This window comes from Lycium barbarum, chromosome 2 (genome assembly GCF_019175385.1).
Source record: "Lycium barbarum isolate Lr01 chromosome 2, ASM1917538v2, whole genome shotgun sequence".
Lineage (NCBI taxonomy): Eukaryota > Viridiplantae > Streptophyta > Magnoliopsida > Solanales > Solanaceae > Lycium > Lycium barbarum.
In genome coordinates this window covers 2,755,923-2,828,011 of record NC_083338.1, presented here as the reverse complement: position 1 = coordinate 2,828,011, position 72,089 = coordinate 2,755,923, and the positions used below count along the sequence as shown (strand labels likewise).

The 72,089-nt window shown below is 34.5% G+C and overlaps 6 protein-coding genes across 6 annotated transcripts in view; 2 read left to right on the top strand and 4 right to left on the bottom strand.

Moving 5' to 3' along the window:
• The window catches only part of LOC132625866 (loganic acid O-methyltransferase-like), a 5,139-nt gene extending 771 nt beyond the window's left edge, over positions 1-4,368 (top strand). The window contains exons 2-3 of the mRNA XM_060340461.1: positions 2,000-2,644; positions 3,827-4,368. Of these exons, the coding sequence (XP_060196444.1) occupies positions 2,000-2,644; positions 3,827-4,165 (984 nt within the window). The 3' untranslated portion in view covers positions 4,166-4,368. The remainder of the gene's footprint in view (positions 1-1,999; positions 2,645-3,826) is intronic.
• A 254-nt stretch (positions 4,369-4,622) lies between these two features.
• LOC132624428 (uncharacterized) lies at positions 4,623-6,004 on the bottom strand. Its single transcript, XM_060339214.1, has 2 exons — positions 5,117-6,004; positions 4,623-5,006 (listed from the first exon to the last, which is right to left on the bottom strand). Exons 1-2 carry the CDS (start codon positions 6,002-6,004, stop codon positions 4,623-4,625), a joined length of 1,272 nt encoding a protein of 423 aa, XP_060195197.1.
• A 23,668-nt stretch (positions 6,005-29,672) lies between these two features.
• Positions 29,673-30,990, bottom strand: LOC132625865 (defensin-like protein). Its single transcript, XM_060340460.1, has 2 exons — positions 30,831-30,990; positions 29,673-30,013 (listed from the first exon to the last, which is right to left on the bottom strand). Exons 1-2 carry the CDS (start codon positions 30,895-30,897, stop codon positions 29,850-29,852), a joined length of 231 nt encoding a protein of 76 aa, XP_060196443.1. The 5' UTR covers positions 30,898-30,990; the 3' UTR covers positions 29,673-29,849.
• An 11,579-nt stretch (positions 30,991-42,569) lies between these two features.
• LOC132625864 (defensin-like protein) lies at positions 42,570-43,988 on the bottom strand. Its single transcript, XM_060340458.1, has 2 exons — positions 43,830-43,988; positions 42,570-42,917 (listed from the first exon to the last, which is right to left on the bottom strand). Exons 1-2 carry the CDS (start codon positions 43,894-43,896, stop codon positions 42,754-42,756), a joined length of 231 nt encoding a protein of 76 aa, XP_060196441.1. The 5' UTR covers positions 43,897-43,988; the 3' UTR covers positions 42,570-42,753.
• Positions 43,989-51,378: 7,390 nt separating this feature from the next.
• On the bottom strand, positions 51,379-52,416 carry LOC132625863 (defensin Ec-AMP-D2-like). The gene is made up of 2 exons (XM_060340457.1): positions 52,259-52,416; positions 51,379-51,681 (listed from the first exon to the last, which is right to left on the bottom strand). The coding sequence occupies exons 1-2, from the start codon at positions 52,323-52,325 to the stop codon at positions 51,518-51,520; spliced, it is 231 nt and encodes a 76-aa protein (XP_060196440.1). The 5' UTR covers positions 52,326-52,416; the 3' UTR covers positions 51,379-51,517.
• An 8,977-nt stretch (positions 52,417-61,393) lies between these two features.
• On the top strand, positions 61,394-68,350 carry LOC132625862 (ankyrin repeat-containing protein At2g01680). The gene is made up of 3 exons (XM_060340456.1): positions 61,394-61,816; positions 64,767-65,176; positions 66,833-68,350. Exons 1-3 carry the CDS (start codon positions 61,528-61,530, stop codon positions 67,703-67,705), a joined length of 1,572 nt encoding a protein of 523 aa, XP_060196439.1. The 5' UTR covers positions 61,394-61,527; the 3' UTR covers positions 67,706-68,350.
• Positions 68,351-72,089: the final 3,739 nt, after the last annotated feature.

Genomic DNA, 72,089 nt, shown 5'->3' with positions numbered 1-72,089 from the left:
TACCTAGGAATTATTTCTTTGTGATTTACTTGAGGATTTTATTACCTAGATAATTACTTGGGGATTTGGTTGTTGCGATTTGGGAATTATTTTTTGGGTATTTATCTGGAAATTTTATTACCTTGGAGATTTTTGTTTGCATCGGTTTTAACTTAGATTATTTCTTGGGGATTTATCTAGGGAATATATTACCTAGAAAATCATCTGGGGCTTTTGTTACTGCGATTTTAGCTCGGATTATTTCTTTGGGGTTTATCTAACAGTTTTATTACCTTGGGAATTAATTGGGAATTTGTTGCTGTGATTTTGCTTTGAATTATTTATTAACAATCTACTTGGGGTTCTATATAACAAAATCATTTTAAATACAAATTCTATCTCTTGTATGTATTTTAAATTTATTTATAGCAAATGTAATTAAAATATTCATCTCATATAAAGGTTGATGGTATTATAGTTATTTAGATTGAATACTACATTAATTATACATGATGGCCGGGTACATATCCAATACTTCATCCGTTCTAATTTTAAGTGTCTTAATTTGACTAAGCACATAGATAAGTAATAAAGAGAGGCTTTTAAATCTTTAATTTTAATTTTGTTACCTTAAACTTATCGTGTAGGATGTCTGGATTGAAAACTTACTAACTTAAACCGAGACACACTTTTAGTTTCAAAAGAAAAGTAAGCCCACTTAAATCGGAGGGAGTAACAAAAATTATTGTCATAAATCTTATTATAGGAGTATATGTTATTTCTTCACATGTATTTAAAATGAGTTAAACACTTGCCCACACTAGGTGTTTACACCAATTCACATCCAGTATGGGTAAGTTTTTACCAGTGTAATTTAACTATTGTATGCTACTTAATGATCGGTACTAATTTTAAAATATTAGTGCTAAGATTTAATTATCAAGTGATCAGATAATTTTATTATCAAACATCTTCTCGATTAACTTCTGACGTTATTGAAGTGACTTGATCAAAATATTTTAACTAATTTTTTATTGTCCACGTACATTTAATATGATGTAATTTAACTATAGTATGTAACTTGAACTATATTAATTTATACTTGTTAGTAATTTTTGATTGTCCACGTACATTTAATATGATGTTATTTAACTATAGTATGTAACTTGAACCATATTAATTTATACTTGTTAGTATTGATATTTAAGTATCAACTGATCTTTCTATTCTCTTTTCAAACATATTTTGATTATTAACTTTTAACATCATTAAAAAGGTTGATCTTGTATTCTTTGTTAGAATTGGTGTAGCACTTTTGAACATTGTGTTGTGTTTAATTAAGGTATTTTTTATAGTGAAAAAGAATTTATTGTGTCGATGTAAATTAGAAAATAACAGAGAGTTCTTTTTAAAAAATTAGAGTTGCATAGTCATATGACTTTTTGAGTAAATGCAAATAGGAGAGAAAATGAGGGTACCACATCGATTATGAATATAAAAGTTCCACAATTTATAAGATATGAGCTAAAGCTAAACTGCCAGCTTTGTGACACGTGGGGTGGGTTTGAGTGGATTAATAAGAAGTTGTGTGTAAAATAGGAAACTTTGTAATATCATGATATTCACTGGGGATTTTCAAATCCATGGGCATTTTTCTAGTACTGAGTTTGAGTTATATACAAAAAAAAACATGTAGCTGACGAGCATTTGAGATTTGAACATGCTGAGTGTAGTTTATTTTAATTCAAAGTTGACAATGCCAGCTATCTAAGAATGGTTAACTTATTGTTCATGTGTTACCGCGGCGGTGATTTTAATTCAAAGTTGACAATGCCAGCTATCTAAGAATGGTTAACTTATTCATGTGTTACCGCAGCGGTCCACTGTCACATTGAAGTAGTTGAAATTTACACAGTAACCTTTATAACAGAAACATCACAAAATTATGTTTTATCAACTTTATTCGCTATATCAAAAAAACCTGCCTATCAACGTGACTTTATGTTATAATTGCATGCAGAGAGAAGTGTTAGATGGTTCAAAGGAGATGATAAGAGATGCAATTATCGAAAAGCTTGACATCAAAAGCCTATTTTTATCTTCTTCAAACACATTCCATATTGCAGAGTTGGGATGTTCGGTTGGACCAAACACTTTCATTGCAATGCAACATGTGATAGACGCTCTAAAGGACAAGTACTTATACCAAGTCACAAATTCCATTAATAATATTCCTGAATTCCAAATCTTTTTCAATGATCATATCACCAATGATTTCAACACCCTCTTTCGATCACTACCTGTCGATCGATCATTCTATGCATTCGGAGTTCCAGGAACTTTCCATGGTAGATTATTTCCATCGCAATCGATACATTTTGCACATTCTTCTTGTTCTGTACATTGGTTATCTAAGTGTCCAGAAGAGTTGTTAGACGAAAAATCCCCAGCATGGAATAAGGGATTGATTCACTATATTGGTGCCTCAAATATTGAGGTAGTGAATGCTTATGTTGCTCAATTTGAAAAGGACATGGAAATGTTCTTAAATGCAAGAGCTGAGGAGATTGTTCCTGGAGGTTTGATGGTGCTTGTTTCACCATTTTCAAGTTATATACGTCTCCTGAAATTTTTCGGTTCTAGTCTTATGGATTTGGTGAATGAGGTAAGAAAATGTTTTCATCAACACAAATTTCTAATACTTCCTTTATTCAATTGAGTTTAATTTAAATATAGCATCCCTATAAAAAAAAATTATATTATTAGTTAACCTAAAGATAAGGGCGGATCTACCATTGAAGTTATGGGTTGGAAAATATCAGTAACTTCGGCTAAGACCCTATATTTGTGATAAGAAATCCCCTTATCATATACCCAGTTATTGTCCTAGCATAAAATTTAGAACTCATAACTTAAAATCTTGGATGCACCTCTGCCAAAAAAATAAGACAAGTTATGTGCTATGAGAGGTAGAGGTGATCTAGAGATACAAAATAAATGATGCCATCAACACCGATTTCTAATACTCCGTCTGTTTCATTTTATATGGAGTTGTTTTGCTTTTTGTTTTGTTTCGAAAAGAATGAAATATTTTTTTCATTTAAGAACTCTTTAACTTAAAAGTACTTCTTATTTTACGCCCTAAATGATATTTTCTCATAATCATATAGAAGTCATGACATATTAAGAAGACAAGTTGTAAGGATATTTTTGGTATGTTATATGCTTCATTCATGTCAATTTATCTGAATTTATTTGACTAGGTGTAGAACTTACGGAAAATATGAAGACTTTTGGAACTTCTAATATTAAATATGACATAACATGCGTGTGGCTATAAGACTGTTAATATTTAAGGTCTCGAACATGCCATCATATTTGTGTGGCTATAAAAGCTTCTCATTCATTAAGGGTAAAATAAAAAATTTAAATCAAATTATTTCCAACTTTAGAACCTTTTTAGCAGACTAAAAGGAAAATACGTCCACATAAATTGAGGATGGATCGCAGCGTATAGTAAATTTATGTGTCTACAAGGGCGAACATAGTGTATATGTAATACATAGGTTAATTCCAACCAAGCATCTTTGGCTCAGTATGTATGTGTCAAAACTTTCACTAAGCGTGTACAAATAATAAATTTTGGACCTATTAAATCAAATGGGATGTGGTACAAGCCCAAACCCGAACCTATAGAATTTAAATCTTGAATCTGCCTTTGTATGTTAAAAATATTTCTTTGTTAAACTTCTGATATATCAATAGCACCATATATATAAAATGAAAGGGAAAGACTAGTTAGTTTAGCCGTACATTTGTAATTGAGGTTTCTTTCATTTTGACACAGGGAAAATTGGATGAATCTCTAGTTCACTCATTCAATTTGCCAATGTATTTTTTCTCTTCTGAAGATATGACTAAAGTGGTGGAGAGAAATGGTTGTTTTAGCATTGAGAGAATGGAGTTGACATATCCCAAATCAAGGCTTGTGGATGAGGCTGATGCAAAGACTTTAATGATAAACCTAAGGGCTGTTGTAGAAGGACTTTTCATCAATCACTTTGGAAGTAAAATTGCAGAAGAAGCTTGTGCAAGGACTATTCTCAAAAGTGAAGAAATTTCAGAATGGATGAAAGCTAATTACGAGAAATCATGCCAATTATTTGTCGCTTTGAAGCGTAAATGAATTATGTGGAGGAATCTATCTATATATATCTATCATATGTTTTATAATTTAGGCTTATATAGAGATGATATCGCACATCTCGTTAGCCAAGTTTGCTAATTATCTTTGTTGTAATGTTTTTGGTTTGTTTTCCTTATTTCTTTCACTTTATGTGCTCTAAAAGAAAATTGAAAAGTATCTTTTTCTTTCTTTTTTTAAGCAAATCACCCTTTGATCAGTGATCATCGGATGTTGGGGGGTTTGGCATGACCCCTACCTTGTTTGTTTCATTAAACCAACAAAAGAAGTGGAGGGGGACAAGGACCAAAACCTCCAGAAGTACATGAGGTTAGTGAAGCAACCTCTCAAAAAATTAGGAGCATGAAGGGGATAATTAGCTCTTGTACAAATATACATCCCTTCATGCTAGTACAACCTATTCTAACTAAAAAAAAATTAGCTTTGTCCACTTTGCTCCTCAAGCTTGGTAGCTGCCAATTATCCATGTAAAATGGGCCTTTAATGTTTCCAGGAAGTTGGGCATAAGACAGTATTGAAAGGAGTTGCCACTGCCTGCTGCATTTTTGGCAAGCAAATCAGCAACATGATTCGCTTCCCTGTAGCAATAGGTGACATCAACATTCGCCTGATTCATGGCTTTAACGGAACTTAGGATGATCCCTTTTAGTCTGAGATTGTTGGTATCCCTAGCTTTAAGCATGTTAACTATGATCTGCGAGTCTAGTTCAATTTGGAATTTACGAAATCCAAGATGTAAGCACTGATGAATTCCTTCGCGGGCTGCCATGGCTTCAGCGATATTGTGGGAACTGCACTGTATAGACTTGGAGAAAGCAGCAACCTATCACCAGTACAAGTTCTAATAATACCACCTATTCCTACTTTGCCATTAGGAAGAAAACTACCATCTGTGTTGACTTTAATTTTTCCCACAGCTGGTTTTTTCCATACCACATGCGAATGCACTGTTTTGGGTCTCCACAACTCGACATCTCTGCATAAATTGGGCCACGGCCAGCTGAAGCAACAAGTTGGGAAAGCTTTGGTTATGGCCGCGTTTATAGTCCAGCTAATATGGTATTCCATTTTTCTGATATAAAATTTGTTTTGATCCCCGTATCTACAGGCAGTCCACATTCTCCAGATTTCCCAACAGATAGCCAAAGGGACAATGTTAACAATCAACTTGTGGACACTATTGGTAGTTGTAGTAGCTCTCCAGTGTTTCAGAAGTCTTCTTATGGGCCAATTGGTGTGCCTGATAACCAGAGGGGAGCCAAAATGATTCCAAAGATGCTTAGCTGCTTCTCCTTCTATGAAAGTGTGCTGGAGGCTATCTCTCGTGGCTATGCTGCAGTAGCTACAGTCGGTATCTTCATTAATGGCAAATCTGGAAAGGTTCTCATTGAAAGGCAGCTTGGACAAACACGCTCTCCATGCTAGAAAAGAAACCTTGAAGGGAATACAGTTATGCCATAAGCTGCCTAAACTCACATCTTCTTGTTTCTTGTCTCTATTTACCTGAAAAGAAGACAAATTAGTGTAGAGTCCATCATTGGAAGGTTTCCATAGAATGAAATCTTCCAGTGAAAGGTCTCCAATGACGATGTTATCAATTATGTTGGTCATTCTGTCCTCAAAGTCAATGGCTAGTTTGTTTAAGTCCCAGCCACCATTGATCATATACTCACTGACAGTAGTATGCCTGTTATGGTGATGATCAGGGAAAAAATTGGCCAAAGCACCTTTATCTGACAAATTATCCCACCACAGACTACAAGTATCGGCATTAATTTTCCAAAGCATATTATTTTCCACCTTTTCTCTGATTTGTAACATGTGTTTTCAAGCATGTCAGTTGCCTGAAACATATTTTTTTGCCGCAGGATGAGACCTGCTACAATATTTGGCTCTTGTAAAAGTGCCCCAAAGCGAGGTTTGGGTTCTAAACCTCCACCATCTCTTCATAGCAAGGGTGTTGGTTATCTCTCTCATACTTCTTACGCCTAAGCCCCCTCCACTGGTAGGATAGCATAGGTTCTCCCAGGCACTCCAATAATATTTATTCTATTCATTTGAAGTGCCCCAGAAGAACCTAGCAAAGTGTTTTTAAGCGACAGAGTACCTTTAGGGGGACTCATAGCCGAAAGAGTGTAGGAGAGATTGGAGAACATTTTTAATCATCACCATTTTACCTCCATAGGTAAGCATATTGCCCTGCCAACTGTTGAGTCTATTAGCCACCTTAGTAGCCATATTCTCAAAGTAAACAAGTTTCTTTCTACCAATATACAGGAACAGCCAAGATAAATGAAAGGAAAACTTTTTTCCATGAACCCAGTGCAAATTTTCATTCTATTAATTCTTTGAGCACTTGCTTTTGGGTCCGTTAGGAAGAAACTTTTCTCCCCATTTACCTTTTGTCCAGAAGCCTCTTCATATTCCAAAATATGATTCATTATAAGATTGATATAACTTTCTTTACCACTGCTGAAAATAACAATATCATCCGCATAGGCTAAATGATTGATTTGAGGACCTCTCTTGTTCATATGAAATGAGATAAACTCCAGGTTATTGTTAAGGCTATTGAGAGATCTAGTTAGGACCTCGGCAGCAATAATAAGCAGAGAAGGGGATAAAGGATCCCCTTGTTTCAAACCTTGGGAAGAGGTGAAAAAAACATCTTCTAGTTCCATTAATTACTATGGAATACCACACATCAGCAATCAGCTGTCACAACCCAACCCCGTAGGCCGTGACTAAGTACCCGAACTGGGCACTCGTATACACACTCTTTAGCTATATGTTCTTTTCACAAAAAACTCAATATGGATCTTATAACGACCAAACCATGGTCTCGGAACTGTCACATAAATATACATATAAATGCAAGCCGACAAGGCTGCTATCACAACATGATAATATCTGCAAGCCGGCGAGGCTGCCATCACATATCAATATCATATGCAAGCCGACACGGCTGCCAATATAGACAAACATCATTTATCATACCACAGTACATCGTATAGACACAGCTGAACAGAACCCATACACAACCCACACATGTCACGACCCAACCCCGTAGGCCATGACTGGTGTCCGACCTGGACACCCGTATACATACCTATCAGATATAGTCAGACTGAAACTATGAATAATATGGAACTTTACAAAAGAACTCTGAAGGTTCATAGCGCCATCATATATGTATATTCAGATACACTGTCTCGAGGAGTCACAACTAATCATATCATGAAATAATACGCAAGCCGACAAGGCTGCCATCACATATAGATATCATATGCAAGCCGGCAAGGCTGCCACTATAGACAAACATCATACCGCAGCACATCGTATAGACACAGCTGAACAAAACCCATACACAACCCACACATATGTCTACGGACCTCTAAGAGTACGAATAGCGAAATATGATGGGACATGGCCCCGCCGTACCCCTGGATAACATATACATATATATATCATCAGATATGTACTAAAATCTTAAACCCCGGAACAACGGAGCTCTCCGAGATAGCTGAGTAGAAGTCCTATGCTGAAGGGTCACCCAACCGACTATCTGTACCTGCGGGCATGAAACGCAGCCCCCCGAAGAAAGGGGGTCAGTACGGAATATGTACTGAGTATGTAAAGCATGAAATACAGTAAAGAGGATCATAACTGAAATAGAGATTACTAGAAACAAGTATGACTTTTAAAACATCAATACACTTGCCTTATGAAATGAAAGTCATGCATATCAATATCATATACCATATATATATAACGTGTCCCGGCCCTATAGTGAGGGACTCGATAAATAAAATCATGTCATCATCATGCATATATATATATACATATAACGTGTCCCGGCCCTCTAGTGAGGGGCTCGGTGGATAAAGTCATCATATACCATCCTGGCCGCCATCACCGTATCATCATATCATCATGTCATCATATCATCATATACATATACATATAACGTGTCCCGACCCTCTAGTGAGGGACTCGGTGAACAATGCAGTGAAGCTGTGCACGAAAACATATCCTGGCCCGGGACTCAGTGAAAGACATATTGAGGCATGCACGAGCAGAGTAGTGAGAAACTATATGCAATTTAAAAACATTTTCAAGGACTCAATAGAATAGTCAACACGAGTTACCATTTGAAAATCAGGACAATAGTCGTATCAAATACCTTTCGAATATCACTCGGAGCATATCAAACATCCCTTGAATGTCATCATAAGCATATCACAAAGCCTTAAGGATCATAGTCATATGTTACTATAGTATGAAACACCTTATAGAAGTCCAGTCACTAGTTACCATAGAGTTCCTAAGAATAGGAACGGATATTTACCGACTATTAACCAACGTACAGAAAACTGAAGAGGGAGGCTCAATCACTTGAGAATTGTAATATCAAGAAGTGAATAAGAATCATAAATATCACTCCAAGCTTATGAATGGAATTACCCCAAAGTTCATATTAGTCATCACTTAAGTCTAAGACATGCCAAAAGAAAGAAGGGACAGCTTTACATACCTGTCAGCGATTATTCGTAACCCGTTCGTCTCGTCGCTCTTTTAGCCTATTTAATGTAAGAATAACGTTATCGTTAGTAACTATATTTCTAGTTCGCAAATCTATAGTCCATTTCTTATAGAACCTATATTTCAATTTATGTATTCTTATTTAGGATTTTCCATTAGTTAAGGACTTAACGAAAATCGGGCAGCATTTCCCCTATATATTCGCCTAACCCGAATTTCCAATTATCCTCCGGTTAACACAGAAACACCAACAATGGATATATACATACAAAATTCTCCCAACTCAGCCCATAACAATGCCAACAACCCAACAACTTTTCTAATTTCCATTTCAGCCCACAATTTCCTATAACATCGATTTCATGCATTTTCGAAATTCCAATTTCGTCCAATCCAATTCTAATAATTCCATTACAATACTATTAACACAATTACATCATAAAACAAGAAAATCTTACCTTAATTTTCTCGGAGGAATTTCTACTCTTAATTGCTCCAATTTCGCAATTTCTTCTTCTCCAACTTAAAATCCAATGTTGCTATCACCTCCTTGGATTTGTACTACACTTGAAAGTTAACCAAAACAAGGGATAAAATATTTTTTTTCCAACAGCCATGGCTGGCCGAACCATGGCTGCCATGGTTAAGCTATCCTTTTTTTTTTTTTTGCTTCTAATTTTGGAAATGAAATGAATGTTCCTTCTTAGTCATTATTTGACTATTTATATGAACCTCCATAGTCCTACACGTGGTTGCCATGGTGACTCACCATTTGCTGCTGTTTTTTTATTATTATATTTTTTTATTATTATTTTCGGGTGGGGCCCACTATAGCAATTAGGTTAATTAATTTTTATTTAATCACTAATCCTCAATTAATAATCTGATCATAGTTAATTATTTCTTAACCTCCAATAATATTTTTACACTAAATAAAATTTATAAACAATTTATGTTTTAATTAAAATTGAAAATTAAAGATTTCTATTTCATGTCCGAAAATGACTCCGCCTTTAACTTGAGTCGACTTGCGTGTGAATAATTCGACGTATAAATATACGGGGTATAACAACACATATGTCTACAGACCTCTAAGAGTTTCAACAGTGAAATATGACGGGACAGGGCCCCGTCATACCCTTAAACAACATATGCATATATTTAGATCGAAAAGGATCTATACCAAAGTCTGGGCTCCGGAACAACGGAACTCTTCAAGATAGCAGAGGGGAAATTCTAAGCTGGCGGATCACCAAAGCGAGTATCTGCACCTGCGGGCATAAACGCAGCCCCCCGAAGAAAGGGGGTCAGTACGGAATATGTACCGAGCATGTAAAGCATGAAATACAGTAAACGGGATCATAACTGAAATAAGAAGTACAGAAAATGAGTACAATACTCAGAATACCAAATATACTTGCTTTCGAAACATAAATCATGCATGTCAGTATCATATATCATATCCAGCCCCATTATGGAACTCGGTGAACATAGTCGCCACCCCGTCTCTGGCGCCATAACACAGCATACTCTAGAATATAATATAACTTCGTAACACAGCATAACTCCGTAACACAGCATAACTCCATAACACAGCATAACACCATAATATATATATATATATATATATATATATATATATATATATATATATATATATATATATATATATATATATATATATATATATATATATATCGTACCCGACCCTCAATGAGGGACTCGGTGAACAATGCAGTGGAAGTGTGCACGATAACATACCCGGCCCGGGACTCGGTGAAAGATATATTGAGGTATGCACGAGCAGAGTAGTGAGAAAACTATATGCAATTCAAAATATTTTTAAGGACTCAATAGAATAGTCAACACGAACCATCATTCGCAATTTCAAATAATAGTCATATCATATACCTTTCGGATGTCCCTGTGGATTATATCAAAATGGAACTTTGAATCATATGTACATATCTATATATATATCATAACATAAGTTATGGGAATCAAGATCAATAACCATCCTAGTGGCTCTAGGAATAGGAATTCCTTTGGAATCGTATATATATCGTATATTCATTTCACAACGATCATGCCAAAAGAAAGAAGGGTTAGCTTCACATACCTTTAGCGCTTATTTGTCACACAATATGTATACGTTTCCCAATAATACTTGTTGACACCCAATTTTGTCCCGCCTCTCCTCCGAAATACCTATTTACACTCCTAATATTTTTGAAAAATTAAAAAATATATATATTATATCTTACTATAATTACTAGCCTCTTATCAATACCCACGTTTTATTATTCTATTACAGTTACCTATTATTATTATTATCATTATTATTATTATTATTATTATTATTATTATTATTATTATTATAATAATTCACAATTTTTATCATTTCGACATTTTACCAGCTCACGCACACGCATCGCATTTATCTTTGCATAATTAAATAATAGTGTTTATTTACTGTGGATTTTCGAAATATTATTGCACGGATATTTACAACTCCATTTTTTACCTGAGCACTAATAATTACATATTTTTAGCACACTTAGTATATAATTAAAATGGGTCTTTTGTTTAAATTTAGAAGCCAAACTATTTCTTTCACTCAGCCCATATTTTAATTCATCTGGCCCCAAGTCAAAGCCCAATCAACAATATTATTTTTCGAACTAGCCCATTATCACTCAAAATAAAATCTAGCCCATTCATTTAATACCCAGTCCAAAAGAAATTGACCCAGCCCACGAATTTCCGGATCCGACCCGCCCCCTTTTCATTTAACGAAGGTTTCCTTCATTTTTCTTTTCCGCCGCGCCTCCCCCTTCCCCTTTCCTCTTTCTCTCCCTTCGTCTCCCATCTCCCCCTTACGCCTCTGCCACTCCACCATGCCCTGTTCCCCACGCTCACTGCCACCCCACTCCTCTGGTCCTCCATTTCCCCTTGTCCCCCCGCTCCTCTCTCTCTCCTCACTCGTTTTATCCTTAGCAAACCCTAACTGTTTCCTATAAATACTCGCTTCAAGTTCCATTTTGAGGGAGCTTTTTTTGGATAGCCAGAAATTCGATAAGAGAAGTCTCAACCATCGAGTCCCCGAAAACAAGAAGTTTTTAGCCATAAAATTTCTATTGAGCCTAGTTTGTCTTTTGCGGATCTTAAATTTCTTTCTGTTCCATTCTGTTTGAGTGAGTCGAGGCTTTAGAAACGAAAGTTCGACTCTGTTGTAGACGAAAATCGCACTAAAAAAGGGTCCTAGTATCTTTCGAATTCGAGGTATATCGGAGATTCGAGCCTCATTTCGCTGCACCCGAAGAAGGTAATACACCCTCTATTAGTTATTCTTTAGTAAATGTTCGAATGCTTAAACTAATTATGTGATTCGTTGGATCAGTTATGATTTATGTTCCTATTTGTGTTCGCTTTAGTTGTATTATGCATGTTTGAGCTTAATTTAATCTTGTGCCTAATTCTGTAATTGTCCAGTTCTATGTTAGGTACCAATTTGGATTAATCATGTGTTTATTAGGTCCACATTGCTTATTTGGTCTTCATTTGATTGGTTCCGTATATTAGTTTGTAGCTTGCTAATGATGTGCATGTGCTTACCTTCAGTTTGTTCCGTATGATTCATTCTATGTTTTTGTTTCGATTAGCCATATGTATTCAGCTTATAGCAGTTTGAGTATAGTTTGCACGCTCAATAATGATTGGACACAGTTTAGTTTGGGTTTATTATTATTCCCTATACTAGTTTAGCAGAAATCCTGTTGACATAATCATGTTTACTCAGATGTTTAATAGTTCAATAAAATGTGAATGCTGTTTCAGTTTGATGCCTCTTTCATATTGGCTTAGCATAAGCATATTTGCCTTTTTGTGCTTCTTTAGTTTGTTGGTCTCAGTTTGACTTGGGCCTTGTTTGTCATTTGTGTCATGGTAATCTAACTTAAAATATGGCAATCACTCTCCTGATTTTTGATTGGAACATGTTTGTTAAGGTAAGCTGGAAATTAAGAGATGAGTTTAACATGGTGGACTAGGTCATAAACCCATATTTTGGATCTCATTTATTTATGCTTAAAACGCCAGCCTTTGTCCATTTAGTGAAGTAATCTTCAAATAGTTTCCTAGATAAGTCTAAATGGAGGTTGATAAAGAAATAAACCTAGTCTAATTCCCTGTGGATGTGTAATATCTCTGAGTAAGTATACTTTCTGTTTTAAATGGTTAAAGGATCATCATGTCATAACTGTGTAGGATTAACTTCATAATGCTTTCTTTTCCTTTCCACCTGATTGACTATGTACAGTATGTATATTGTGGATCCTGTCTAACAATTTGGACTAGTTTTTAAATGATATGTGTGGTTTCGGCAGAATGTTGTTTATTTCCAAAAGAGAAATTGTTGATAAGATCTCTATCTTTATTAAGCCTAAAACTGCCTGTTTGAAACTAAGAGACATATTAATTGATTCAAAGTGTTTGAGATTTTGTATGCTCCCTGTATGCCTTGTTTTCCTAAGTATGAAACTCCTGCCATCTGGTTCACTGTTAGTTCAAATGATCAGAAAGTCCCAGAAAGTCTAGTTTCAGTATTTTTAAACTCTCGTCGATGTTCTGCTAAATCTGGAAAGTTATCTGATATGCTTTGCCTAATAAAATAATAAGTTTTATGCCACATGATCATTCTTGTTGAACCTAAATTTGCTTGTGCATTCAAGGACATTGTATGAGTTAGAAGGTCATGTAATCTCGCATGATACTCTGTCTTGGTCCTGTGAAGGTTAAGGTCATTAGGTCTCACTGGTATGACTAAAAAAGAATATCAAAGAGTATGCTGATATAGTTTATTTGCTGTATACTAATCTGGTAGTTGGTGTGTTTTCATTTTTTTTATCCTTTGACAATGCCTATATAGGATTCTTTACGTGTCAAATGACTTGGCACGATTGCTCTTTCTTATTTCTTCTTTATATGACTGAATGGCTATAGTTTGTAGGGAGTATATGTTCACATATACAAAGTATATTCAACTCTGTACACCTATCCTGACATGTGTATGATAGTATGTCTAATGTATATTGAAAGTATCATCCTAGACAGTCAATTCTACCATTAAGTATTGAGGATGTTGGAATTCCTTTCTCTATTCGATGGACCTCTGTTCAAAATGTGGAATATAACTTTGCTGGGCTTAAGTTATTCAGTAATGTGAAACAAATCATAGGGGCTTCAGTTGTTTTTCTTTATCATTGTCTTATTTGAGCTTGCACATTTTCTCTAATTGTCTTATTATTGCGTTATGTGCTAATTCAATTTGCGTACTTAGTTTCTTTATTTATGTCCTAATCCGTTATTATATACTAATTCTTTTTCTTTCGTTTTTATGCATGACCATCGCATACGAGTCATACGAGTCCGAGGGACTCGTTTTTCTTCCACATTTGGCGTTGGGCTAAAAGCCCAACATGACCTCTCTCTGTCCAGTTCCAATCCGCAGCCTGCAGGAAAAGAAAAAAAAATGTTGTTGGGCCGAGGCCCAAATGGCAGAATATATGGCAGCATATACACAAAAGAAAGAAACGAATTTTGGGCCAAAGCCCAATAGCATGAATAGTATCGCAGCAGTTGGACCTTAATGGGCCAGATCCATTTGAGTGTTGTGTATTTTTGCTTTGTGTGACTAACATCTCATCTCATTTTGTTATTCTAGATGAATTCTAGTAAATTAGCAGGGTTTGGTTTTAGTAATGGGTGTTTAATTTAAGGAAAACTATTAATTAGTTCCATAAGTTTTATTTTTCTTCTTTTACGTTAAAGTTAAATATAGTATTTATAATATATACTTTTAGAATAATTGATTTTCCATAGAGTAAAATTCATATTTTTTTGAGTCAAAGGAATCCTATTTACGATCTGGGGAATTTTAAAAACGTCACTAAAGAATATTTTGTAAACATCTTTTAAGTTTATCCAATAATATACTCCTTTTAGCCAAGTATAGTTAATATAAAAGAACGAAAACTCATACCCTATCCATCACATTTTAAATACAATAAGTTTAGGTATTTTTACATCACCATATTGATATAATACAAAATTTTGTCTGAAGTTCACATTTTGCTATAGCGAGTTGTTATACTTTTGCAAGTCTTATTTTCAAGAACATTATTACATTTTCATTCAAGGTTTTAGCATGTCCAAGTTTTATTTTAAATAGCCTTTAAAATCTTCTTTTATGCAATATATCATATTTTCTACAAGTATTATTTCAAACGACATCATTATTACTTTCATTTAAAGTCTTAGCGATATTTATAAGTCCTATTTTAAAAAAATGGCATTTTAAGTTTTCCTTTATATTATATTTTCTGTAAATCTTATTTTCACTAATATTATTTTCCTTTTAAAATTTTAGCAACATTTGTGAACCATTTTAAAGTTTAAACATTATATTTTACTCTTAATTAATTAACCTAAGTTGGCCGGATAACCGTAAGTTAACGGATTCTAAAGGATGCCTAACCTCTTCCCTTTAGGATAATATAGAGCCCTTACCTAGAATCACCCTGGTTAAGCAGACTATTAATTGAGGTTTAGTTTTAACTTTGCCTTAGTTAACCTCTAGGTGTCCTAATTCACCGTTAAATTAATTAGGTGGCGACTCCTTAAAATAAAACAAACAGGAATCACCAATATGTTGTACCCAAACCATAACCCGGTTAAAATGGGGTATGACAATACTTCAACCTATATTAAGACGCCAACAACTACGGTTAAGCTTACGGGGAGATTCAAAACGTATTCTAACGTTAGTAACTCTTTTCTAGATGTTTAGACGACGTTTTCTCTTGTAGCCAAACCAACTACATACAACCAATCCCACATCAATAATTATATGTTCAATACCAATCCGTACAGCCCACACAACATTCCAAACAGCCCACATTCACAACATTCAATAACGATTCACATACGGCTACTACATTCTCAAGTTATTCCTAATAGTTCGTAGCCTTAATGTTTGCATGTAACAACTTTATAACAGCCCATCCAACATACAACACAACGCATAATCTTAATTATCATTAATCTTCCAAGCTCAATAAGAACAACAACAACGTGTCAAAACAGCCCGCATGCGGTTTCAAATCAACCCATACCTTAAAATATTCGATAATAGTTTACATGCGGTTATGACACCTCTATTTTATTCTTATTGGTCCATAGTCATAATACTTTATCAAATGGTTCTATAACAGCCCAATTACTATGACAACATGATGTATACTCTTAATTATAATTAGTTTTTCCCAACTTAACAAAACAACAACACTTCCCAAAACAATCCCTAACCAACAACATAAAGATGCTCGGAATTCTTGCAAACGTTTACGAACATGTTAAGCAAACCCCATACGATTCTTACACATTATTTCATGTCTTCTTTTCATATAATTTTAGTGAATTATGACCAGCAACCACACGACAACTTTATCATCGATTCATACGCAAGTAAGTTACGTTATTATCACTATAATCCTTACAACAACCCACAAACGATTTTAGTTCCAACTCCAACCATTAAACACCTTCATTTCCATCATAAAATTCATGACAACAACAATCAAAATATCAAGTAAGATCAGTTCATTATCTTCCACACAAAACAGTCCCTATACGGTTTCAACATGCTTCAACATCACACACAAAATTCATGGATTCAATTTATATTCATACTAACATAATTTCACCTTTAACCTTCCGATTCTTTTCATTATTTTTACCATGCAATCTATGATAGAATCAACCATAATTACTAAAGAAAATCAGTCCACCATTGCCACTAAAACAGTCCCTACGGCCACATTAACATTCCAACACCAACATTCATGATTTTATGCATGCAATTCATGTTCACCAAGTTACAACCATTCTTCAACATCAACATATATAACTCCATGGTTACTATCATGTTCCAACATCAACACACATCATTTCATGCATGAAACTTATATTCACACATCTACATCACCCTTAACACATGTAAAAGAAAGTTAGATCTTACCTTGACAATTCGACTTCTCAACTTGGCTAGAGTTTGTGACTTGAAATGATAATGGTTCTTGTTGCTCCAATGACTATCTTCACGTTTATAGGGACCTTCTAAAGGGTTGAAACACCTTGGAAAATATTTTTTGGATCAACAAATTTTGGAGCTCAATTTCGGCTAGCCTTGGCCGAGAGCTTCCCTCTCCCCCTCTCTAAGTTTTATATTTTTGTGTTGTGAAGTTGAAATGAATGTAATGGCTGATTCCTTAGTCATAATTTGGTTAAAATATTATGCCTACAAGTTGGACACATGCTCCACTCATGACATTGAGCCACTCAATTAACTTTACACTAAAATTCTATTCTTTTTCTCTATACTTTCAGCCAAGCCTCACTCTTTGTCTCCTTTCTTCTTCTTTCCATTTAATTGTTTACAAGACAATTGCATGTGTAGTGGATGATTCATACACTAACCTTTGTCCATTGCAATTATACAAAGATGAATGGTCAATATTTAAATGTGCAATGATTCTTCCAACTTGTATGTCTTCATAAAATAATGCATGCCTTCATAAAATAATGGATGCCTTCAATATTCAAATGCATTCCTCACACTTTTCTCCTCTTATTTTCAGCCATCTTGGCAGAATCTCACATCCCTTTTTCTTTCAATTTGGTTGTCCATAATATAATGAAAGTGTAGTGGATGAATCAACATTAAATGCATATTTGTATGTCTTCCATAATAGCCTTGTTTTAGATGGCTTTGAGTCATCTTTTGGGCATTGCACGTTAATGTGAATTCTTGGCTCATTGTTGCCACTAATTTTTACTTAACACCATAATTAAGTAGTTCCTAATCGCCAATAACATTTTTATACTAAGTAAAATTTATAACCGATTAGTTCTAGTTTAGAAATTAAAAATCCGAGGTTTCTATCTCACGTCGATTCCTTCGCGAATAACTCGACGTATAAAATACGGGGTCTAAGAATGTTGAATTGGTCCCGTAAGGTCCTATAAGAATTTTTAGAAAGGTTTCCTTATCGTCATAACATATAGTCTTATCGGACAATCAATTTAATCAAGTGAGGAGTTTAAGTTACCTGTAGGCATAGAGAACAAGTCAGGATACTTGTCTTTCATCTCTTCCTCGGCTTCCCATGTCATCTCTTCCCTATTGTTGTTTCGCCATAATACTTTGACGGAAGCCACGTCCTTAGTTCGTAACCTCCTAACCTGCCGATCAAGTATGGCTATAGGTTGCTCCTCGTAGGATAATTCCTCTGTCACCTGGACATCATCTACGGGAAATACTCTGGAAGGATCGCCTATACATTTGCGAAGCATTGACACGTGGAAGACTGGATGCACTGCTTCCAAATCAGCCGGTAGGTCTAACTCGTAGGCAACCTGGCCTACTCTACGGACAATCTGATAAGGTCCAATATATCTCGGGCTTAGCTTCCCTTTCCTGCCAAATCTCATAACACCTTTCATGGGCGACACCTTCAGGAACACCCAGTCACCAACCTGAAACTCTAAGTGTCGACGTCGATTATCTGCATATGATTTCTGCCGACTCTGGGCTGCCAGTAACCTCTCCTGGATAAGCTTCACTTTATCAACAGCCTGCTGAATCATATATGGGCCTATCAGCTTGGTCTCACCAACATCAAACCAGCCAACAGGTGATTTGCACTTCCTTCCATACAAGGCCTCATACGGTGTCATCTGAATACTCGAATGGTAGCTATTATTATAGGCGAACTCAATAAGTGGCAAATGATCATCCCAGCTACCCCGGAAATTCATAACACAAGCCCGTAACATATCTTGCGATGTCTGAATGGTACGCTCGGCCTGTCCGTCAGTCTGAGGGTGAAACGTCGTACTGAGACTCACTTGTGTCCCCAATCCCTCATGGAAGGATATCCAGAAGTTAGCTGTGAACTGGGCTCCTCTATCAGAGATAATAGCTGTGGGAACCCCGTGAAGTCTCACTATCTCCTTAAGGTACAACCTGGCAAATCCTCAGCTGAATACGTAGTCCTGACTGGAAGAAAATGGGTTGATTTTGTCAACCTATCAACGATGACCCAAACAGAGTCATATTTTCGCGGAGTGTGAGGTAAACCTGTAACGAAGTCCATATTGATCACCTCCCACTTCCAGGTCGGAATCTCCATCTCCTGTAATAGTCCCCCAGGCTTCTGGTGCTCGACCTTAACCTGCTGACAATTCGGAAACTGAGCAACAAATTCTGCTATATCCTTCTTCATGCCATCCCACCAGTACAAACATCTGAGGTCATGATACATCTTCGTTGACCCTGGATGAATAGAATAACGGGCACAGTGTGCCTCTCCCATCACCTGTTGTCGTAACCCCGCAACCTCAGGTACACATAATCTACCTTTGTATCGTAGCACTCCATCAGGTGCAACCTCAAATGGGGTCACTTCCTTTGAAGAGCTGCATCTCTATGACGTACAAGAATAGGGTCCTCGTACTGGTGCCTCTTTATCTCTTCCATGATAGAGGACTCAGCAACTCCCCGAATAGAAACCCTGTCATTATCAGAATCGGCCAAACGGACTCCCAAATTAGCTAACTGGCGAATCTCACGAACTATTTCCTTCTGCTCTGGTTGTACGTCTGCCAAACTACCCATAGATCTACGGCTGAGTGCATCTGCTACAACATTCGCCTTCCCTGGGTGGTATAGAATGTCAATATCATAGTCCTTCAGCAACTCTAGCCACCGACTTTTCCGCAAATTCAGCTCCTTCTGCTTAAATATGTACTGGAGACTCTTATGATCTGTATAGATGTCAACATGCACACCGTATAAATAATGTCTCCATATTTTTAAAGCATGAATCACCGCTGCTAACTCCAGGTCATGGGTAGGATAATTTCTTTCGTGCTTTCTGAGCTGTCGGGAGGCATAGGCTATAACTTTGTCGTGCTGCATCAACACACAACCTATCCCAACACCGGAAGCATCACAATAAACGACATAGCCATCCGGTCCCTCAGGAAGAGTTAGGACTGGGGCCGTAGTCAATTTATCCTTCAGCAACTGGAAACTCCGTTCACAAGCGTCGGTCCACTGGAACTTAGCTGCCTTCTGGGTTAGCCTTGTTAAAGGCGCTGAAATTGAGGAAAACTTCTCTACGAACCTTCTGTAATACCCTGCTAGCCCCAGAAAGCTGCGTACTTCAGTAGGTGTCGTAGGTCTAGGCCAAGTCTTCACCGCCTCGATCTTTTGCGTATCTACCCGAACGCCATCAGCTCCAATAATATGCCCCAAGAATGCTACTGAAGTCAACCAGAATTCACATTTAGAGAACTTAGCATACAATTTCTGGTGCTAGAGCACCCTAAGTACAGTTCTCAAATGATCTGCATGCTCCTCTTCTGATCGTGAATGGACCAGAATATCATCAATGAATACAATCACGAACAGGTCAAGCAATGGCTTGAACACTCTGTTCATCAAATCCATAAATACTGCTGGAGCATTGGTCAACCCAAAGGACATCACTCTAAATTCGTAATGTCCGTATCGGGTCCTGAATGCAGTCTTCGGAATGTCTGCCTTCTTTACCCGCACCTGGTGATAACCTGACCACAAGTCTATCTTCGAGAAACACTTAGCACCCTGCAACTGGTCAAATAAATCATCGATCCTGGGGAGAGGGTACCTGTTCTTTATTGTTACTTTATTCAGCTGCCTATAATCAATACACATCCGCAGCAACCCATCCTTCTTCTTTACAAATAATACCGGTGCTCCCCAAGGTGATGTACTGGGCCTGATGAAGCCCTTTTCTAATAAATCTTTCAGTTGCTCCTTCAGTTCCTTCAGTTTCGCAGGTGCCATCCTGTAAGGAGGAATGGATATGGGCTGAGTGTCTGGTAATACGTCTATAGCGAACTCTATCTCATGCTCAGGAGGAAGGCCTGGAAGTTCATCTGGGAATACATTGGGAAACTCGCTAACTACCGGCACTGACTGAAAAGTCGGCGCCTCTGCCTTCAGGTCGTGTACCCGTACCAGATGATAAATATAGCCCTTTCTGACCATCTTCCTTGCCTTGAGGTATGAAATAAACTTACCCCTCGACGATGTTGTATTTCCCATCCACTCTATGATTGGCTCTCCTGGGAATTGAAATCGGACTATCTTGCCTCTACAGTCAACGTTAGCATAACAAGAAGCTAACCAATCCATACCCATAATAACATCAAACTCAGTCATATCTAGCTCTATCAAATCTGCCTTAGTGCAACGACTACATATGATCACCGAACAATCTCTATATACTTGTCTTGCTATAACAGAATCTCCTACTGGTGTAGCTACCTCAAATGGTTCTATCGATTCAGGTTTTATCCCAATTCTACTAGCAACGAGTGGGGAAATATACGATAATGTAGAGCCTGGGTCTATCAATGCATACACATCTCGAGAGAAAATCGATAGCATACCTGTAACCACATTAGGTGACGCCTCCTGATCCTGTCTAGTAGCCAAAGCATATATGCGGTTCGAAGGACCGCCAGAACTAGAAGCTCCGCCATTATTAAACAACGTGTAATTCTTAGTCATATGCTATTGCACATGTGTATCTTCTTTATATAATACCAACACCCCTGTTCATCATCATCTCTTGACACTTACACAATCCACGGCCATCATATTTATTACTTACATCAACGTCACATTCCCTCAATTCTTTATCTTATTCTCTGCATATTTACAACTTTTTGACTACACTACACATTATGTTTATACTAATAACTTCATTTATTACACACTAATATACAGTAAACGTATGATTTCCTGAGCTAACATCACATTTTCAGTAATCAATCTGCCTTGAACAAAACCACTTTGGTTTTCCGGGATAAGTGAGGGGAGAAGGGGGTTTAGTCTGTTGGAAAGTATTTTGGAGATGATTTTGGTGGAAAAGTTAGTGAGGCTAATGGGTCTCATTTATGAGAAATTGGATGGAGAGGTGACTTTGGGGATCAAGATAAGGCAAGTATGGTTATAGTATTTGGTGAGTCTTCTGCCATTAAAGAATTCTTGAATAAAGTCAGTGACTTCTTTTTTGATAATATCCCAACAGACTTGAAAGAAAGTGCAATTGAAACCATCAGGCCTGCAGTGCTTTCTGAACTAAGATTAAAAATGGCCTCCTTGATCTCTTTTTCCTCCGGAATCTTAGTAAGCATATCATTATTCTCCTGTGTGATAATACGAGGGATGTAACTCAGAACAGTATTGTCAGCAGGAGGAAGTCTTAAGTTGAACAGTTTTTCAAAATGATGAACCGCAGTTTTGCCAATTTTGTCCTCTCCCTGTATCCAAGTACCTCGGTGGTTCTTGATTCTGGAAATATGTAATTTTCTTCTTTTATCGCTCATCACACTATGGAAGTATCTAGTGTTGTATTCGCCCTTTTGAAACCATTTGATTTGTGATTTTTGTCTAAGCATGTTATCCTGGATACCCAACCACCTGATGTATTCAGCATTGGCTTTGTTAAGCTCCTCTCTGCTATACTCATTACTATCTTGAGGTCTAACTCTTCCAATAGTTGAACTTTAGTTTCCCAGGAGTTAAGTTGTTCATTAATATCACCCATGCTATTCTTGGACCATTGGCTCAGTTTCCTTCCTACTGCTTGCAATTTGCTCTTTAGTCTCCACATAGCATTTCCTTGAACTTGGTTGTCCCATACTTCCTGCACCAAAGTTAGAAAATCAGGTTGCAAGGTCCAAAGATTAAGGAATTTAAAGTACCTGATGATTTCTTGTTGGCCATTATGGCATTTCAAGAGCATTGGTCTGTGGTCAGATCCTGTCCTGGATAGGTTTCTGACATAGTTGTGTTGAAAACATTGCAGCCACAGATCATTAGCACAAATTCTATCCAGTCTTTTCCATATTCTTTTGCCTGGCCTCCTGTTATTGCACCAAGTGAACTTTGGTCCTACAAAACCAATGTCGGTTAACCCACAGACTTCCATAGAGCTGATAAAGTCAAAGCTCTTGTTTTCTCTATAGGCTCTGCCACAAAGTTTTTCCTCAGTGTCCATGATGACATTAAAATCACCACCAACACACCAAGGGCTATTTATTCTCCTAGAGAGATTTATGAGACTGTCCCATAAATCTCTTCTTTCATTGGAAGTACATTTGGCATACACAATGGTAACATAAAGAACCTCATTACTAGAGGTGTTAGTGATCTCAAAGGTAATTTGTTGATCATCATTATCAAACACAATTTCTTGAACGTGATTTTTCAAAAACACCAAATTTGACCATTATTATTAGAAAGACAATGATGGTAACCTAGGAACCTTTTATATCATTCAATTTTGTTGCTATTTATAAGAGGTTCAAAGATTGCCATAAAATCATTTTTGTTAATATAAGAAAGTCTTTTTATCCTATGAATGGCTTTTTTGGATCTTACCTCTCTAATATTCCAAATGATAGCATTGATCATGGAGAATTAGATTTTTTGTTAACATTTTTTTCCCCGTCCCGTAATGATCCGGGGAGTTGTTGGTTTTACTCTTCCTTCCTTTGTTCCTGTTCTTGGTTTTACCTTTGCTGGCTGATAGTTGGCCTTTGGTAGTGCCACTGATCTCCTGTTTCTGTGATACGTCGTTCGAACTTTTTGAGTCCTGCTTGCTATCTTTTTCTTTGGATTCTCCTTTTCTTGTTGATCTTCAAGGTTGATGTCCGAGCCTTCGAATTCTAGGGGCATATTCTCCTCTACTGAAGTATCTTTAGTGTTTTTACCTTGATCAGCAAGTACAGTAACAGTAGTAGCATTCCAGTTCAAATCAACGGTCAAATGTACCGGTTCCAAGTTCCTATCCTCAGTATTTGCACTAACAGGTTCATTAGGTGCTTCTACCATATGCCTCTTGTCCACGGAATTGATTAACTCTCTTTGTTCCTCCTCTTCCTCCTGAGCCGTTTCCACATACATAATGGGATCCTCCTATTTTTCGATAATAGAGCTTGAGTCACTATTTTCTATGTGGCCTATGGACTGTTTGGTGTTTGTTTCCCCTTCTCGCTGATTTTCCTCTTCTTTTTGGGGAATTTTTTGGAGGAGTTATTGTAATTCAGTGAGGATAAGGGCAATGATATCATAGTTTACTGGTTTGGGATTGTATTTTCTGGATTTCTTGGCAGCTTCTTGCGACATAGAGGGTTTAAAGATCACTTTGGACTTCTTCTTAGGCATCTTCTTTTTCCCCTTCTTCTTTTTCTTTCTCATTCCTTTTGTTCTGTCCATCATAGAGTTCAGGGGTTCAGCAGCTTCTTTATTGCCTTCTGTGTTAGTTTCCAGGCTCTCGGTTGGGTATTCTTTTAGGTCAGCAGCGTTTGATTTTTCTTTGTTTTGATAAGATTCATTCTTCTAGTTAGGCACTGTAGCGTTTTCCTTGTTTCCTCTGTTTTTGTGAGTACCCTCCTGCTCTTTGTTTGAGAAGTAGAACCCTTCTCCATGGTTTTGTTCTCCTCGTTAATATTTTTTTCTCAACTCTTCTGCATTGTAGTATGAAGTGTCCAAAAATTTTACAATGTCTACAATATTTAGGCACACTTTCATACTCCAATCTTTACTTAAAACCTCTAAGGGGATGGTCCTCATCTTGTGATCCAATCCAAATAGACTGAAGTTTCTATTTGGTTAGATCAACCTCAACCCTTACCTTGGCCATACTAGGACGTGTTCTACTCTCCGTGGCACTGTCCATGGAAAGTGGAGTTCCAATCGGAACTGGAATCTGTCGAAGGTAGTACCAAGAGTGGAGATGAAAAGGCAATTCCGGCAGGAGGACCCATATTGGAACAATAGGGGAGTCCTCCTCCGGCCTGAAATCGGGTGACCACTTTTGGAGCCACATTTGTTGCCCTTCTATCTCAATTGATCTTCTATACCAGAAATTGTTACAATCTTTTTCAAGATCAAAATCAATAAACACTGTGCGGTAGTCGAAGACTACAATAGAATACTTACCTTTGACTGATATTTTTTCCGCAAATAGAGACCTTATTTTGTCGATTTGGGGTCTAGTCTTTATAAACTTTCCGACGATTGTGTAGCAAAACCAATCTGCCATTACTCCATAGTATTTCGATGTTTGAAAGATGACTGTTGTTTCTCCGTTGTGTTTTGAGATGGTGGATTTGACACTAGGGTAGCCAAAGTGGTCGATTTTTGGAATTGAAATTGGGGTTTTGCCCACAGCTGAGGCAAAATCAAGTTTTTTCTCTTCAGAAGGCGTCGTCCCTGCCGGAGGAGCGATATTATCCACAGGACGTGCCGGGGAAGAGCCAGCCGCGTGCCCATGGCTGCAGCGCGTGGACTACAGACGCGCAGAAGGGGGATAATTTTGTTAGCCAACGGTTACTGTACGGAGAGCATTAGAATAATAGACATAAACACATATTATCTTGTGAAAAAAGTATTTTTATTAATGTTCTTAACTGGCCTCCCTCTCTTGATCTTCTAATTGAGACGCTGGGAAATTTTCTAATTTTTTCATGTGAAAACATTAATTTTTAGGTTTTTAATGTCGGTGAAAAATAGCCACTACCGAACATTTTTCAGTGGTAAATCAGTGGAAAAATAGAGATTCTTTATTAGTGAAAGATTAGAGATATATCCCAATGCTACATTGAGATGATGCCGAAACAACAAGAGGAACCCTCAGCATGACGTGCTATATAATCATAGTTTTGTTGCGTGTAATATCGATGCATATGAGACATGCTACATCACACGGCATGCAATGTGCTAATTCCATGTAATGGAGCCCGTGCTAGTCGTCTATATAGTACGTTGCTACTGATCATTTCATCTGAAAACTTAATCTATTAGAGACAACACGTTTTAGTTTACATAATTATATTTGATAGTTATAATTACAATTAGTAGTTTTTAAAAGAACGGGTGGAGAAATGTATTATGGTTATGTAAATTGGCTAGGAAAGAGAGAATCATCAGTAGGAACATATCTTTATGTTTTCTTAGAAAGTTCCGAAGAAAGAAGAGAGATAGACATAGGGAAAAATTCAAAATTTCAACACGAAAAAACCCACATGTAACATCCAGTAATACAAGAAGAAGAAAAAAACATCAAACAACAACAACGGCATATCTAGTGTAGTTTCACAATTGAGATCTGAGAAGAGTTTTAACAATGTCGGGTGCAGAAGCATCGGCGACGGAACCCACGACAGTGGCCGCTACGAAAACCCTCAGACTTGCAAATAGTTGCACAATTTCCCTTTTTAAAGCATAGTCCTTTAAAGCGTTGGCTTGGTGACTCACATGTCCTTTTTGCCTCTACCATCATCTTTGGTCCCATCTCTGCAAAGTTGCAAAATTAACCATATTAATCTAGATATTAGTGGATTTGTGTGTGTGATTATGATTGACACGCCCAAATCTTGGATAGTACGTAAATGTAGTGATAAATATGATGATAATGAGTATCGGAGGCGGATTTGAATTTGAATATTATAGATTCGAGTTTAAAATTATACACCAATCTATTCGCTTTACTGCCAGTGAAATTTATTATTTATACTAATTACTAGTGAATTTTTTAATACATATATAAGGCTTGAGCCAAATTTATCAGGTTTCAAATGAATTCGTAGCTGAAGTTGTTCATCCGCCTTCGATGAATCTGGTGTACGAATGTACTCAGTTAATAACAAGTGTAAACTCATTTTTATATACCTAAAAACTACATGAAAGTACTACTCATCATGTAAGTCTAACATAGTTAATTATAATTCTTGCTCTTTCCTTCCCAATCTAAGCGGCATCGTGTAACCGGACTTTTGAAACATGGTCTAAACAATTCATAAAATTTTATGCGGTCATAAATCATCTTATTAAGGGTAAAATGAACACTTTAAAGTTAAATTATTTCTATATATATATATATATATATATAAAATGACATTCTTTTTTAGACATATCAAAAAAAAATATACCACATAAATTAGAATAGAGGGAATAATACTAGTACTTTACTAGCTAACCGAGCATTATTATGTACTTATTAAACTAGAACTAGAAGACTAGATACATTTAATTTCTAGCAATATTTATTGAGCAAAAATAAAAGACTTGCCAGTGGCAAAGAGAAGCATAAGCATAAGGAACACGGTGGCAAACAATTTAATGAACCCTCCCATTTTCAGATATGTGATTTCTTTTCTTTTTCTTGTGAATTGAAGAGAAAGACAGAAATGAATGGTGATATTGGGCTTGATAAGAAAGCCTATATATACTACTAGAAGATATGCATGTTATCGAAAAATAATATTCTTCAAGTTGATTTACTTTTGAATAATAATGTAAGAAAATTGAAACAGGAAAGATCGTATATATATGTCATATGAGTCATGACTACTCAGTATCTCTTTGCTCTCTTTTTTTCAGACGAATGTCCTTTTCTTCCTTCTTTCTTTTTTTTTTTTTTTTTTTTTTTTTTTAGCTTTAATCGTTCGGTGTTCGAATTTATTTGTCTGATTAATTCAGATTTTTGTCACGTATAGTCCATTTAAGGAAACAAAGCGGAGCTAACTAGAAATTTGAATTTATCAATTCTAAATTCTAGAAAAAATAACTTACCGGTTCTAAATAAATTATTTATATGTAATATAATACAGGGGGTTTGGATTAAAATTACTAAATTTTGTCAAAGGGGTAAGCAAAACTACAATTCCGCCCCTGAAAGGGGAAACTCCCTATCAAAAGTTTCTCTATTCGTTACGTTCGAATAAGAAAATGAGGAATCCCTTACATTGGTATGATTCTAAAGCGTATAGAGCTCGCTTTATTTCTTTTCTTGATCTAAATTGAAATAACTGTAAAGTGTTAGTATTATGTAAAGTGTCACCATATGTGATACCATCTTGGAAATATTTTTAGAGATTTTCTTTAATCTTTAGGATGAAATTACAAAAAATTATGACTCGAATATAATGTGAAAAAAAATGGATCTTGCGATAATTCAACCCAAGAGCTAACTGATAATTGTTCAAATTCGTATAAGGAGACCGTCCATCTCTTTTCATCGTGTATGGGACTCTTCAACAGATATACGTATTACTCATGTAAAATGCAAAGAAAAGTGCAAAGATATTATCGTTAGTTTTACACGTCAAAAGATTTAAGCCAATTGGAAAGTCACAAGTTCCAGTTTTTCTTGTTAATAGCTGTCTTTAAAATGTCGTTTTTATATTCGAAGAACATTTAAGTATATTATTTTTGAAAGAAAAAGAGTAATGCCAAATAAACTGGAATAAAGTTAATTATTCAATTGCCGACACTGGAAAAGCCGACAAATATAAACGTGTCCACATGACGGAGTATGATCGTGATGGTAAAGCCCCACCATTTACACTGCAAAACATGGACTTAATTATTTTATTAAGCTTTTCATAAAGTGATGTTAATATTTTTATTTTATATATAAGTGTACTGTGCTTATTGAAATTTTTTTAAACTTCTCAACTTTGATTGCGAATTTAGATATAGATGTTTTAAGTTTTTTAAGATAAAGTTTATATATTTAAAAACTACATAAAAATATTATAAATCATAATAATCAACAACTTAAAATATTTAAAAGGTAGATAAAAAACTGCAGACAAAAAAAAACTTAATGGACTCTTGAAATTTTGATTGTACCACATAAATTAAGACGAAAAAGGTATTTTAGTACTTTAATTTCCAACTTATGCAACAGCTTCCTTTAATTGAATTTTTAACTTTGAACTTAGTAGATATAGAAAGTTCATATTTCTATTTACATAATGAATTGATTGACTTACCACCAAAGATTATGGTGGGATAGATAGATAAATATCTCTGCTCTTAACTAGACTCAAGTTAATTTGAGCTCTGAAAATGAAAAAAATAATCTAAATTTACCATTTTTAAAAATCTTATGCGATTAGAGTTGTCGAAACCCCAAAATAAATGTCAAAACAGAGAGAAAAGTAAAAGAAAATGACAATTAATTGACTCTATAGCCTAATAAATGAAAGGTTTTTATTGTGGTTGGAATTGAGGAACGGGGGAAATGAAAAAGGACAAAGAAGATATTGAACGACGACTGACATGACACAGTGAGAAGTTGAAAAAGATAGGGTGTGTGCATTATTCGGATTAAATTGAACGGAAAAGGGTTAACAACGTCTTTAAATTATGCGAAATTGAAGAAAACTGCCCTCCGTCAATAGTTAGGTCCACGAAAATACCCTCGCCATTAATAGTTTGGTCTAAAAATGTCTCTATCATTACTTAAATTGATTTCAAAATGTCCTTTTTCTAATACACATATTATTTCTTTTCTTTTAAAACACATTCTTTTTCTAATAAAAGTATCGTTTTTAAAGAACTCTTTCTTGTTTCTTTTTTTTTTTAAATTTATTTAATTAAAAAATATGGGAAGTAATCTTTTTCTTATTAATCTTGTTTTATCAACTAAAATAGAATAACCCCGCGTACCTTTTTAATTGATCATTGGTCATATGTAAAGAAGATCATAGTAACTCCATCATTAATTTTCATTTAGATAACGATTAAATTATTCTTAATAAAATAGAAAATTATTTTATTTCTAAGTCTTTTTGAATTGAAGCTGAATAAGCATTTACCTAATATCATTTTAACTATACGTAGGTTTTCCTCTACAACTGATCTTCCTCGACAAATTCAGGTTTTTCATACCTTTATGCCTATTAAATCATTTAATTTAACAAAATTAAGCGTTTTTGTTCTGCTGTTAACACAGGTAGCTAACAAAAGTCTCCATAATAACATCAAATAGTAGTAGTTTAATTTTGATATGATCAAATTAAATACTACAAAAGAAGTACATTCAACAACAATAGTACTTCATACAGACATACAGTAGCCTTCGTGCTAAACACATTGAACGCACGTTATTCTCATCCACATACTTATACTCTATTAGATAGATAGAGTAGATTGTTAACAATTTCTGGTACAAAAGCAACGGCGACGTAAGCCTTTGCATTTGCCATCAGGGAAGCCTTCAGAGTTGCAAATAGAAGCACAGTTGCTGTTTCTCGTACACAATCCTTTGAACCGTTGGCTCGCCGACTCGCAGGTCCTTGCCTCTGCAGGCCCCATCTCTACACGTAAAATTTGAGCGTTCAATCCAAAATCTTAAAGTAATTGGCGGAGCTAATGAAAGAGTTTGGGGGTACAAGAGGGACGTATTTCCTTCGTTTTATACTGTAATATACAAGATTAAAATTGTGATATAAATCTCGTTAGCTTCTTCATGTATTATATTTTTATATTATAAACTCTTTAAAAAATCCTTACACAATCAATGAAGGACAAGTATATATTTTCTAGCATAAATAACTATTCTCTATGTGTTGTGACGGACTTTTTTTTAGTCTGTCTAAAAAAGCATGGTACTTTTTTATTTAAAATAATTTAATCATATTTTATCTGTAACGACATTTAATTTTATAACTATACAAAATTTCGTATCCGATCAAACATCATCATGTAAATAAGGGAGGGAGTATATATGTGTAGACCATCTTTTCTCAACAAGACATAATAAAAGAATTAGCTCATATATAGATCTAAGCACATGGAGAACCCTTCGTAGGTGAAGAATCAGGGAAAAACTTGCCAAATTGGGTATGTGACGATGGCTCTAGCATTATTTCAGGTTATATAGACCGCCGTGTAACATTACACTATCTGTTCGCTCAAAGGATATATTTACAAATAAATCCCTTTAAAATATAGAATTTATCATCTTGAAAATAAAACTAACTCCTATAATAGATAAAAATGATCTAACGTTCTATATAACTTAACCTTGTGATCAGGTTAGTAATATTGCCCTAAGTATACTCGTCTAAGATAAAGGGTTCAAACCTAGCTATCATAAATATATATGGTAAGAAAAAACTAGAAGAACTTTACCAGTGGCAAAGACAACCATAAGCAAGAGTAACACAGTTGCAAACAAACGCATTGAGCGCCCCATCATTTTTGTTTCACTCAAAGAAAATGGTGGGTATGAGAGCTGTAGATAAGAAAATAATTGTTAGGAGCCTATGGTAGATATAGGGTTTTATATAGGAATTTGTTCATCACACATACTTTAAATGTGAAATGAATGTGTGGTTGAGAAGAAAGGGGGAAGACTAGAAATATCTTGGTACCTATGGTCTTACATGGTCTTGCTATTACTAATAATTGCTAAAGAAGTCCTTTTCATTTTATTTCATGTGTCTTATTTTGATTGTTCATGAAGTTTGAGAATATAAAAAATGAAATTTTGTGATTGAAAGGGTATGTAAACCTACACAAAATAGATTGTGCATAAAGCATTAAATATAAAACTTACAAGTATTTCCTTGTAGTGTATGCACTTATGATAAAAACCAATTTTGTTCTTAGCAGATAGGGCAATCAGGACAGTCCTTTTCCATCAAATGGATTGTTTGCCAAAGTGATTCCTGGAGCATCAGAGCTTTGAGAACCAGTAGGAGTAGTTTCCTTTCCTGAGTAGTGTTATTAGGCATGGTTGTAAACGAATAAGAATTTGATGAAGGAGATTGTTAATGCTTTTGTTCTGATACCATGAAAGATTTAGTTGAGATTTGGGAAATTTTCTGCTTCTTTATTGCATTGAAAGGCCATACCTATATATACATCACTATTGAATTAAAATAAAAAAAAATAATCAATAATCCTATACAATTTTGTCTAATTTATATTGGCTAGACTATAACTAACCTATTCCTTTACAATGTACTTGTTGGAATAGAATCTTTCAATCACTATCCAGGTGTGCTTGATTATCAAGTATGTTTGATCACGTGGTCTAAGTCAATTTATCAACTTTGGATGGTTGTGATGAAGCCAACGGTTGAGCTGAATTTTGTTTAGCTGATTAAGTGATGAAATTTTTAGGCCTGGAACGAGTAAATGTCTGATCCCACTTTTTCAAATAGCCCAAAAGCTCTTCTCTTCTCTTTGCTCGTAACAGCTCCTTTGTCTTGATTGTGCAAATGAGTTTTCTGTAATGAATCGATATATTCTATAACGGCTGACATGACATAGTGAGAAGTAGAGAAACGAAAAGGAAAGAAAGAAATAGGGTGTTCAAAAACTTAAATCGAACCAAAAGATAAAAAACTGAAAAATTAAATGCACACCCCAGAACAAGAAATCCCCTTCTTTGCTAATTGTTAGTATTAATTCTTCACTTGATTCAAATTTTCTTGAGTTTGCCTAATCTGAAATTGCGATTTCTTTATAATAATACTCATAATTGTTGATTTGGAACACCAAATGTATATCTTTACTAAGATTGTATGTAAACACAACTGTGTAATTATTCAGATAATAATTACAGTGTAGTAATTACACAACATAGCAAATCCAAACTAATCAATATCTATATATAATATAAAGCTAGGCATAGACAAGGTGACGTGGCACCTCTCTATGTCCAAGGATTGTATTTATCTTTTTTCTCATCTTTTGATAATTTTTTCTATTTTTCTATTTTCTTATTGTAAAAGAATAAATAAATGTGGCAATTACTTCTTCTCCATTCAATCCTAATGTCTCAAAATTTACTACTCCACTCATTCCTATTTTTATTGTAACGAAATTTACTACACCACCCAGACAAATAAATGATGAAAGATCAATTTTCAAAACCTTTCGTTTTCTATAACTCATGTCTTTTTGTTTTCCGTACTTGAAGAAAAAGGTGGTCTTGGATGCTTATAAGAAGACTCTGCCAAAGAGTGTTGAGTGGAGTGAGTCATGCCAACCGTAAACAGTAATAGCAACTCAGAGCTATTGTCACACCCCTTGGTAAGGCGTGACTGGCACCCGGCACCATACGGGAACCGAGTGAACCAACTTATAACTTGCATCCTTATTGTCTCGAATGGTAAAAAATACGACTAAGGGCTAAATATGAACATAATATCATGCATAAATATATGTGCAATGGGCTACGATGCCAACATAACTACCGACACAACATAACTAAGCTATACACCGGAACTGTTTGCAAAGCCTCTATGAACATGACTGAAATATACAAGTCGGGAAAGGGCCCCCGACATACCCTTAACGCAATTCATATATATATATATAGACTTAGGCTCGGCAATGCTCCAGGAAGAAGTGGAGCCACCAAATGTAACTGGTACCTGAAGGTAGCCTACAGTGGAAGATCCTCGTCTCGTCTATTTGCACCTGCGGGCATGAACGCAGCGTCCACAAGAAGGGACGTCAGTACGAACAATGTACTGAGTATGTAAGGCATGGATAGTAACATGATATAAAAACAATGATAGCAAAAGATAAGGTGAGTAATTATACCTCGTACTCTTTCTCAGACCTCTGTCACGTAAATTAACTTGTCTATAGGAAAAAAAAAACATTTCATACCCATCCATACACAATATACACACACATTTGCATTCACATACATTTACTATACATACATATGTCATATCCGTACCCGGCCTATCGGGACTCGGTGTTATCCGTACCCGGCCCTTTCGGGACTCGGTGTCATCCGTACCCGGCCCTTTCGAGACTCGGCGTCATCCATACCCGGCCCTGTCGAGACTCGGGGTTATCCGTACCCAGCCTTTTCGGGACTCGGTGTCATCTGTACCCGGCCCTTTCGGGACTCGGTGTTATCCGCACCCGGCCCTTTCAAGACTCGGTGTCATCCCCAACTAATCAGTGGGAGTGCAATGCATACATACATACGTATATAAACATAAAAAATACATAAATGAAATCAACATCATAATTAGCATTATCATTATCACTATATCATTCCTTGAAGGATCAACCTGTCACACCCCAGTCCTGAGAGGGCATGATGGGCACCCGACCCTTTACTTAGAGCCGGCGAACCCGCTGGTTCTCGTTATATTCATAATCTCACTGGACTCTTAATTCATGAAATGAAATGCATAATGAAATTTTTTCAAAAAAAACATTCTTTTCGTCTTTCTTAGATCAAGTAAAATTTGTAATCATATGGAATTTGTAATATAATGCATAATGATACATCGGCTTGCAGAGCCGCTTGCAAGAATGACATGTTATATACATGACTTTGTCTGCAAAGTCTCTAACATAAATCAATATACCATAACATAGATACTCTGACTCGGCAACATTTCTATACATATATATAGTAGCATGCCCGGCCATTAAGGCTCGGTGTCATATATATAGTATCATGCCCGGCCATTAAGGCTCGGTGTTATCATCATTAGCCCGCGTCCGGGGGAATATCATAACATGCCCACTGTAGTGGTGTGCACATCTACGTGCCATGCCCGGACGACTATAGCGCGGCGCGATGTGAGAAAATACATACATATATATAAAGCATGCATGAGAACCAAATGAAAGCTATAAATACATCGGAGTGACGTAAGGTCGGTAACCTCCGATTATATTATGGATCAATCATCATCGTTTATCCCACCTTGAAGGAACAAGGGTCATAAGGTGAGATTACCAACAATTTCCCGACTTCCAACTTACTTCCTGTCTTGCAATTCACTTAATATCATTCATAGCCTTGTAATCTACATATACAACCATTCATACTATTATTAGAATCATCATCATACGCTCGTCTTAAGCCCTTAATTAAAATCCTTTTAGATTCTGTCGAAATTCGGGCAGCATCTCCCCTGTTTATATGCCTAGCCCGAAATCATAATATCAACAACAAATCAACAAACAATCAACAACAACAATACCCTCAACATTCTACAAGATAATTATATGTATTTTCATCCAAAATTCTCTTCAAACTTCAATCCATAAGCCAACACATCAACACAACAAACTATAACTTTTATTCTTGTAAATATTCCTTAATCAATGTTGACAAAGAAAGAAATTCAATGATTCATACCTTGTATTTACTAAAGTAACAAGATCTTCAATATTTACTTGTTTCCAAGCTCACTCCAACACAAAACGGAATGATAATCGCGACTACAAGTTGTCCGGATCCGGACTTCGATTGGTATTCCGTAGCTTGAAATTTGCTCAAAATCCTCAATTCTATGTCAGATTTAAGAGCCCTTTTGATGGCTGAAGTTTCTGGAAATTTTGAGAGGTTTTGGATGAAGAAAAATGGGGTTTTAACCCCTTTTATAGTAGCCAAGGTCCGCAATATTGTATCAGTACTGTAGCGGCATTGTAGCAGTCCTGTTTCTGCTTTGTCAGCTCAGTTTGTAACGTTCATAATTCTCTACTCCGATGTCCTATCGACGATAGGTTTGTTGCATTAGAAACTAGACTCGATGAACTTCATTTTAGGCTTTTTAAACACCTTAAAACTCCTAATATACTAGGAGATATGCCCCTCCAAAGTTGACTAAAAATCTACCCAAAATCCTGTCAACATTTCTCAAATTTTCGTCAAACTTATTTTCTTCAATTTGCTTGATCTCGAAATCTTCCGAAACTCTCCATACATGATATTTATCATTTATTATACTTGATAATGGCCATGTTCTTGTGTTTCAAAATAGTCCTTCCCGATTACGACTTACGAGATCGTAATTCATCACTTACTTCATTGTTACATACTTCCCATGGCTTGTACCTTCCAAAACATCATGGGACGTCTCCGATACTCCATTACTATGGTGATGTCACGACCCGACTAGGGGCCGCGACGGGTACCCGGTACTTGTACCAAGCACCCCTTAGCTCGTGTCATACTCTTACTACTAAGTGGGCCACATGAGTTATACCGTTATTATTTTTTTTTACTTAATTCTATCATTAATAGCGTGACCGTAATCAGGTGTTAATAAAATCTGCTAACATGTTATACAACCCCCAAACGAACAAAAGTACAAACCATCTGAATATACATATCTGTCTACGAGCCTCTAAACATAGCACACATATATATACAAGAAGGGACGGGTTCTACCGCGCCCGAATATGTACACAAAAGTAGTACCAAGAAGCTGAGGCTCCGGAACAACTGGAGCGTTGACACAGTACTGCTGATGGAGCTTCTAGGAGTCAAATCTGTCTACCTGCTGACCTGCGCGGCATGAAACTCAGCGTCCACAAGAAGGGACGTCAGTAAGAGTAATGTACCGAGTATGTAAGGCATGAATAATAACATACAGGAAATATAGAACATGGATACCGACATCAAAGAAATACCGAGCATATCATGAGGTAGAAAAATAACCTGTGCATATAAGTGCCCTTGGGCGAATACCATGCATGCTTGACGCTGCGGAACGTGCAGCCCGATCCATATGTGCATATACTATAACATATTGCTGCGGAACGTGCAGCCCGGTCCATATACATATATTACTTTACTTTCTTAGGAAGACATTTCTTTCCATATATATAGAAAATAGAACATGTCATACTGTCGAGGCGTCGGCTCCGATCCATTTAACCATATATCCCGCGTCCGGGCATCCCGCGTCCGGGACGATACTACGTATCATACTCCAACTGATCAGGTGGCTGTGCGTCTATAGCGCCTTTCCTTTTTCCAATCTTCCCCATATACATATACATATACTTATAACATATAAACATCATGCATGAGAGCCTAAAGAAAATCGTGTCCGTATCGGAGTGACATAAGGTCGGTAACCTCCGATTACCTTATGGAATAACCATGGCCGCTTGTCTCACCTTGAAGGAACGATACTTATAAGATGAGACTATCAACGAAGGACAACGCTAAAAAAACATAGAATAAAATTATGGACATCATAAACGTCAATTCATATGCTTTGGAATCCTTAGAAAATAGGGTCATAATCAAGGAATAGAATTAACGATCAAGATCTAGTTTGATACTTTCATGCTCATATTGAATCCTTAACTTAAGGCTCTTAGTCGCGGAATCATTCTTGTCATACTCATCATAGACATATTCTCTTTCTTAACATCATCGTTATCATTATCATCATAGAAATATCCTTATTAGAATAGTCACAACACTTATCGTTTGATAAACGGAAAAATAAAGAAAAATCCGGGAACCATGGGCCCACCTCGGGTCAAATGAGGCGGCGTACACAATTTACGTACGTTACATTTTATGACGTCACTTGTGAGAGTTTTAAGGTAGTCGGGTCTCATTTGTACAAGTTTTAGATAGCTAGGCAATTCTTCCCACTATTCATGAAAGGTCTAATTCAATTCTATTGAATGAAAAAGGGAAAACATTAGGCGCGGATTCCGGAGAATAGAGTTGTCCCCGAGGCTCGTATCCAACCTAGTATGTCTAAGACATGCCAAAGAAGGAAGAGTAAATCCTTACATACCTTTTCCGCTTCATACACGTCTCCAAAATCAAGTTTCAAGTTCGCCAAAATCTACAATTTGGTCACCATTACCAAATGTTAATTGTAAGGCTTTAAGATTTCAATCTTAACCAATACTTGTCTACAAAAATTTGGGCAGCATCTCCCCTATACATACAACATCCCCGAGATTTAACTCGGCTCAAATATCAACAACCATACCAACAACAATATCAATAATCATCACAAAACACAATATAGCATAACTAGTCTCCTTTCCAACATAGTGTAATAGTTTTCATTCCAACTTCACATTTTCAATTCAATACCAACATTCTCATATTCATTTACTAATCAAGGTCACTCCAATACAATTCGGAACATTTCATATCATTTTACAAAATATTCACAAAATATACAAATTATACAAAATATACAAATTTCCCACCAAACCATAATCCATCCAAAACTTCTAATCTTCAACATACATATTCATAACATATTTCCACCTTCCAATCTCATCAACCATAATCATAATTCACATCTTAACAACTTCATTTTCATAATATCACAAAATCATTCTAAAGTGACATAATCTTCTACATTCCAATTCAATACCAACTTAAACCATTTAACCTTCATTTACATCATAAGAATCACAACAACACAACTAACATATTAAACAAAATTAATTCATTTCCATTTCTATCTCCACACCACATGGCCATAATTCCCACTTCCAACTTCAACCAAATTCATTCAACTTTCTTTTCCAATATAAGGTCCACCACAACTACAACTAGAATACAACATAAAATTCAACTCATCTTATTTATACAACATTACATACACATGCACACATGCAAACCCACTTTGTAAACTTCCATATTTTCATAAATTCTACTTATTTCTACATACTACAACATAAACCAACCTTCATAACATAATAAAAAGGGATTAATTCTTACCATTTTCTACAATCTTCTTCACTTGACCAAGTTGTCAACTTGAAGAAACAAGTGCTCTTTCTTCCAAAATAATTACACCAAGTTGTAAAGGACCCTTGAATTAGTGGAAATACCACAAGAAAATAATTTTTGGAGAAAGATTTCAAAGGGGCAAAAATTCAAGAGCTTGGCCGTATGGCCCTTTTATTTTGCTCTTCTTTGTTTTGTTTTTCACCTTCTAAATTTTTCTTGAAAGTTCCATGATAATGATCCCCTTTTATCTAATTAGCACATGGAAAATTTAATTAAATCTCATGGGCTTGCCAAGCCATGGCCGGACACCCCCTTTATTTGGGCCTCAATTTCTTTTTTTTTTGTCATGGGCCTAACTCGGTTGGCCCCGAGTTGGGCCTAGCCCACTGACCTTTCAACCTTAAAACGTTCATATCTCTTTGCACCGATGTCACTTGAGAACTCACGACCTATGGTTGGAAAGCTAATTCAATTATCTACAACTTCTATTTCATGGTATTTTTCCAAATTCTAAACTTATAATACCGTTTTTGCCCCCCAAAGTCAGGTCACCCGAAAACGTTTTCTTAAAAATATTCGTTTGGAGGACTTCCACTTTGATTTGGCCCAAGGGTCCTTCTTGAGTTGTGTTTAACTTCACATATGTGATTCATATAACTTTTCAGATGTCCCAAAAAAAACTCTTGACGTGTGGGCCCCACCTCGGCTTACAAATAATCCGACGTTCAAAAATACGGGATATAACATGTGATGTACGTGGCATGCTCATGCTCTGAAAGTGCGGGGTGTAACACAACCATCGTAAGATGAAATCGATAATTTCATGATAGTATCGAGAACCATGAACTTAGATAGCATTAGAAATAGAATCATCATCGCTATATCTCACCTCGAAAGGAGAAGTATTATGAGGTGAGATCAATCACAAAGAATAGTCTCAAGATCATGAATAAGCTCAATAATATCGTAAGGATCATGAGATTCATAGACTTCTAGCATTTGTGGAAGCAAGGATATTATGGATATGACACAAAGGTTTATAGCAAAAGAATTATGCCTTAAGAAAGAAAGGGTTTAGCCTTAACATATCTTTCGGTTTCCTTGGTCACTTAAAGTTTATTCTTCTAAGCCCGCAAATCTACACATAAACCATTCATACTATCATTAGGCCCATTTTCACATGCTTATCTTAAGCCTTCAATTTAAATCCATTTAGAATCTGTCGAAATTCGAGCAGCATCTCCCCTGTTTATATGCCTAGCCCGAAATCACAATCCAATAACCAACAACACTAACAACAACAACAACAACAATACCAACATCACAACAACATTATCAACAACAATAGGCTCCATAAAACATCTCACACGATGTTTTCCAAGTTTCTCAACTAACCAACTTGTTATACGACTATTTAATAACATTTTCTCTCTGTAAATAAACTAAAATTAATATTAATAAGGAGAGATTCATTCCTTATTCTTGCTAGAGCAATAATATCTTTAATATTTACTTTGAATCCAAGCCAATTCCAATGCAATACAAAACTATAATCGCGACTACATGTTACCCGAACCTCGATTAACACTCCGTCACTTGAAATTACTCAAAATCCTCACTTTTATGTTGTATGTATGCTCCCTTATGTTGCTGAAATTTCTGGAATATTTGGAAAAAATTTGGTGGAGAAAAATGGGGGTTTTAACCCTTATATAGTGGGTTGAAGTTGGTGGCACTGTAGCACTGTAGCACCGTAGCAGTGTGCGACACTGCTTTGCCTGCCTAACTTGTAACGTCCATAATTCTTTACTCCGATGTCATATCGACGAGCGGTTTGTTGCGTTGGAAACTAGACTCGATGAACTTCATTTTAGGCTTTTCAAACACCTTAAAACTCCTAATATACCTGGAGATATACCCCTCCAAAGTTGACCCAAAATTCTATCCAAAATTCTACCAACTTTTTCCAAATTTTAGACAAATTTATTTTCTTCGATTTTCTTGGTCCCGAAGTCTCCCATAGCTTATTATATGAACTTAAACCCTCGTAACCATAAGGTTGGAACATATAATCTCATATATCCTTGAAGGTAACTCCAGTAACCGTACTTAAAACAACTATCACTACTTATAAATTTCAACGTACGAAACTACGGGGTGTAACATTCCCCCCCCCCCCCCCCCCCCCCCCCCTCAAAAACATTCGTCCTCGAATGTTGAAGTAGAGTTTGTTTAGAAGGGAATGTCGATATTGTTACCTGCATTTACTAGTATTTACTTTACTCACTTGCAGTCTTACCTGCTTATTTAAAAACTGCACTTATGTTAATTGCGCAGTTTATCCTTCTTCTTATCATTCAGAAATTCTTGTTCTCTTCGATCTCTGCATATCCTTCTTATGCTTCACAGATATTCTCGGCCTTTGTCTTAGTCACCAGCTTGTTCCTATCAAACGCGATATCTTTAATCATTTCCTTTGAGTTCTCCTTTTACTTTTAACCTTTGCCCGACTCTCACCTGATAAGTCTTTTCCCATAGTCTAGCGCACTTATCTGTTGTTTTGATTCATTAGTCAAGCGGGTCTCTTATGGATTTTGCCATAACTCAACCTCAGGAACTAGCTGAGGATTATTTCAAATTCATATAAGGAGACCGTACGTGTGGGACTCTTCAACAGATATACGTATTACTCATGTAAAATGCAAAGAAAAGTGCAAAGATATTATCATTAGTTTTACATGTCAAAAGATTTAAGCCAACTGGAAACTCACAAGTTCCAGTTTTCTTGTTAATAACTGTCTTTAAAAAAGTCGTTTTTATATTTGAAGAATATTTAAGTTTTTTTTTTGAAAGAAAAAGAGTAATGCCAAAGAGACTGGAATGAAGTTAATTATTCAATTGCCGACACTGGAAAAGCAGACATTTGTGTCCACATGACGGTGTATGATCGTGATAGTAAAGCCCCACCATTTACACTGCAAAACATGGACTTAATTATTTTATTAAGCTTTTCATAAAGTGATGTTAATATTTTTATTTTATGTATATGTGTATTGTGCTTATTGAATTTTTTTTAAACTTCTCATCGTGAGTTTGGATATAGAAGTTTTAGGTTTCCTGAAATACAGTTTATATATTTAAAAACTACTTACAAATATTATAAATTATAATAATCAACAACTTAAAATATTTAAAAGGCAGATAAAAAATTACAAATAAAGAAAAATTTGATGGACTCTTGAAATTTTGACTGTGTCACATAAAATGAGATGAAGAAAGTATTTTAATACGTTAATATCCAACTTATACAACAGTTTCCTTTAATTGAATTTTTAACATTGAACTTAGTAGATATAGAAAGTTCATATTTCTATTTACATATGAATTGATTGACTTACCACCAAAGATTATGGTGGGATAGATAGATAAATATCTCTGCTCTTAACTAGACTCAAGTTAATTTGAGCTCTGAAAATGAAAAAAATAATCTAAATTTACCACTTTTAAAAAATCTTATGCGACTAGAATTGTCGAAACCCCAAAATAAATGTCAAAATAGAGAGAAAAGTAAAAGAAAATGACAATTAATTGACTCTATAGCCTAATAAATGAAAGGTTTTTATTGTGGTTGGAATTGAGGAACGAGGGAAATGAAAAAGGACAAGAAGATATTGAACAACGACTGACATGACACTGAGAAGTTGAAAAAAATAGGGTGCGTGCATTATTCGGATTAAATAGAACTGAAAAGCGTTAAATGTCTTTAAATTATGCGAAATTGAAGAAAACTGCCCTCTGCCAATAGTTAGGTCCAAGAATATACCCTCGTCATTAATAGTTTAGTCTAAAAATATCTCTATCGTTACTTAAATTGATTTCAAAATGTCCTTTTTCTAATACACATTAATTTCTTTTCTTTTTAAACACATTCTTTTTCTAATAAAAGTATCATTTTTAAAGAACTCTTTCTTGTTTTTTTTTTAAATTTATTTAATTAAAAATATGGGAAGTAATCTTTTTCTTATTAATCTTGTTTTATCAACTAAAATAGAATAACCCCGCGTACCTTTTGAATTGATCATTGGTCATATGTAAAGAAGATCATAGTAACTCCATCATTCATTTTCATTTAGATAACGATTAAATTATTCTTAATAAAATAGAAAATTATTTTATTTCTTAGTCTTTTTGAATTGAAGCGGAATAAGCATTTAACTAATATCATTTTAACTATATGTAGGTTTTCCTCTACTAACTGATCTTCCACGACAAATTCAGGTTTTTCATATTTTTATGTCTATTAAATCATTTAATTTAACAAAATTAAGCGTTTTTGTTCTGCTGTTAACACAGGTAGCTAACAAAAGTCTCCATAATAACATCAAATAGTAGTAGTTTAATTTTGATATGATCAAATTGAATACTACAAAAGAAGTACATTCAACAACAATAGTACTTCATACAGACATACATACAGTAGCCTTCGTGCTAAACACATTGAACGCGCGTTATTCTCATCCACATACTTATACTCTATTAGATAGATAGATAGATAGATTGTTAACAATTTCTGGTACAAAAGCAACGGCGACGTAAGCCTTTGCATTTGCCATCAGGGAAGCCTTCAGAGTTGCAAACAGAAGCACAGTTGCTGCTTCTCGTACACAATCCTTTGAACCGTTGGCTCGCCGACTCGCAGGTCCTTGCCTCTGCAGGCCCCATCTCTACACGTAAAATTTGAGCGTTCAATTCAAAATCTTAAAGTAATTGCCAGAGCTAATGACAGAGTTTAGGGGGTACTAGAGGGACGAATTTCCTTCTTTTTATATATTGTAATATACAAGGTTAAATTGTGATGTAAATCTCGTTAGGTTCTTCATGCATTATCTTTTTATATTATAAACTCTTTAAAAAATCCTTACATAATCAATGAAGGACAAGTATATATTTTCTAGCATAAATTAAATAACTATTCTCTATGTTGTGACAGACTTTTTTTTAGTGTATCTAAAAAATCATGGTATTTTTTATTTAAAATAATTTAATCATATTTTACCTTTAATGACATTTAATTTTATAATTATACAAAATTTCGAATCCGATCAAACATCATCATGTAAATATGTTAGGGAGTATATGTGTAGACACTAGCTAGAAGTTTCATTTAGTACATGAGAAAGATCAATATCATTTTATTTACTAGTTCCAAAAGAGGGTATTTTCTTTAGCAAATCGGGAAGTGAGTTCACACCATCTTTTCTCACCAAGACATAATAAAAGAATTAGCCCATATATAAAACTATCTAAGCACATGGAGAACTTTTCGTAGGTGAAGAATCAGGGAAAAACTTGCCATAGCATTATTTCAAGTTATATAGACCGCAGTGTAACATTTTTTTTTACACTATCTGTTCGCTCAAAGGATATATTTACAAATAAATCCCTTTAAAATATAGAATTTATCATCTTGAAAATAAAACTAACTCCTATAATAGATAAAAATGATCTAACGTTCTATATAACTTAACCTTGTGATCAGGTTAGTAATATTGCGCTAAGTATACTCGTCTAAGATAAAGGGTTCAAACCAAGCTATCATAAATATATATGGTAAGAAAAAACTAGAAGAATTTTACCAGTGGCAAAGACAACCATAAGCAAGAGTAACACAGTTGCAAACAAACGCATTGAGCGCCCCATCATTTTTGTTTCACTCAAAGAAAATGGTGGGTATTAGAGCTGAAGATAAGAAAATAATTGTGAGGAGACTATGGTAGATATAGGGTTATATATAGGAATTTGTTCATCACACATACTTTAAATGTGAAATGAATGAGTGGTTGAGGAGAAAGGGGGGAGACTAGAAATATCTTGGTACCTATGGTCTTACATGGTCTTGCTAGTACTAATAATTGCTAAAGATGTCCTTTTCATTTTATTTTATGTGTCTTATTTTGATTGTGCATGTTTGAGAATATAAAAAATGAATTTTGTGATTGAAAGGGTATGTAAATCTACACAAAATAGATTGTGCATAAAACATTAAATATAAAATTTACAATCGTCTCCTTGTAGTGGAAGCAGAAAAACTGATTGAACGTGACTAAAACATGTGTTCAAGACTTGTCCAGAATTCATTTACAGATCTGAAATATATCACATTCTGCTATGTCCCTTGATAGTGAATTCAACAACCATGATGTAACCAAATCATTAAATCTGTTCCATGGTTGATATTCATTGGAATCCAGATCTGGTGCAATGTATGCACCTATTATAAAAACAATTTTGTCTTAGCAGATAGGGCAATATGGACAGTCCTCTTCCACCCATAATATACTCTTCCATCAAATGGATTGTTTGTCAAAGTCATTCCTGGAGCATCAGAGCTCTGAGAACCAGTAGGAGTAGTTTCCTGATTAGTGTTATTAGGCATAGTTGTAAACGAATATGAATTTGATGAAGGAGATTATTAATGCTTTTGCTCTAATACCATGAAAAATTAAATGCACACCCCAGAACAAGAAATCCCCTTCTTTGCTAATTGTTAGTATTAATTCTTCACTTGATTCAAATTTTCTTGAGTTTGCCTAATCTGAAATTGCGATTTATTTATAATAATACTCATAATTGTTGATTTGGAAAACCAAATGTGTATCTTTACTAAGATTGTATGTAAACACAACTGTGTAATTATTCAGATAAGAATTACAGTGTAGTAATTACACAACATAGCAAATCCAAACTAATCAATATCTATATATAATATAAAGCTAGGCATAGATAAGGTGACGTGACATCTCTCTATGGCCAAGGATTGTATTTATCTTTTTTCTCATTTTTTGACAATTTTTTCTATTTGTCTATTTTCTTATTGTAAAAGAATAAATAAATGAGTCAATTACTTCTTCTCCATTCAATCCTATTCTTTAACGTACAAATTTAAATGTCTCAAAATTTACTACTCCACTCATTCCTATTTTTATTGTAACGAAATTTACTACACCACGCAGACAAATAAATGATGAAAGTTCAATTTTCAAAACCTTTCGTTTTCTATAACTCATGTCTTTTTGTTTTCCGTACTTGAAGAAAAAGGTGGTCTTGGATGCTTATAAGAAGACTCTGCCAAAGAGTGTTGAGTGGAGTGAGTCATGCCAACCGTAAACAGTAATAGCAACTCAGAGCTATTGTCACACCCCACCCTTGGTAAGGCGTGACTGGCACCCGGCACCCTACGGAAACCGAGTGAACCAATTTATAACTTGCATCCTTATTGTCTCGAATGGTAAAAAATACGACTAAAGGCTAAATATGAACATAATATAATGCATAAATATATGTGCAATGGGCTACGATGCCAACATAACTACCGACACAACATAACTAAGCCATACACCGGAACTGTCTGCAAAGCCTCTATGAATATGACTGAAATATACAAGTCGGGACAGGGCCCCCGACATACCCTTAACGCAATTCATATATATATATAGACTTAGGCTCGGCAATGCTCCAGGAAGAAGTGGAGTCACCAAACGTAACTGGTACCTAAAGGCAGCCTACGGTGGAAGATCCTCGTCTCGTCTATTTGCACCTGCGGGCATGAACGCAGCGTCCACAAGAAGGGACGTCAGTACGAACAATGTACTGAGTATGTAAGGCATGGATAGTAACATGATATAAAAACAATGATAGCAAAAGATAAGGTGAGTAATTATACCTCGTACACTTTCTCAGACCTCTGTCACGTAAATTAACTTGTCTATAGGAAAAAAAAAACATTTCATACCCATCTATACACAATATACACACACAATTGCATTCACATACATTTACTATACATACATCTATCATATCCGTACCCGGCCTGTCGGGACTCGATGTTATCCGTACCCGGGCCTTTCGGGACTCGGTGTGATCTATACTCGGCCCTGTCGGGACTCGGTGTTATCCGTACCCCGCCCTTTCGGGACTCGGTGTCATCCGTACCCGGCCCTTTCGGGACTCGGTGTCATCCGTACCCGGCCCTTTCGAGACTCGATGTTGTCCCCAACTAATCAGTGGGAGTGCAATGCATACATACATATGTATATAAACATAAAAAATACATAAATGAAATCAACATCATAATTAGCATTATCATTATCACTATATCATTCCTTGAAGGATCAACCATCGTAAGATGAAATCGATAATTTCATGAGAGTATCGAGAATCATGAACTTAGATAGCATTAGAAATAGAATCGTCATTGCTATATCTCACCTCGAAAGGAGAAGTATTATGAGGTGAGATCAATCACAAAGAATAGTCTCAAGATCATGAATAAGCTCAATAATATCATAAGGATCATGAGATTCATAGGCTTCTATCATTTGTGGAAGCAAGGATATTATGGATATGGCACAAAGGTTTATAACAAAAGAATTATGCCTTAAGAAAGAAAGGGTTTAGCCTTAACATACCTTTCGGTTTCCTTAGTCGCTTAACGTTTATTCTTCTAAGCCCGCAAATCTACACATAAACCATTCATACTATCATTAGGCCCATTTTCACATGCTTATCTTAAGCCTTCAATTTAAATCCATTTAGAATCTGCCGAAATTCGGGCAGCATCTCCCCTGTTTATATGCCTAGCCTGAAATCACAATCCAATAACCAACAACAACAACAACAATACCAACATCACAACAACATTATCAACACCAATAGGCTCCATAAAACATCTCACACGATGTTTTCCAAGTTTCTCAACTAACCAACTTGTTATACGACTATTTAATAACTTTATCTCCGTAAATAAACTGAAATTAATATTAATAAGGAGAGATTCATTACTTATTCTTGCTAGAGCAGCAATATCTTCAATATTTACTTTGAATCCAAGCCAATTCCAACGCAAGACAAAACTATAATCGTGACTACATGTTACCCGAACCTCGATTAATAATCTGTTACTTGAAATTATTCAAAATCCTCACTTTTATGTTGTATGTATGCTCCCTTATGTTGCTGAAATTTTTGGAATATTTGGAAAAAATTTGGTGGAGAAAAATGGGGGTTTTAACCCTTATATAGTGGGTTGAAGTTGGTGGCACTGTAGCACCGTAGCAGTGCGCGATACTGCTTTGCCCACCTAACTTGTAACATCCATAATTCTCTACTCCGACGTCTTATCGACGAGCGGTTTGTTGCGTTAGAAACTAGACTCGATGAACTTCATTTTAGGATTTTAAAACACCTTAAAACTCCTAATATACCTAGAGATATACCCCTCCAAAGTTGACCCAAAATTCTGCCAACTTTTTCCAAATTTTTGACAAATTTATTTTCTTCGATTTGCTTGGTCCCGGAGTCTCCCATAGCTTATTATATGAACTTAAACCTTCGTAACCATAAGTTTGGCACATATAATCTCATATATCCTTGAAGGTAACTCCAGTAACCGTACTTAAAACAACTATCACTACTTATAAATTTCAACGTACGAAACTACGGGGTGTAACATTCCCCCCCCCCCCCTCAAAAAAATTCGTCCTCGAATGTTGAAGTAGGGTTTGTTTAGAAGGGAATGTCGATATTCTTACCTACATTTACTAGTATTTACTTTACTCACTTGCAGTCTTACCTGCTTATTTAAAAACTGCACTTATGTGAATTGCGCAGTTTATCCTTCTTCTTATCATTCAGAAATTCTTGTTCTCTTCGATCTCCGCATATCCTTCTTATGCGTCACAGATATTCCCGGCCTTTGTCTTAGTCACTAGCTTGTTCCCATCAAACACGATATCTTTAATCATTTCCTTTGAGTTCTCCTTTTACTCTTAACCTTCGCCCGACTCTCACCTGATAAGTCTTTTCCCATATTCTAGCGCACTTATCTGTTGTTTTGATTCATTAATCAAGAGGGTCTCTTGATTCCTTAAACGTTCGTCTCCTCTATTTATATCCATGAATCTTTTTCTTGCGATCTTATCTCCGTCTACTTTCATAATTTCTCCTTGCATTTCCTTAGCTCATCTTTCTTCATAGCTCTCTATTACTTTTCGATTGCCCCATTGTCGGGTGCCATAATTCCTCCAATACCTTATCTAGTCAATCCTTGTCGGGTGCCCCATCTTCCTTTATTTATATTGGTTTAGGTTTATTTACGGAGGAAAAGTTATTAAATGATCGTGTAATGAATTTGTTGGTTTGACAGCTATATATGTTTTGAGCTTAGATCTTGTTGAGACAATATGAATCAACCAAGGAAAAAACCTGATGACTAATCTATCTACATATATCAAAATTCTACCTGTGAGTGTAGTGTTGCCTTGCCAGAAGATGAGTCCAAAAAATTTGGGTGTATCAAGAATATTAGAGGCATTCAAGGCTAAAGAGTAATAGGCAACACAGATTTTATGTTGATACACATGAAAATATTTCTTGTGCTTGGAGAAATTATCTTCTTAGTATTGCCAACTGTTTTTTGTTTTTCACTTTGCCTATTTATTGTATCATACGGCATAATGAAATTAGGAACATATCGTTTGTCTTATGATGCCTCACAATCAGGGGCAGATCTAGAAGCCGGAGGATGTTCACCCGAACTTCCTGTTTGCAACAAATTTTGATATGCGAAAAATAAACTGCAACCACAAACAAAAAATGAAGAAACCAGAATATTTTATTCATAAAGAGTGCGGATACAATTCTATTTATTCCCTTGATTATTCTCTCCTAAAATTTCTTCATAATTCGAGGGTCGTTAGTAGCTTATTTCTCGAACGTATGATGATATGGATTTGGATATGTGGACGTTCTTGATATGTATTTGATCTCCATGAAAGGATATTGTGGATTTTCTTGAAATCTTCTTGAAGTATTTGGTTGTCAAGAAATATTCGGCCACATATTGACCTCTTTTTGAATACCCATGAGTTTATGGGGTATCTTTGAGATATTCATCTCTTTGTAAATACCCAAGAGTTTATGAGATATTTGAGATACCCTTTTAAGGCAATATGTGCCCCCTTATATAGGGTAAGCTAGGATTTAGGATAGAGTAGCCTCCAAGAAACCTAACACATATTGGGCTCAACTGTAGAGTCCAACAAAATTTCGATGCCTACACTCCCTCAGCAAAAAAATAGATTATATATATAACGTGATTTTGTTTTTAATTTTTATGTACATATATATATATATATATATATATATATATTTTGAATCCCTGAACATAAGACTAGAGGCTGGCTTTGTAGTTTAAGGGATTCAAAATTCACCTTGAGATTCAAAAGATTGAGTGTTTTTGCAAAGAATTATTTTTCATAAATGGTTTTTTCAAATAAATAAATGAAAAAAAAAAAAAAGAGTCGCTCAGTGTATTAGAAGGTGTATATACATGTCCTAGTACTAGGAAGGACATTTATCTTTTTCTCATCTTTTATCTTCTTCCCCTATATTTTAGCTTATTTTAAAGAACCTAAAAATAATCTAAAAAAACTATAAGTTATTATTATTAAGAGGTGCAGTACTCAATTCCAAAGGACAAAACTATTATAAATTCGCTAAAATCTTGAAAAAGTTGTATTTTAACTTTTGTAGTACTAAAAGTTGTGTTAAATTCTTTTACTAATAGATTCTTTTTTTTTTTTTTTTTTTTTGCTTAAATACCAATAGATTCTCGAAAAAGAGACAAATAATTCAAATTTTACAGTGAAGGGTACATATAAACAACTTAACGTGTGAGTTTAGAATGTTCTAAGCAATTCGCCAAGTTCCTTTATTTTTGTTCTTCATCCTCTCCTTTTTATAGGGTTAATTAAGTTTTATATATAACATGAAGTTTCTCTGTCTTTTATGACTTATTTATGTATATGAAATTTACCTCTTCTATCTCCATCAGATTATTTTAAAAAATTCATTCTCAAATTTTATAACTGCGTGAAGCGCGAAAAAATTTACTAGTTATAAGATAATTCTCAAAAGAATCGCTTTTCTTTCTTTTTATGCATTAAAAAAATTAAGTTGAATAGCATGTTTCAGACTGACGTTTATTCAATTTAAATTTTAAAACCAAATAATAGCAAGCAATAACAATATAGCCAGTATAATCCCATCAGGTGGGTTTAAAACCAAATAATGTTTATAAAGGTAGAATCCCTTGTATGAAATTAGGACCTTTCACATTTCGAAAACTAATTAGGTCATCAAAATTTCATGAAAACTAACTGCACAAAGCTCGTGAAATAACTCTATACTCACGTCTTTTGCAACTTTAATTTATTTATGCCTTAGTTTTTTTTTTTTTAATGGAATAGATCAAAAAGTTTCAGAACTTCTTAGCTGAATTAATTTCTTAAACGGTTATCCCAAGTTATTCTCTCATTCCAAATTACTGTAGTGATTCTCGAGAGTCTATTTGCTAATTTTCTTAGCTAAATTGGATTATATAAGCACTGGAAAATGATCATATAAGCGCTCTTAAGTTTAAAAGTAGGTGTGAAGTTGTCCTATATATACTTTTTATACATATTAAATCCTATAAATTTATCAGAATAAAGCATTTTTGTTCTCGTGCTAACACTATTGAAATAAGTGACAATCTCATCTAAAAGCTTAAACTATTAGACGAGATGGTCAAATACTTCAACATGGTATCAGAGCAGGCAGAGGTCGTGAGATCGAATCTCATCAGTACTCCATTATCAAAAAGAATTTCAACGTGCTTGGCACATAAAAAAAAAAAAAAATCAGGCCCACACGTAAGGGGCTTGTTGAGAATATAATTAAATAAATAAAAATGTGTTCTCGCTAACCATTTAAACTTTTAGATGAGATGTTCACACACGTCAACAAACAGTGTTAGCTTAAAAAAAGTCTCCATAGGAACAACAAATACAAGTACTCTGTATGTCCCTATTTATGTGACGCTTTTTTCTTTTTAGTCAGTTTCAAATAAAATGACAACAATATACACTCTATAATCCCACAAGTAGGGTCTGAGGCGGGTAGAGTGTACGCAGACCTTACCCCTTAGCTCAAAAAGAATGACACCTTTTTTTATTTAGTAACAGTTTAACTTTAATGTATCCATTTACTCTTAATGAAATGATTTATAGCTATACAAAAATCTTCCTGTCAATTTTGTATTCCATGTCCAATCAAATACCCTCATATAAATTGGGACAGGACGAGTAGTTTTAAACATAATCAAATACTAAAAAGTAGTACATTCAACCTTAATAACAGTACTTAATACTTCGTGCTAAACATATTGAACGCACGTTATTCTCATTTCACGTACTTAATTACTCCATTAGATAGATAAATAGATTTAACAATTTCTGGTACAAAAGCAACGACGTCGAAAGCCTTTGCATTTGCCATCAGGGAAGCCTTCAGTGTTGCAAACGGAAGCACAGTTGTTGTTTCTCGTACACAATCCTTTGAACCTTTGGCTAGGTGACTCACAGCTCCTTGCCTCTGCAGGCCCCATCTCTACAAGAAGATTAAGAAGCAACAAGACTTATAAATTCCGTTAAAAAAATATTATTCCGTTTTGGATGTGTTCGGTACGAAGGAAAATGGTTTCCATGAATAATGTTTTCTGGTAAAATGTATTCGAGGAAGATGAGTGGTTTCTTATTTATTTTTTTTGTGTTCGATAGTTAAATAAAAAATTATATCTAATCTACACAAATATTATGGGAGGCTGAGATGGGGGATAGGAGAGTCGGGTGGTGGGGATGAGGGCTACGGGGGTGGGGTGAAGATGAGGTGAGTTGGAGATGGGGTGGACACAGCCAATATGGACGGAGGGAGTATATGTGTTCGAGATTAGGAGTTTCATTTAGTACTGGATGAAGAATTAATATTATTTTATTTACTGCTTAGTTTCGAAAAGAGTGCAATTCTTTTTTTAGCAAATCAGAAAGAGAGTTCATACTTCATACCCTTTTTTTCATCAAGACATATTAAAAAGTTATGGTTCACAAATCTACAAAGCAAATGGAAAAAAATAATTGTGAAAGATTGTGAAAACTAAGAAGTAAGAAAGAGCAAGACAGGATTTTACCAGTGGCAAAGACAACCATAAGCAAGAGTAACACAGTTGCAAACCAACGCATTGAACGCCCCATCATTTTTGTTTCACTCAAAGAGAATGGTATGTATGAGAGCTGTAGATAAGAAAATAATTGTGAGGAGCCTATGGTAGGTATAAGGTTATATAGATAGGAATTTGTACACGACACATACTTTAAATGTGATTTGAATGAGCGGTTGAGGAGAAAGGGGGAAGACTAGAAATATCTGGGTATGTCTGACATGGTCATGCTAGTATTAGTAATTGCTAAAAAGATCATTTCTCGATTCATATTATGTGTTTATTTCGATTAGACACAAAAATAGAGAATATTAAAGAGTTTTTTTTTTTCTTATAGTTGAAGGGACCTTGAATCTAACTTAAATAAAAAATAAGCTCATAAGGCGAGACCGATATATTGCCCAAAACCATAAAAAAATATCAAAGAACTCACAATCCACTAGTGTGGGACTCAACACTCCTCATTCCCGCATAATTGAATATATATGTGGAGCGTGGACAAATGAATTGGGTAAATTTGACTCTGGTACCACATTAAAATTGGCTCACGAGATGAGGATTATCTAACATTATATAAGAAGACCAGCCCATGTTTGCACGAAAATCAATAGGATAACTTAATTATATTATAATCTCACCTTGTAGCAAAAGCAGAAAGTCTGATTGAACTACAGTAGGAATCACTCGTTCTAGTGGTCGTTATGTTATATATACATGTGCCACGACCGAAAACATAATCTATATGAGGTAAAGAAAAGAGAATGGAATATTGAGAATTCTTTTTCTCATGTTCCAAGCGTATTGTTTAAGTGTATTTATAGGAAAATATCAGAGTTACTAGTAATTACTAAAATTATTATTTTTACCCTAGTAGGTTTTTAAAGCACCTCTTATGGGTGGACTTTTATTTTTGATAATGATTTTAAACTAAAAATGTGTACAATGCTATTGTAGTAGTTAATGAGAATATTATTAGGTTTAAAAATTTAAACAATATAAAAATATAATATTCTTTTTTAAACATATTCATTAAAAAGAAACATAATTCAAACTGAAATGAATGGAGCAAACACACTTTATCGGCTACACAGCACATATTTAATTTCTTTGTACCATCATAGTATATGCGACTTTGATCAGCTAATTCGTTCAAACAGTTCAAAAGAAATGCTAAATATCTTTTGAGTTTAAATCGGATTCACTAAAATGATTTTTCAATTATTTCAACCTTTCACCAAATTACGTAATGGATAACAAAAGTTTTCGTGAATATGCCCAAAAAAAAAAATCCACTTCCATTTCTTTTATTATTATATATAGATATAAATAGTGTACATACACGTGTAATGAAAACAAAAGAGATATCTCTCACTAATCACTAACCATTTACTTGACCCAGATTAGCTCTATCCGTTTGGATGGTTGTTCGTACATATTGTTTCACAATATATGGTATTGCATTGTATTGTATTGTAATAAATTGTTTTGATAAATATAATATGATTAATAGATTGTATCGTTTCTCATGTCGTTACATTATGTCACGCATCAATAATTTAAAGAATAAGATAAACCTACAAAAAAAATAGGATACATATTAGAGTTGCTATAAAAAGGGTATACAATAACGGATAAAGTAGGATTATTGTACAATAAGTAAAGACAATATGAGAAAAAGAAATAAGGTAATGATCTGAACACACCAAATCGATAGTTACACAAAATGAGATTTCTCGTCGTTACATGATGATGATAAATTTAACGATACGATATAATAAAGTTTAAGTAACAATAATAACAAATATTATATCTTATCTATATATTATTAAAAGAGGATAGTTTGCTCTAAGATTTTAACAAGTGGCAGCATAGGATTAAGACGTGTGGTAGTTTTAGGACAAAAAATAGTTAATTAGTTAATAATTAGTTTTGTTTTTTAACTTGAATTTAAATCTGGAAAAAGAAATACACAAAAAAGGAAATCTAGGAAAAGGAGGTAGTTTTTGCTGAAGTTAGGTGCTGCACGATGGAGTAATGGATAAGATTAAAAGAAAATTGCTTTATTCAAAATAAATCACATTTTCCACAAAAGAAGTGCTTGTGTAGTTTTAAAACTGCTGGTGCACAATATTCTTAAAACTGTCAGTTAAAACTTGAATTAAACAATATGCTACCTTTCAAGGTTAGTTTTGAAGTTGAATTAAATTTTAAATTTGAAGATGTGATATCCACTTAATAGGAATCCTTTGTCAATTTCTTATTCAAATCTTGAATTACCTATATCATCTCTAAGATTCAGTAGCATTGTTCTTAAAAAAATTTAGACTCTAATCTTTTTACTGTGTTAATTTATTATAAGAGCAGAATTTTAATTGAAAAGAAAATGGTATTTGTGCGTAACAAAGTACTGGTGTGAATTTGAATTCAAATACAAAGTTTTAAAATTTGAATTGAAAGATACAATTTTTAAAATTTAGATCGAAAGATAAGTATAGTTTTGATACTGTATACGTTCGATGAATGAAGTGATAAAATATTTTTTGATCCAAATATATATTTGCTTTTTATGATCAGTGTCTTAAAACTTTTTGGAGTCGTTTAATTATGTATTGTCATCCACAGTTATGACCTTAATCTTATAATCTCCTTCTCCTCTCAAGATTTTATTATCTATAAATTACAAACCGGAATAATGAACTTTTTCCTAAACTAATCTTTGTGAGGAATAGCAGATTATCAAATAGGTCCGACAAAAGTGGCTTCAAATATAGCTTTCTTTCTTCGTCTACTTTTCAAAATTATAGTACTAATTGTAATCTGTATTAATGAATGGTCTGTATTTGTCTCCTTTTAAAAGTTATATAATGTACTAATCCTAATTTGTATTGGTGAATTGTTATTTGCAGGATCAAATCCATGCAACCATTAGAAGGTTTGTGAATACGTCCATGTATTATAATTGTTTGTGAATATACATCCAAGTTTAAATTTTTCGTCAACATTTTCGAATGAATTGTATAGTAAGTTCTTTTCTTGGTAAATATATCCAATGCGGTTCATATTGGTTTACTTCTCTGTTTTTACTAGCAGAGTAAAGAAGGGAGTTTTAAAAAAAAAAAAAAAAAAAAAAAAACTTCTCTGTTTTTAGTTTTTAGATTAATGTGGCAAACTATATAATTGATCTTCAAATGAACATCCCAGCACTACTTCTGGTAAGAGAATTTCTTTTCTTTTCTTTTCTTAGCATTTCATTTTATGATTTAATTTGCTTATATAATTGTAAATAATGTAATCTGAGTTTTGTTATGCTTGGTTTAATAACAAACATGATTGCTTAGATAGTTTAAAGGTCAAAGTGAAATCTCATCTACATCCAAGGACGATTTAAGACAAACCAACATGAAAGATGTCATGTCATAAATTGAAGGTGTTCTACGAGCGATATTCTGGCCCAAAATACTTCAAATGGAGAACTAATAAAGAGTTTCACATAGAAGATTGGTGAGGAGCATCACCATCGGGAGCATTCCCAAATTTGAATGAAAAAATAAACATGTCAATATCTTTGAGTTCGCGACTTTTGTAGGACAAAAAAAAAGTTGAACCAAACTAATACAAAAAAAAATATATAAGTAGGTTTCACGCACTAATTTAGTGCGTGAAAGAACCAAACTGCAAAAATAAAATTTTGGCCTTTCACGCACGAAATTCGTGCGTGAATGAGGCCACCAAAAAGTCCTGCACTTTTGACCTTTTCAGCCAATGAATTTCAACTCCCATTTCTATTTTCTCACATCATTTGTCTGCCATTAGCTGTCCACCTGCCTTCTCTTCTTCTTAAGTTCTCATTGCACTACATCGCATAGAGTCCGGAACCAAAATGCCTCCAAAAAAATCACTTTGAGCCAAAATACCCTAACAAAAAACAAATTACAAAACTACCTTTAGCGCAATAATTTACTGCGCTAAAGCAGTTCACGGAGACGGAGCCGTTAACTGCTTTAGCGCAGTATTTTACTGCGTTATAGAAGCAACAAAAAAAAAAATCTATAACGCAGTAAAATACTGCGTTATAGAAACAGTACCAAAAAAAAAAAATTGGCCAACTTTATTTTTTGCAACACTTAGTGTTTTTTTTCATACTTTGACCAACGATTAGTCGTGTGTCAAGACTCCGAAACGTCAATATTTTATATAGAACCTGATATTTTTTTCTGCTTACAATAATGTAAGCCCAATACATCAAGGATACGTAGACGTTCGGATCGTCATTTTAGGGGTTGAAAAGGTGCCCAAAGTAAGTTTTGTTTGAAAAAACTTAGTGTTTTTTTCATACTTTGATCAACGATTAGTCGTGTGTCAAGACTCCGAAACATCAATATTTTATATAGAACCTGATATTTTTTTCTGCGTACAATATGTAGGCCCAATACATCAAGAATACATAGACATTCGGATCGTCATTTTAGGGGTTGAAAAGGTATCCGAAGTAAGTCTTAAAAAATAAAACACCCTAAAGTTTCCAAACAAAACTTACTTCAGGTACCTTTTCAACCCCTAAAATGACTATCCGAACGTCTACTTATCCTTGATGTATTGGGTCTACATTATTGTATGCAGAAAAAAATATCAGGTTCTATATAAAATATTGACGTTTCGGAGTCTTGACACATGACTAATCGTTGGTCAAAGTATGGAAAAAACACTAAAATGACGATCCGAACGTCTACGTGTCCTTGATGTATTGTGCCTACATTATTGTACGCAGAAAAAAATATCAGGTTCTATATAAAATATTGACGTTTCGGAGTCTTGACACACGACTAATCGTTGGTCAAAGTATGGAAAAAAACACTAAGTGTTGCAAAAAATAAAGTTGGCCAATTTTATTTTATTTTTGGTATTGTTTCTATAACGCAGTATTTTACTGCGTTATAGAAAAAAAAAATTACTTCCATAACGCAGTAAAATACTGCGCTAAAGAAGTTAACGGCTCCGTCTCCATGAATTGCTTTAGCGCAGTAAATTACTGCGCTAAAGATAGTTTTGTAACTTTTTTTTTGTTAGGGTATTTTGGTTCAAAGTGATTTTTTTGGGGGCATTTTGGCTCCGGACTCCATGCGATGCAGTGCAATGAGAACTTAAGAAGAAGAGAAGGCAGGTGGCACCTAATGGAAGACAAATGATGTGAGAAAATAGAAATGGGAGTTGAAATTCATTGGCTGAAAAGGTCAAAAGAGCAAGACTTTTTGATGGCCTCATTCACGCACGAATTTCGTGCGTGAAAGGCCAAAATTTTATTTTTGCAGTTTGATCCTTTCACGCACTAAATTAGTGCGTGAAACCTATTTATGTTTTTTTTTTATTATTATTTGTTTGGTTCAACTTTTTTTTTTGTCCTACAAAAATCGCGGATTCCAATATCTTTTGTATAACTCTAAATGTGGTTAACTTTTTAAAGTGAGTATGGACTTATGGTTAAGTTTTGTACTCGAGTTGAAAGATAAAGTTTTTAAGTTAGAGGTGATTAAATTTTGAATTTGAATTAATAATTAAACATGTAGTTCTTCTAATAAAATAGAATTAATGATTTCCGTTGATTAACATGAAGAAAAAGACACAATAACTAACGGAAGCAATCTGTGATCCAAATCCATTGTACGTAGTTCAAATAAAGTTTTACATTGTCAAATAAAAGATTAAAAAATAAAATATAGGAATAAATTTTCATGTATGTTATTTCAATAGTTTAAACTTGAACTCAACTCAAGTTTTTAAGTTGAAAATAAAAGAGAATTTTTAAAACATGTTATAAAAATAGCAATTTTGAAAAGTAACAGTAAGGTTTATAACAACAAAAAAAAAAATCAAATAACTTCTTTATATTTTGGACTAATTAAAAATTACATTATAGAAAAAAATTTGAATTATTTCGATTACAGACATTAAACCACTAAATGAGACTAATCAAAATATCATAGTGGAAATGATGCATACATGAATGAAAAGAATGCACAAATAATTGTGACACTTAATAACATAAAGGCATTTAAGATTAGCAAAATTTAAGATGAGAAAGTCTTGAATTATGAAACTCATCCTATAAAAAATTCATAAGCTGAAATCTTAATAACATAAAGGCAAAAGTATATTAAAATTTGAAATAATTTTAAGCAATAAAAGTAAATAAAAATAATCAAATTTCTCATGTACATAATCTCATAACTTAAAATTAAAACTAAAAACATTCTATTAAAGACAAAAATAATAATTTCTTATTGCATGTAATACTTAAATAATGATTGTTATAAATACTGATATATATTATGATAAAATACCAGTTGTTTATGAAAAAAAATAGATAAAATAATAATAAAATTATTTTGTTTATACATTAGATGAATTCAACGAATTCAAAAACATAATATAGTACTCCTATGAAATATTATATTATTTTGATAAGATATAAACACTAAATATACAAAAGTTAATAAAAAGATAAAGTAGAAAAATGTACTAAGAGTGGGTTAAAAATGAGTGAATTAATATTTTTTAAAAAAGTAACTAAAATGACACTAAAAACATTATTGATAAATTTAGAAAATTGAAGTACTGGGAACAGCAAAATAAAAGTTCTTTAAAACGACGAGTTAGAAAAATGTATATCTAAGACAATAGTTAGTGGATAATGATATCAAGCTAATTGGCAATATAATGAATGTAGAATTACTAAATAGTTGATAATGCGATAAATAAAAATAAGATAAATGTTATCGGTTAAAAGAAAAAAAGTAATTGAGTCTAACATGCAAGTAGGGTCACCTTTTCTTCATAGACATTAAATTAATCCGATCTTTTTTTTTTCTTATGTGATAAAAGTGAAATGTAGCAATAAGTATTGTTAAGGAGTAAAAAATAGTTATTTATATTATATTAAAACAGGAGTGATATGCAAGGAAACAAGTGAAAAACTAATAAATATTCATATGATAAAGTACTTAAAAATGCAAACACAATAAATATGAAAATATAAAAATAAAAAGTATATAAATAAAAAATTATAATGTAGAAATATATATAAAAAAGAAGGGACTGTATGAGGATATTTATCATTTTTAAATAATTTGTAAAATAAATAAACTAAATAATTAAATAATGCTAAAGATATTGTTAACAAATTTAGACAATGAACTAAGCTTATATATTGGTTTGTTTTAATAAGTATTAACTATCATAACCTATGATGTGCTAAATATGCTAACATTCTCTCATGTAAGCTTAGACAATATTATTTTACAAGAAGTTAAATCTTAAAATTGTTCAATAAACCTATATATTCATGATTACATGTATAAACCGATCGCGCATCGCGCGGGTACGTATACTAGTTTAAACTAACAGCACAACACAATATTATGGTAACAACCATTCAGACAGGCTGTTAACTAATTATCCATGTACAACTACTCAAGCTATAAGTACAACACTATGAGCAGTAGTTGATAGGCGGGATAGGCTCTCCAAGTTCGTTTCTTTTGTCTGTCCTATATAGAACTTTGGTCCCATGCGTTATGTGGGCGAAATTGAAATAGAGACGAATTTACGATTTGAAGTTTATGATTTTTTATTCTAATTTTTTAGATTTATCGAATCTAAATATAATTTTTTTAAAGATAAATATAGAGATTGAGCTAAAATTATAAATGATACATTCGATCTTGACCTGTGACTTATGGATTTTTATTTAGGCTTTCGGGCCTAAGACAACAACTATTTTTCGTTAAGGTACTATTGGTACTTCGTTCTAAAATCATAATCAGATCCAAGATATAAATTCTATGAGTTCAACCTTTAAAGTTCTTTACATGATTCCATTATATCTTTACAGTTGGGTTTATATCTATTACAGTTTGTTGCAATTTTACTAAATTTTTATATATAAATTTATTTACACGTCGAAAATATTGAATCATAATAGTGAATCCGTCCCCCCTAAAATAACATTCTCTTTTAAGCCTTTTACTTATTGTTTGCGTCTTGAATCAAAAGTTATTTTTTTGTGATTTTTTCTCAAGATGAAATACGAGAATACCAGCACAGAAGTCATTACTTGTTATTGTTTCAAGATAAATTTATTTACTCATCTAAATAATATTTTATATGGCGACTCAAGAACTATGTTACCTATTTATCACTTTAGTGATATTAAGATTCGATACTCTACATTGACTACACATTGACAACCCATTAAACACGTTATGCAACTTTTGAGAAAATGTTTTAATAAATAAAATAAAATAAAGCAAGTAAAAGTAAAAAGCTGTTGTTTCACATTATAGTGAATCTATATTAAAAAAAAAAAAACGTTTTATACATCAAGCAAGAAATTAAAAAAAAAAAAAAAACTGTACTTAATAGGAGTAGAATAGTATATAAAGTAAATAAAGTTATAAATAATTAATTTAATATCCTAGCCAAGAATAAATTATTACCATTTTCTAAAGTGTGGAGGTCCCCACACGGACCTTAAAATCATTATAGCGTTGAATTAAAATAGAGAAAATGATAGATATGATCCCTTATGTTTTAGAGTAGATTCCAAATAGTTCCTGAAGTATTGCATTTAATAATTTTGATCCTTTAAGTCAACCAAATATTTTTAGATTCCGTCAAATATTTTAATAATTTATGTTCAAGGAAACAATGAAAAAAAGAGATTTAATCATAAACCCCAAAAAAGTCCCACAAATTCTAAAACACGCAAACCAAAAACTACACTATACACTAAAAAGATGGAATATGAAAAAATAGTAGATATTTCACTCAAAAGGTTGTACCAGACTCAAAAAATAAATTCAAAAATAGCAGAAACTAAAACAATTGTACTCCTAAATGTGAGTTCCCGCTAATCTTTTTTTCCCACAGTTCCGTCAAATCTAACCGACAGAGTTCCGTAAAAATTTAGCGGGGACTATAAATGCACTCAAGTGGCTATTTTGAACATGTCCTCAAACATAAGGGACCATTTTTGTCATTTTCTCAATTAAAAAATACCCCACAATTATTAATTTTTCCCATTTTCAACTTGTTCTAACATCGTACTTGACTTTGTTTTACACACAAAAGTTTCATTTGTAACTCAAGATTATCAAAAAGTCTTTTTTCTTCTTCATCATCTCAAGAACCCCATAAATATTCTCTGTATATACAGTGTGATATACAGTTGATATACAGTGTAAATGGACTCAAAATCATTAAGGTTGATAACCCATCAATCATTTTTCACAGCCGTTCGATCTGGTGACCTTGAATCACTTAAAATAGTTATAAAAAATGAAGGGTTGGATGTTTCTTGTTTATTAGCTTTACAAAATGATGGAGGTGAAACTGCTTTGTATATTGCTGCTGCAAATAATTATAAGGAGATAGTGAGTTATTTGCTTGGTTTTTGTGATTTGGAGAGTGTTATGATTAGGTCTAAAGCTGATTTTGATGCCTTTCATGTTGCTGCTAAAAATGGCTACTTGGGTATGTTTCTTTTTGCAATTTTAGATACTGTGTTATTACTTATTGTTTAAAAGATACATGTTAATGAATTATGTTCTTGATTAGTTTTTGTCTGTTAGATACTGTGTTACTTATTACTTATTGTTCAATTACCTGTTAATGAATTGTGTTCTTGATTAGTTTGTGTGTGTGTGATTAGATGTATAAGTATTCTTTGATCTGTTTTAGACTCTTTTTTTGGGGGGTTTAGGGTTGGGGTTGGGGTTGGAAGTGGTTGGGGGGGTGGGGGGGGGGGGGAGGGGGAGGAATTTAATGGTTAGGGGTTTGGTCTGTTTAAGTTACTGAGATCTAAATTAATAATTTATACATATTGAATGAATTTCTTAAGACAAATACAGAGGTTAGGCCAAAGCTATTGGTTTCGGTCACTTGGGTATATTTTTTTTTTTTTTTGGCTTAATGCATCTGCGACTCCTAAACTTGTCTCTTATTTCCATTTTGGCATCTCAACTAAGTGTTGTTCCTATTGAACCCCTGAACTCGTCTCAAGTATGTCTATCAAACCCCCTAAATCTTATCTTTATTAGAAGCAGAAATTAAATTAGGAAAATGAAGGTGGAGTAATAGTTTAGACATGTGGTAAGCTATTCTTTAGGTCATGGATATGTCGGTTTCTGTTGGTTCTGCTTTTTCACTGCGAGCTTAATTAACAGTTACTCTTTTTCCCCCCTCTCAATTGCTGCTAATCTTAACTAAAAGATGGCATAATTATATTAGAATATATATTAGCACGTTCTTACATTGAAGATGGAATACTATGTAAGTCGGATTGTGTTTGATAGACACTTTTGAGGACGAGTTCAGGGGTTCAATAGGAACAACACTTAGTTAAAGTGCCAAAATGGAAAAAAGGAAAAGTTTAGGGGGCCGCATATGCATTAAGCCCTTTTTTTTTTTTGGCAATTATAGATACTGTCTTATTACTTATTGTTCAATAGCTACCTGTTAATGAATTATGTCCTTGATTAGTTCTCTGTGTGTCTGTGCGCGCACGCGGGGGGGGGGGGGGGGGGGGGGGGGGTTGTAGAATTGTGTGTTTAGATGTACAAGCAAGTATTGTTTGACCTTTTTTTAGCCATGATTTGAAGCTTATAGGATTTTAGTCCTTTTAAGTTATTGGATTCTAAATTAATAATTTGTATATATTGAATGAATTTCTTTAAGACAAATATAGAGTTTGGATCAAAGCTATTGGTTTCGGTCAAACCTGTAAGCTATAGTCTAGCTCCGCCCTTAGGTCTAAAGCTGATTTTGATGCCTTTCATGTTTGCTGCAAAAAGTGGCCACTTGGGTATGTAGTATTTCTGTTTTTTATATACTGGGTTATTGCTTATTGTTCAAAAGTTACCTGCTAATGAATTGTGTTCTTGATTAGTTTCTCTGTTTGGGTGCTTAGATGTACAAGTAAATTCTCTGATCTGTTTTTTTTAACTTTTTTTTGGGGTGGGGGTGGAGATAGGATTTGAAGCTTACGGGTTTAAGATTGTGGTTCTTTACTTGGTTCTAAATTAATAATTTGTACATATTGAATGAGTTTCTTAGGACAAATACAGAATTTGGACTAAAACTAGTGAGTTTGGCCAAACTCATAAGCTATTAGTTTAGCTTTGCCCCTGGTGGAGGGGTGGGTTGAGGCAGAGGCGGAGCCAGAATTTAAAGTTTATGGGTTTAATATTTTAGTCCTTTTAAGTTACTGTGTACTGAATTAATAATTTGTACATATGGAATGAATTTCTTAAGACAAATATAGAGTTTTGATCGAAGCCACTGCGTTTGGCCAAACCCGTAAGCTATTAGTCTAGCTCTGCCCTTGGGTGGAGGGGTGGGCTGAGGCAAAGACGGAGGCATAATTTGATGGTTATGGGTTTAATATTTTAGTCCTTTTAAGTTACTAAGTTCTAAATTAATAATTTGTACGTATTGGATGAATTTCTTTAGATAAATATAGAGTTTGGACCAAAGCTATTGCGCTCGGCCAAACATGTAAGTTGTGGTTTAGCTCCGGCCCTGGGCGGAGGGGTGGGGTGGGGGGTAGGGGGTTTAATCACTAGGGGTAAAGCTAGCTCTTTGGTTATTTGTTCGGCCGAATTCAGTAGCTTTGGTCCAAACCTTGTATTTCTATTGAATTTTTTTTGAATATGTACGAAATATAAATTTAGAACCTAGTAACTTTGAAGGACTAGAAAATCCCGAACTCATAAACTTTAAATCCTGGCTTGGCCTATGTAATCACGATTCTTGCTTTGTTGACCAACGATGCTCAAATAGTGTATTGGGTATGATAAGGTCAGTTTAACAGAAATCTTGAAGCAAAACCATGAATTGTAAGTTTAGTTCCTAATGCCAGTTTGTATAATACACTTTGGAATTGATCTTTCTCTTAATAAGATATCAGTATATTTTAAATGATTTGACTCGAAACCATTTATTCTATTAGGAGAATAGTTATCCCGAAAATAATCATTTAGTTCATTTGTAGAGTATTCATCCCAAAAAAAGAAAAAGAGCATGTTTTTAGTTAGTAGAACTTCATGTAGTTTGTAATCAGCTACTTCAATTTCATATTTTCAATTTTGTTTCATTGGGCTACTGATAAGCTTGACCTATTTTGATCTTCTGAGATCATAGATAATCAAAGTATCGGATCCAGGTGGTTGTGATACTTTTTGTGCTTTAAAAAGATAGTGGTGATTTTCATGTTTCAATTACTGTTCAATCGATCAAATAATCCTCAGTCTCAAACAAATTAAGTCCACTTTATTGCAGTAATCGATAATAGGACTTCTTTTTATATTAGTGATTCTTACTTGGAGAAATTTACTGAGCGCGAGCAAGAAGTACCTGACATGCTCTCCATAGTAAATTCTATTTAGTATATTTGACAAAATAACACATATATTGTCATTTACAGGTATTGTGCGGGAACTTTTGGCCATGTGGCCTGGACTTTGTAAAGTATGTGACTCAAGAAATACAAGCCCTCTTTATTCAGCTGCTGTTAAGGGACATTTAGATGTGGTGAATGCCATTTTAGATGCAGATGTGAGCTCCATACGGATTGTTAGGAAGAATGGAAAAACTGCACTACACACAACTGCTAGGTATGGCCTTCTGCATATTGTAAAAGCACTTATACAGCGAGATCCAGATATAATATCCATCAAAGATAAAAAGGGTCAAACTGCACTTCATATGGCTGTTAAGGGTCAGGATACCTCTGTGGTGGAAGAAATGTTGGATACGGACAACTCAATATTGAATGAGCGTGACAAGAAGGGCAACACAGCTTTACATATAGCCACACGGAAATGTCGTTTCCAGGTATTTTTTTTTTTTCCATTAAGGTAATAGCATGACTCCTCAGACCCCACTTGTGGGATCACAATGGGTTTGTTGTTGTTTTTGTTGTAAGTTATTGCATGACTCTTGCTATTCTGAATACATCAAAGATCTGCTCTCATTTCTAGATCATGAAGTTGAGGATTATATTTTTTTAGCGTTCCAAGTTCCTGACGATGCATTTTATTCCTTCCTATAAAGGTTTAGCATTTAAGTTATGTGATTTGGGCTTCCAAGTAACTATATTTGCTTATCATGTTTTTGCTGCCACATCAAGTATATAAAGTGTTCTAGTGTTCAAACCTAATAGAAAACTATTGTATGTTGCAATGTTTGACTATAAACTTAAAAGGCGCTTGCTAAGGCTAGAAACAAAAGTTGTTTGAGTGCCTCGACTTCTCTAATGGATGACTTCACTGAACTTCTGCAATGACCACTCCTAACCTTTATGAATAAAACCCTCCAACCATGTTGAGAGATCAGCACATTGAAGCCTCCATAATCACCCATATCCAATATGTATCCATAGCTGAATCTAGGTAACATCGTTTTGGAACACAATCAGAAGACAGTTGTTACAGGCCTACGGCTTCCCAGAGTTTTTTGGTCTCTTTTGGGACCATTTGATAGCAAGCTGAAGTTTTTCGCAGTAGTGAAACTGAATGCTAACAGGACGAGAACGAATAGAAACTCATGATAAGAATTTTGTAATATTGTTTCATCATCCAAGTGTATCATGAAGTTGCAAAGAAACTCAAAACATCCTAGTGATTTGTGTAGGGTAAGTTGCAAAATTTTCATGATGGAAAGGAAAAGGTATATGCAAAGAAAAATGTGGATTTTTTTGTTCAGCGACCAATTTATTATTTCACTACACACATCATTGATCAGGATGTATAATGTTGAAACATCTGAATTGGTCAGTCTAACACTCTAAGATATGTGACATCATTTGGTGAACAAATAATAGACGGTAAAGTGTGCAACAACAACATACCCCGTGAATCCCACAACGTGGGGTCTGGGGAGGGTAGAGTGTACGCAGACCTTAGAGGGTAAAGTGTGCAAATTAGACAATACTTGATTACACTTTTTAGTAGTCTAAAGAAACTCCACCAAGAAGAAAGGAAGGGCGTCATTTTTACTATCAGTCTACTAACTTTAATTCAACCTAGTTGAATTTGTAACAAAATATGCTCAAACAATTACTATGTATTTAAGTGCTCTATGACTCATGAAGAACGTGATCGAATCAGCGTCTATTTTATTTCCCTTCCTTTTCTTATACTATCATCTTGTATACCTCCTTATCCAAAAAAAAAAAAAAACCTATTATCTTTGCATACCAAGATATCTAGCTTGATGTTTCATTCATCCTTGCAGTAGTGTATGGTGAGCCGGATTCTTAATTGCTGGTATTGAGGCTAAATAAATCATCAAATATTATGCGTTTGAATTTTAATAAAGTTATACTGAAGGAAGGGCATTAGAATAGGCGGCTGAGCCTGCATTTGTTTGTCTTGTTTTTTTTCCTCTTGTTCGTCCTGCACTACTTTTATTGTGTTATCTGAGGAGTTAAACTTTCCTGCCTTTGTTGTTTTTTATTTTTCGTATCCTCATGATGTGCCTTTGTTCCAGGTTGTGAGCCTTCTGCTCACTTACACGTCCCTTGATGTCAATGCAATTAATAATCAAAAGGAAACTGCAATGGACTTAGCAGACAAATTGCAATATGGTGACTCAGCTTTGCTAATTAAGGAAGATCTGACTGAGGCTGGTGCAAAACACGCCCGATTCGTAGGTCAATTCGATGCAGCATCCGAACTTAAGCGGACCGTAAGCGACATTAAACATGAGGTCCAATCCCAGCTTATACAAAACGAAAAAACCCGAAAGCGTGTTTCTGGTATTGCCAAAGAGCTTAGGAAAATTCACAGAGAAGCTGTTCAGAATACCATTAACTCTGTTACCGTGGTCGCTGTTTTGGTCGCCTCTATTGCTTTTCTAGCTATATTCAGCTTGCCGGGCCAATACATCGACAAGGGGCCTGAAGCAGGAAAGGCCCGAATCGCGGATACCGTTGCGTTTCGGGTATTCTGCCTCCTGAATGCTACTTCTCTATTCATATCTCTCGCTGTTGTTGTTGTTCAGATTACTCTGGTTGCATGGGATACGAGAGCTCAGAAACAAATTGTCTCGGTTGTGAATAAGATGATGTGGGCAGCTTGTGTTAGTACGTGTGGAGCATTCTTAGCTATCGGTTTTGTTATTGTAGGGAGGAAAAGCTCGTGGATGGCGATTACTATTACTGTGCTCGGTGCACCAATTCTTATTGGAACTCTGGTTGGCTTGTGCTACTTTGTTTTCCGACAGCATTTTGGAATATGTGGTAGCGATTCTCAAAGGCGTATTAAAAGAGCGAGTGGGAGCAAATCTTTCTCGTGGTCTTTCTCTGCAAATATTTCTGATATGGATGACTACAACTCCGATGAGAAAATTTATGCTCTGTGAGACTGACATTATGCAATGTTTGATCTGAAGGAGTTTTACTACATATAAATCATGGCTTTCCACGTATCATGGGAACGGATGTACAGTCAGACCTCTCTATAACAGGCATCCTCTTTAAACATTTCACTACAACAAGCATATTTTCTGTGGAACTGATCTTGCATCTTATATTATATTATATGTACTCTATAACAACATGTCGCTATAACACCTAAAAAGTATCGGAACAAACGATGCTGTTATATAGAGGTTTGAGTACCGTATATCCATTCTCTGTTGACCCCTATGCATGTCATCGAGAAGGTGAACGTGATACTGAGTCGAGATAAACAGGCATCAGGTACTCATTTTCAACATCATGCAAGAAAATTTTCTCTTTTTTGCTCCTACTGCGAGGTGTGATGAATTGTAAAAGTAAAATCTGGTGCTCGGAGAGTTAGTTGTATAAGTTTCGCTTTGCTTCAAGATGTCCATTTATATTAGTTGGGTTTGTCTTAATAAACACTTTTGTGGCGTGTATCCCCTCGATGTATAATCATGATTTGAGGTTTGTACATATTAGTGTAGGACTCTTTGAAGTACCAATAAAAAGCTTGTAAGTTGTTCGATGGAACTATAGATTAATGATATGATTTTGTTTTCCAACAGCACTGTTAACTACTCCCTTCGTCCTGATTTATGTGGCACTTTTCGCTTCCCGATAGTTAATTTGATTAATCTTTTAAGTTAAATTGGATTAAATTAACATAATATTTTAAAATCAAACTTTAGATATCCAAAAGCTACACGAAAAATACTATAAGTTGCAATTTTTCTCATGTCAATATGATGAATGAATATATCATATAATGTTTTCAAAGGTTACATAGTTTGAATTTCAAAAAACGAAAAGTGTCACATAAATAAGGATAGAGAGAGTATTGTTTTACTGAAGCTTTGATTGATGCATGATCCATTTGGCACTTCAATGGGGCAAGTGAACAGAGAGCCAGTTTTGGGATCACCATTAAAGCCATAACGGAAGTGTATTAAAATTTGCAAGTTTAGTCGCTTCGGAACCAATTTCAGGGCATATGAGATCGAAGTTGCAAAAATTTGCGTCTGAAGTTTGGCAGCATACTTCCGACTTTTTTGCCAAACGTCCAACAATAGTGTTTGAAGTCTTAACACGAATGTCTATAGTTTCAGACTTCTATGTTCGAAACTGAAAATAGTTCTTCTGAAGTATGAACTTTCATTCTTCATCCCTGCTAGTGTTCTCAATCTTTGTCAAAAACACCTGACTGAAAAATCATTTTTTATATTTATAATTCAAGATCCACTTCTTTAAGCTTGCAATAGTGGTGATTTTAGTGTTGAAAATCTCTTTAACTGATTATGCATGCAAAGTTCTTAAAAAGGTGGCAATTACATTGTGCAAACAGGTTGCCTGCGCAAATTTTTCGAAAATGTGTTATTTCTAAGATTGGGATGTTCTGTTTAATAATTTAATTTTCAGTACCTTAACAGCTCAGAAAAGAGCAAACGGACTACTACAAATCCTTAAAATGTGTGCAGCTTCAATAAGGATGCTCTGGAAGTAACATGAGGAGCATTGCAAAAGAAATCTTATTTGTGAGTGGTTGGGGTTGTGGGGGGTGGGGGAGTTGTTGTTGCTCTTGAAATTCCAGCTAGAAAACCTAGTAATGGTCAATAATTGAATTGAAAGGCAAGATTTGTCTTCCCAATCATGTACATTGATTCAAGTAAAAACTATTTGGTAACTTGATTATGTCCCCAACTTGTTTAGCATAATGGATAAATAGATAATTTCTTCTCATTTGCCAAAAGGCAGAGTTACACAATATTTATGCTCGTAGAACCGAAGTCTATCGCCATACCGACCATCAAATGAGATTGGTGCCGGCTGATTTCCAGTCAGCGTTTAAAAGGCGGGACGTTTTATTTAGTATGGGGCAAGGCGTAAGCCCTGAGGCACGGGGCGTAAGCCCCACAGATCTTTTAATTTATAATGTAGTAAAATAGTATAATAACAAAAATTTATAAAAGAAATATATTAATAATTTTAAAAATTAAAAACATGATTAAAGACACTCATAGAAAATAAAACTTCTAACATGATTGTACAAGTAAAAATAATGCAAATGATTAAAAAGTTATTATGAGATGCAAACCAGCTTTAACCTGTTAGCTTTCAAACAATAAAAGAATCACAATTTCATAAAATGTACTACTATCATATGTATTATGCAATTTACCTCCCTAAAAGAAAATAATGAATAAACTTTAGCATATTATAATTAAAACATCACTCATTCATGAATAAAAATAAAATTACTTTCGAATAGCAAAATAATAAACTATGATAATTTTGAGACATAGGACAAAAACGTGGAGGCTAATGACAAGTGAAGATATAAAATTCGGGGCTATTTATTTTTAAAAAATATTAAGAGATATTCACCCTAACAGTGTTCTCAAATAGTAGTAAATTTGTAATACTACGGTTTGTTATTTGAGTTACTCTCAATCATCTTATTTTTATAGAAGAAGAAACCTATTAAGCATCATTCGTTTAATAAAGAATTATGAGGGTCAATAATGTTAACTGAGGAATTTGACACATAATTTGTGCAAGAACTCTTAGTCGAGCCCCGAGCATTGGGCGTTAGGCGAACTTAGGGCGTACAGTCAGGTGTTTAGGGCGTAAGCCTCACAGAACTAAGCCCCACATGTAAGCCCCGAGGCGTTTTGCTAGTGCCCCGCCTTGAGGCGAGCCCCGAGGCGAGTCCCATAATTGCCTTTTAAAACACTGTTTCCAGTCTGGTATCTTGCACCTCGTGCTCATGTAATCTATATTCAACCGTGTCTCGAAACCCCCCGAATCAATACTTTATACTACTATGTCGGATCTCGCTCGGGAGGTGAAATATTTTATCATACGTCTTGGCCTGACAACCTTGTTCGCCTTGGGTATTTCTGTAGATCTTGTGCGATGGGAGGTAGCATGTACTCACCGAAATAATTGAGGTGCGTGCAAGCTGGCCCCAACATCGCCTTTAAATAAAATACGTAGTTACAATTTATTGTAAGCTATATAGCTATCCAACCTTTGAGATGCCCTTGCTTCCCTTGACATTAGCTTTTCATTGAATTGTTTTTACCTTCTGCTATTATTAGGAAAATTCATACTAATACAAAGATTGATTAATGATAAGTTTGACAAATAAAAGGTCAACGTATTTATATCTTACTTTATAGTCTCCTTAACTTCTTTTTGAAAAAAACTCTTTTAACCAAGTTTCTTGAAATGCTTTTTGACAAACTATCACATTTACAAAAATTATAATGATAATATAACTTGGGACTGTGTTACAAAATCAAGATAAAATTAATTAAATATTTTTCATTTTACCCTTAGTATTAAATATTCTTGAAAATAATCAATATTGATTAGAATGTATTTATTGGAGAGAGATAGGAGTAAGGTAGTAAAATACATCTTTTATTTATAATTTCTTAAGAGACGTACAAAAGAGAAAGTGATCAAGTAATATGGGACGGGTGAACTACATACTAGCATGCAACATTAAAGGGAAGTATTTATTATTGAAGTACGTAATTTGTACTCCCTCCGTTCACTTTTAATTGCACTTTTAACTTTGCATGTCCCTTAAGAATTAATAAATGAAATATGTATTTTACTATAATACCCATATTAATTGATGTATAGTCTCATTGGACTTTGAACATGATTTGAATATGAGTAATTAATGTTAAGAGTAAAACAAAAACAAAACAAAAAATTGTTTTTCCTTGATATGCTAAAGTGGACAAGTAAAAGTGAAAATATATTTTTAGTATAGTGGACAAATAAAAGTGAACGGAGGGAATATGAGTTACTACACGTTTCGGCATTTTTTTAATAAGTTCTGTCCGAAAAAAAAAAGGTTCTTTCAAGTTTAGCATTATTTAAGAATTATATCATAATGAGTTGCACTTACAGTATCATTAACAAACCATCAATTCTATATGTGTTGCCATTATAAGTAAGGTTTGAATTAGATATAAACTCTTTAATCAAGATATTAAGCACTACTAATGGTTTTTTGTCAGAAAACTGTGATCATATGTTCAATTTCATGCCATTGGAACATAATTGATATTTGATAACACTTATTGGTCTATAGTTTAGTCTATTCTTTCTCCCTTGGGTGTTATTATATAATTGCTCTTTTATTTTCAAACAGTAAAGAAGTGTTTTTGTTTTCCTGGAAAAAGAGGGAAAGAGTATTTGTGATGAAAAAAAAGATTTATCAAGTGAAAAGAGCGATATATAGTAGCCCTAAACCAATTGAGAAATGAGTCTGTGACTCAATTTTGT

Bases quoted from the DNA above. Each gene is read 5' to 3' on its own strand.
- LOC132624428 (XM_060339214.1), bottom strand. From the start codon at position 6,004: ATGTTACAAATCAGAGAAAAGGTGGAAAATAATATGCTTTGGAAAATT. The intron at 5,007-5,116 runs GTATGGAAAAAA...TACTGGTGATAG, and splicing joins AAACAGTGCATTCGCATGTG to GTTGCTGCTTTCTCCAAGTC.
- LOC132625865 (XM_060340460.1), bottom strand. From the start codon at position 30,897: ATGATGGGGCGCTCAATGCGTTTGTTTGCAACTGTGTTACTCTTGCTT. The intron at 30,014-30,830 runs GTAAAGTTCTTC...TTTTACGTGTAG, and splicing joins TATGGTTGTCTTTGCCACTG to AGATGGGGCCTGCAGAGGCA.
- LOC132625864 (XM_060340458.1), bottom strand. From the start codon at position 43,896: ATGATGGGGCGCTCAATGCGTTTGTTTGCAACTGTGTTACTCTTGCTT. The intron at 42,918-43,829 runs GTAAAATTCTTC...TTTTACGTGTAG, and splicing joins TATGGTTGTCTTTGCCACTG to AGATGGGGCCTGCAGAGGCA.
- LOC132625863 (XM_060340457.1), bottom strand. From the start codon at position 52,325: ATGATGGGGCGTTCAATGCGTTGGTTTGCAACTGTGTTACTCTTGCTT. The intron at 51,682-52,258 runs GTAAAATCCTGT...ATCTTCTTGTAG, and splicing joins TATGGTTGTCTTTGCCACTG to AGATGGGGCCTGCAGAGGCA.
- LOC132625862 (XM_060340456.1), top strand. From the start codon at position 61,528: ATGGACTCAAAATCATTAAGGTTGATAACCCATCAATCATTTTTCACA. The intron at 61,817-64,766 runs GTATGTTTCTTT...TGTCATTTACAG, and splicing joins TGCTAAAAATGGCTACTTGG to GTATTGTGCGGGAACTTTTG. The intron at 65,177-66,832 runs GTATTTTTTTTT...CCTTTGTTCCAG, and splicing joins CACGGAAATGTCGTTTCCAG to GTTGTGAGCCTTCTGCTCAC.